Below are 72089 nucleotides of genomic sequence, written 5' to 3' on the forward strand. Positions count from 1 at the left end.
TTATAGCTAAGAGGAAGAGCTTGAACACAAGAATAGATAAGGGAAGAAATAAGGCAACGTCTTAAGGTTCTGGTACTTCATGAATTGAGGGTGATGATGGAGTGAGAGAATCACCCAAGGGGACGGCGCTGTGGCATAGCAGGTAAAGCCGCTGCCTGCAGTGTTGGCATCCATGTGGGCGCCGGTTTGAGTCCCATCTGCTCCACTTCTGATGTAGCTCTCTGCTGTGGCCTGGGAAAGCAGTAGAAGGTGGCCCAAGTCCTTGTGCCCCTGGAAGAAGCTCCTGGCTCCTGGCTTTGGATCAGCTGTCTCCAGCCGTTGCGGCCGATTGCGGAGCGAACCAGTGGGTGGAAGACCTCTCTCTTTCTGCCTGTCCTTCTCTCTGTGAGTAACTCTGACTTTCAAATAAATAAATAAACCTTTTTAAAAATCACCCAAAAGAAGGACACCATCTTTTCTGATACAGGAGGGAAGGAGTTAAGATGAAAATGGACTTTTAATTCAGGGCTAGATTTCCTCGGATCAGTCAGAGGCTGTGTCATCTGCTGAGAGATGAGGACAAATGCAGAGGGCATCTAAAGAGAGCCATTTTAATTTGATCATCCTTGTGGGGAATTGTGTTGGAGCTGATTGGACACCTGTGAAAAGATGGCTGAATGGTGCCAAGGCCTACTGAAGTTGAAGACCATGAATTTGAGGTGACAAAGCCTTCTCTGACCCCTGACCCCCTAGGTCTGATTTAGGAGCCCTCTTCCATTACACTTTGTGTCTCCACTATGATAATACTCACTACACTGCAATATTATTGTTGAACTCCACTCTCTCTGTCACAATCAGTCTTCACGCTCTGAGAAGAAAGATAGCTTGGCTCTTATTTACTATTTTTTCCTCTGAATCTAAAACAGTTTCCTGTATCAATTCTATGGCATATTAGGTACCCAATAATGACTGAATAAGCATCAGCAATGTGCCGGTTGCGAGATTCTCCCTTATTTCTCAGACATCAGGGTAGAGAAGTGAGTGAGCCAGGTGGTATAACAGATCCAAAATGATTAGAAGGAATGCAGGATGGAGTAGATGGAGGTGAAGATGCTAAGGGTACTTGTCAGACCTTGTAAACACAACACTCCGTGAGGATGAGGTTGAATAGGAGTTGAGAAATGGCACACATCCCAGGAGAAGATCCACGGTGAGACCAGGGAGTGAAGTGCAAATAGGAAGCAGTAGGTTAAATGTGACCTTGGTGGTCCAAATATCTCCTGGGATTTAACTTCTTCTAAGTGAATTCCTCAGGATCCATTGGGGACTCTTCTATCATCAAGGCCACAAAAGAGGAAAGCATTTAAACAACAAATAGCTTATATCTGAAACATAAATTTGGAACAGAAGGAAATAAGTGTTAGAATGTGACTGTTAAACCATAATATTGATGAAAAAAATTTACAGATAATTTTTATATAAACTAGTTGAAATGACACTTGAACAATCATCAGGTTAATCTTTGAACCTTTAAGTTTTGGTCACTATTATTGTTCTCATTTTGAAAGCAAGGATCATATACTCGTCATCCGTGTCAGTCCTAAGCCTAAAACATGGGGATACAGTCCAGCAGGTTGGAATGAACCTGAAAAAGTACTAAACTCTGAAACTCATTATTTTAGTAATAATTGGAACCTATTTCTACTGAAATCTCAATCAGTTAAACTTGTTTTAATAATCTTTATTTTTGATACTGAAGATTTCTCTTTTTTTTCATTTCACAAATGTTCTGTTTAGATAATACTAGACAGGGTAACAAGAGAAAATTTGTACAGATTTGATAACTTCATAAGCAAGGAACACTCCCGGGCAAGAAGACTGCATTAAGAACTAATTTCTATTTCTATGGGGATAATTAAACTTCGTACCACTTTAATAAATAGGTGCTGAGCATCTATTCTGTGGAAAGACACTGAACAAAGTGAAAAATGTATACTGTTCCTCTTTCTAGAAAATAAGACTGACAAAAATAATTACAAAAGGAAACAGAATTGTGGAGAGCCAGAAGGAACATACAAAGGCAATGGAAATTTAGCAGCAAGAAAGAATCTGATCTCTGTGATACAAGAAGGACCTTTTGCAATCACACTATAAATAAACCACCTTAATAAATTGCATATTATTAATGTTTTATATTATTAAATGGTAAATTTGTAATAATAGTATTACATTATAGGAAGAAAAAATAGCTAATAGAAGCCATAGCAACTCCAGAGACCACAGCCAATGCATTACATGAAAATAATACCGGGAAATCAAGAAGCAACAAAACAGTTGAGAAAAAGGAATTATTAAATGGTAGAGGTAATCAAAATTGATTACTAACATAGAGAAAAAGAACTTAAATCACATGTGTTCTCCAAAGACAGCTAAGAGACTGTATTCTTTATTCCCTAGAATTGCAGATCCATTATCTTAGCACAGAGTTTTAAAAAAAAGGCAACACACAGATCTTCAGGTTAGATCCTCAGCTTCAACACCTTTAAAGTAATTACTGTACATTCTAAATCTTTGGTACTTGAAATACATTTTTTCCTGCAATTGCAAAGTGACTGTTGATATAATTATATGCTAAATATTTTATCTTAATAAGAAATTAGAGGGGGATCTGTGAAAGATTTGATATTTGGAAATGAAGGTCTAAAAATACCTGTGACCTTGGTGACCAAAGCCTGAAATATCGAATGCCCATTGGATCTTCTAAAATAAATGAAGACTGCATTGATATTTGAAGTTTCCCATATTCTTTTTTTTTTTTTTTTGACAGGCAGAGTGGACAGTGAGAGAGAGAGACAGAGAGAAAGGTCTTCCTTTGCTGTTGGTTCACCCTCCAATGGCCGCTGCAGCTGGCGCACTGCGCTGATCCGAAGGCAGGAGCCAGGTGCTTCTCCTGGTCTCCCATGTGGGTGCAGAGCCCAAGGACTTGGGCCATCCTCCACTGCACTCCTGGGCCACAGCAGAGAGCTGGCCTGGAAGAGGAGCAACCGGGACAGAATCCGGTGCCCCAACCGGGACTAGAACCCGGGGTGCCAATCACAGCTTCCAAAAGAAGAAATCTTGGAAGCTCCTGGAACATCCATCTGGAAATGATAGATAAATCATCTAAGCTAATTTTCAAAATTAAACTATAAAAAAGAGTATGGACTTCAACAAAGACGAGGCTGGTTCAAATCCTTGCTTTCAGTGGGGCAAATAATTTTGTCCTTCCTAACTTTAGTTTGCTCATAGAGAGAACAGGATAAAACTTACTGCCATTCAGGACTTGTAGAAAATTTAAATGAGTGTTAAATATGCAGGAACATAAGGAACACACATTGGAACATTAAAGACACTTCTTTCTGCTTCATTGAGTTGAATGAGCTGCTTGGTGCATTTTCCTCCTCTTTTGCAGCTTGGACAACTTGTTGATAAAATAACACCTTTATAAGCAACATTTTAGGCTTGACTGTTATACCAATGAAACTTGTACAAACAACACTAGAGTCTGAGCTACCCTAGATAAAAGTTGGATTTTCATTTCACTTTGACTGCAGGTATTTGAAGATCCCATTAGCTGAATTAATCTCACTGAGATTTCTACCCGAGACTTCTTACATGGTTTCATCTAACTCTTCTGTCTTTTCTCCCCAAAATCTATTGAAGGATCATAAAAATATTGAGTGTTGTTAGAAAAAACTGTGAGAGCTTGTGAAATGGACCACAAATATTATAGGGCAACTACTGTGAAAAATGTAGACATTGTCCAGAGCACCATTTATGGCTGTCTCTGTTTTCCATCATCTTTGATGTATTATGCAACTTTGCACATTGTAGAAAATAAATAATCACATAAATTACTCTTTTCCATGGAAACAGATGAATAGTGGTTAGTAGAATGCAAAGGACTGATTTTGCATTTATTTGTAAAGTCAGTTCATCCATTAATTGTTGCATATGTGTGTGTTTATTTAAATCTTTGAACCAGGTGTAACAACTTACTGACTTTCTATTAGTTGATGCATTAAATAATCTCCATGAACCATGTTCATTTTATGAGAATCTTGGTTCACTTTTTTTTAAAAGACTCTTAAAAATGTTTAGTTTAGAATATCCTTAGCAATGGGCTGGAGGCATGAGTGATATGCTAATTGGACATACATGAAACAGCCACAAACTACACATAAAACAGGGGGCCAGTAAGTAGATTTTATGGCGGAAATTGCTGGTTACTATTGGATTTAAGAGAACAAAACAGAGGTGGGGTAATCAAAACAGTTTTTAGGGGAAGTTATGATTTCATAGCTAGGAATTCAGAAACCCTTGAAGGGTTAAGATGGCCCTTGCATTGGGGTAAAAGGAGGATACAAGTTGAAAGATGCCTCCACTATGGTTTGAATATGGGTTGTTCCCACTGGATATCATATTGATTCTTGGTTTCAGTACAATAATGATGTGAGGTGAGGCCTTGTGAGAGATGTTTGGGTCATGGTGGATGAGCCTTTATTAATAAATTAATAATGCCTTGCAGAAATGAGTTTTCATTCTTGGAGGTCTGCATTAGTGACTGTGAGAGGGGGTTGTTATAATGCATGGTTACCTCTTTGGCCCTTGCCTCTTCTGCCACGCCTATATGCCTTTCTATTTCCTACCATGACTTGAAGCTGTTTAAGAGCATCTTCAGAAGCTGAGCAGATGTTAGTGCTCTCCTAAACTTCAGAAATGGTTGCCAAAATAAATTTAAAAAAATAGGGGCCAGCACTGTGGCACAGTGGGTTAACACCCTTGCCTGAAGAGCCGGCATCCCATCTGGGCACCAGTTCGAGACCAGGTGCTCTACTTCCAATCCAGCTCTCTGCTATGGCCTGGGAAAGCAGTAGAAGATGGCCGAAGTCCTTGGGCCCCTGCACCCACACAGGAGACCTGGAAGAAGCTCCTGGCTCCTGGCTTTGGATCGACACAGCTCCGGCCATTGCAGCCCATTGGAGAGTGAACCACTAGATAGAAGACCTCTCTCTCTCTCTCTGCTTCTCTCTCTCTCTCTCTCTGTGTAACTCTGACTTTCAAATAAATAAAATAAATCTTTTAAAAAATAAAAATAAATTATCCAGTCTCCAATATTCTTTTGTTGCAGCAGAATATCCCCCAACCACATTCACAACATAGCAGGAAATGGGTTTCAGAGGTTCTGAAACCTGGCTGCTCATTGGAATCACCTGTGGAAATATACAAGTGTTGATTCCACGAACCATAGCCAGAAAATCTTAGATAAATGGTCTGTGGAAGGAAGTGACTGGAAAGCTCCCTGGATAATTCTTAAATGAAATCAAGTTAGTGAACCACTGGGCTACACAACTATGTGTGTGCTGATTGAAATTAACCCTCTCAGTAACACTACGAGATGTATTTTCACTTCTATGTAAGAGAGAAGACATATAGGATTGGTCTTTCTTTGCCTGGCTTATTTCATTTAGTGTAATGATTCCCATTCCACCCATTTTGTTGTAAATCTCAGGACTTCATTATTTTTTATGACTTTTCTCCATTGTACATATATAGCACATCTTCTTTATCTAGTCATCAGTTTATGTACATCTAGGTTAATTCCAGCTTGGCTATTGTGTATTGGGGCTGTAATAAACATGGCAGTGCAAGTATCTGTTTCATATTCTGATTTCATTTCCTTTGGATATATTTCCAGCAATGGGATATTTGAGTCACACAGTAGATTTATTTTTAGTTTCTGAGGAATCCTCATACTGTTTTTCGTAATGGGTATACTAATTTGCATTCATACCAACAGCATATTAGTGTTCCCTTTCCTTACATCATCACCAGCATTTGTTGTTTTTTGACTTTTAGATAAATAGCCATTCTAACGGGAGTGAGATGATACTTCATTGTGGTTTTTATTTGCATTTCCCTGAAGGCTAGCAATTCTGAGCACTTTATCATGTGTCTGTTGGCCATTCATATTCCTTCTTTTGAAAAATATGTATTCATATCTTGCCTATTTCTTAAGTAGGTATTTTTGTTTTGTCATTGAATTTCTTCAGTTCCTTATATATCCTGGATATTAACTTTTTAAAAAAATTTTATTTTAAGGCCGGCGCTGTGGCTCAACAGGCTAATCCTCCGCCTTGCCTCACCAGCACACCAGGTTCTAGTCCCGGTCGGGGTGCCGGATTCTGTCCCGGTTGCCCCTCTTCCTGTCCAGCTATCTGCTATGGCCCGGGAGTGCAGTGGAGGATGGCCCAAGTGCTTGGGCCCTGCACCCCATGGGAGACCAGGAGAAGCACCTGGCTCCTGCCTTCGGATCAGCGCAGTGCGCCAGCCACAGCGCACCGGCCGTGGTGGCCATTGGAGGGTGAACCAACGGCAAAGGAAGACCTTTCTCTCTGTCTCTCTCTCTCACTGTCCACTCTGCCTGTCAAAAAAAAAATTATTTTAGAGGTAGACTAACAGACAGAGAGAGGAAGAGACAGAACTTTAGTCTGCTGTTTCATTCCCCTAAATGGACACAATGGCCAGAGCTGGGCTGATCTAAAGCCAGGAGCTTCCTCTGGGTCTCCAACAAGAGTGCAAGGGCCTAAGCACTTGGGCTGTCTTCCACTGCTTTCCCAGGCCATAAGCAGACAGCTGGATCAGAAGAGGAGCAATTGAGACATGAACCGGTGGCTATCTGGGACGCCAGTGCCTCAGGTGGAGGCTCAGCCTATTTCGCCACAATACCCTAATTCTTTAGAAAATGGAAAGTTTCCTGAAAGATCTCTGTGAGTGAGATCCCAGTGGAAAGAATGGGCCATCCAAGAAGGAGATACCTTTCTCTGAAGGGAGGAGAGAACGTCCACTTTTACTATGGCCTTGTCTAAATAAGATTGGAGGTAGCAAACTCAAGAGGCTTCCATAGCCTTGGCAGCTCATGACAAGAGCCTTGGGTGATTACTGACACCATAAACAAGAGTGTCAATTGTTAAATCAACAACAGGAGCCACTGTGCACTTACTCCCCATGTAGGATCTCTGTTGTACTATGTGAATTAACGGCATAACTAGTACTCAAACAGTATTTTACACTTTGTGTTTCTGTGTGGGTGTAAACTGTTGAAATCTTATTATATACTAAATTGATCTTCTGTATATAAAGATAATTGAAAATGAATCTTAATGAAGAATGGGATGGGAGAGAGAGCAGGAGATGGCATGGTTGCAGGTGGGAGAGTGGTTATGGGGGGAAAAAGCTGCTATACTCCAAAAGTTGTACTTTGGAAACTTATATCTATTAAAAAAAAGTTTAAAAAAGGAAGATGGAGAGTTTCCAAATATTTTCTCTCATTCTGTTGATTTCCTCTTCACTCTGTTAATTACAGAAGCTTCTTTGCCTCTGTAATATTCCCATTTATCTATTTTTGCTTTTAGGGTCTTATTTTAAAAGCCTTTACCTACGCCACTGTCTTAGAGTGTTCCCCTATGTTTTTCTCTATGAAGCTATGAAGTAGCTTCATAGTTTCATGTCTTACATTGAGATCTGCAATCCATTTTTAATAGATTTTTGTGTAGGATGTAAGGTAGAGATCTTGCTTCAAACTTCTGTATAAAGAAATCCAATTTTCTCAACATCATGTATTGAAAAGGTTGCTTTTTCTCCGCATATTGAAGGGAATTATTTTAGAACATATGTCAAAGATCAGTTGATAAGAGATGTGTGAATTTAATTCTGTGGTTTCAATTCTGCTCCTTTGGACTATGTGTCTATTTTTTATGCCATTACCATGCTGTTTTAGTTAAAACATTCTTATAATATGTCTTGAAATCTTTTCTTATATGCCCCCAGTTGCTTTTATTGTTCCACTTTGCTTTAGCTATTCAGGGTCTTTTGTGCTTCCATATAATTTTTTCTATTTCTGTGAATAATGTCATTAGTATTTTCATAGAGATTGCTTTGAATCCATAAGTGTCTTTGATAACATTAATTCTTCCAATCCATGAAAATAGAAGCTTTTTCCATTTTTTGTGTACCTTCTTCTATTTCTTTCATTAGTGTTTTCAGTTTTCAAGGAAGAGTTCTTTAGATTCTTGGTTAAATTTATTCCAAGGCATTTAAATTTGGGGGCATTGTAGAAATGTCTTAGTCTGTTTTGGCTACTGTAACAAAATACTTTAAACTAGGGAATTTATAAACAATAGAAATTTATTGCTCACAATTCTGGAGGCTGTGAAATCCAGGATCAGGGCACCAGAAAACCATATGTATGGATAAAGCTCACTGCCCAATAGATAAATGCATTTCTGCTCTGTCCTCACATGAGAAAGAGGTGAGTAGCTCCCCCAGCCTCTTTTTGTAAGGGCATTATCTCAATCAGGAAGACTCTGCACTTGTGACCTAACTACATCTTTGATGACTCCTTTCCCAATATCACTGCTCTAGGGATTAAATTTCAGTATAAGAATTTCAGGAGGACAGACACACTCAGAAAATAGCAGATATGACCAATAAGACTCTCCCTGTGACTAACTTTCTTTTTTTTAACTTTTATTTAATGAATATAAATTTCCAGTGTACAGCTTATGGATTACAATGGCTTCCCCCTCCCATAACTTCCCTCCCACCCGCAACCCTCCCCTCTCCCACTCCCTCTCCCCTTCCATTTGCATCAAGATTCATTTTCAATTCTCTTTATATACTAACTTTCATTTTCTATATTTGGTGTCAATAATTTGATCCTACTCCACAAAGATTGCTTTATGCAGCTTTAAGAACTGTGTTGGCAGTAGACTCATAGAATGACAAATGCCCTAAATAGCACTCTGGCCTCAGAATCAGCCCTTAAGGCATTCTGGTCTGGATGAAAAGCCTATGAGAGTATTTCAGGAATGGAAAGCCAAGACTGTGGCAAAAATGATCTACATGAAGGATCTATGTGAGTGAGATCTCAGTGGAAAGAAAGGGCCATCAAAGAAGGATGTACTTTCTCTGAAGGGAGGAGAGAACTTCCACTTTGCCTACAGCCCTAAGTACTGACAGAGTTTGTGGACTAAAAAGGCTTCCATAGCCTTGGCAGCTCATGACAAGAGCCTCAGGTGATCACTGAAGTCATAAATAAGAGTGTCAATTGTTAAATCAACAATGGAAGTTACTGTGTACTTGCTCCCCATGTAGGACCTCTGTCCTTAATAAGGTGTACTATGAGAACTAGCAGTAAAACTTATCTTCAAACAATACTTTATACTTTGTGTATCTGTGTGGGTACAAACTGTTGAAATCTTTACTTAGTATGGAGTTGATCTTCTGTATATAAAGATAATTAAAATGAATCTTAATGAAGAATGGGATGGGAGAGGGAATAGGAGGTGGGATGGTTTGGGGCTGGGAGGGAGGGTATGGGGGGAAGAACAGCTATATTCCAAAAGCTGTACCTATGAAATTTATATTCATTAAATAAAAGCTTTCTAAAAAAAGAACTTTGTTGGACACAATAATAATTCTATAAACTTACTTTATAACAGTATTAATGATTTTAAACTTGAAAGAGTTCCCAGCAGAGTAATATGGTATCCTTCTAGTGAGTGAAGGAAATGCTAATAGGGCACAGGAAAACTGGAGTGAAGATGTCTGTTCTCCATTGACATTATTTTTGGGAATGGAAGTAAGAAGTAGGAATCTTGTAAAATCTGGGTAGTCTCAGTGTGCAAGTGTAGAACTGAGCTTTCTGAATATACTTGGGTTTATTCAACAGCATAATTTTAGTAGCAATTATTTTTCTGTGTGTAAAAGTAATTCTCAATTTATGAAATAAAGTGTCTCATTTCTGTTCTTAAAAATTATTTTAGAGATACAGTGTTAGTTCACAGGAGTAAGAATATATGATTTGCACTAGATTATGGATACAAAAATCAATTATGCTAGAAAATGTTGTTATGCTATAAACAAAGAATTAGGATTATGTGTATATTATATACAGTTGATTTTAGTATCTAAGATATAGTTCATTTTACACAGATGCTGCATTTTAGAAATTTGTTTTTCCAATATGTATAAGGCTGAGAGACTCCCCTTTAGGAAAAGTCTCTCATGAAGTTTGCATCTAGATCTTTCATTATAAAAGAGAAAACAGTTCCACATCTTTCTGTGTGGGGAGTTTGGATTTTCTCTTACCGCATTGTGTGGTCTCATGTTAGAATAACCTTGGATAGAACTATAATCTAGTTTCAGATCACTGTTATTAGTGTCAATGATAATTACACTACACATTCTGATGATTTTATAGTTTTCAGTAAGCTTCCCCATACATTATTTCATTTGATATGCTCCACAACCCTGAGTAGGAGGCAAAACAGGTATAATTCAATCATTCTCTCTCTCTCTCTCTCTCTCTCTCTCTCTCTCTCTCTTTCTCTTTCCTTCCTTCCTCCCACCCCCCCCTTCTTTCCTTCCATCTCCCTCCTCACCCCTCAGGGGAAGACAGGTGAGGTTTGCCAAAAATCACATGGTTGATAAATGGTGGAAACAGAATTAGAACACAAGGCTTCTGATTTGTAAATCATTGCTCTGCATTTGGTCCATCTAATATTGTGCTGAAATCCTGACAATGCATGTAATTATCTGTAATGACCTTGATGAATATAGTCAATAGAAACTAGAAGGCATAGGGCAATGAACCTGGGGCAAAATCCAGAAAAGGAAAAGGTACTGGTCCTAATTGGATTGCTCTCCATTTCAGCATCTGAGCAGATGATGGAAGCAGAGAACCATAATTACAATAATCTTTAGCAGTTTTCCAGGGTGATGATTTAGGGTCACGGAGTACAAATGTTCTCTTTGAAAACCTGTTGGTGGCTGATATTGAATGAAATATTGTCCAACTGGGAAAGAGACAAAAGGCATCCAGTGGCTGATTCCCAAGCTGCTTACCCCTACCATACATGAATTCTATCCCTACATAATGTCCAGGCAGGTTGGTGGGGTTTCTCTAGGAAATCTAAACTCATCTCTGGGATCTCCCTCATCTGCTGGACTTCACAAAGCCATGCTTGACACAGAGAGAATGCCTATCTTCCCTGCTCCTCTGGTTGCCACTGATAATCCAAATGAAAGCTACTTTAGCAAAAGGAAAGGAGCAGAGTTTATCATCTTCACAAGAAGGTTGAGGGCTCTGCCTCTGCAGCTCAGTACTGTGAACACATAAGTTAAGACAAGCAAGCAGTGAGGTGAAAAAAAATATTTTAGAAAAAGCCAACTAGTTTGGTATGTTATTTAGTGAACATGAGAATTTCTGGCTGAGTTTTGGAAGCCTGCTAAGACGTGGCCATGTGTAATTATCCCTGTTATTTCCAAACTTCAATTTTGTTTCTGTGTCTAATTATCCACAAAAATCCAGAAAGATCCTCATGACTCAAGACCAGCTTTATTCATATTTTGTTTGTCCTCAAGTCTGGTTATTACATTGGCTGGATCATCTGAGAAGCAGATATATAGATAATGTTAGAAGTGGAAAAGATCGGGGGCGGGGGGCTTATCCTAAGAAAAGATAATGAAGAGAGGAAGGAGGAGAACGTAAGGAGAGCCTTTAGTTGATGATGCAGGTTAGACACATGTGAAAAGAGAGGGGGAAGAAAAACTTTGGGTAGGTAGGACCACAGGCTGTGGTGCAGCTCCAAGAAGATTGCTCCTAGAGCCCTTCTACCATTTTGTGCTCAGTCATTGGTTGGTAAATTTCCAGATTTTACATGGTCTCAGCTTGAATCCTGAGTCAGATCCTGAAGGCACCCACAAGATATTGGCAGCAGTTTCTCTTTTGAAGGTAGATCTGAGTTGTACACTTCCACAGTTGCCAGACTTGGGCAAAAGGAGGCAGATGGTCACAGCAAGCTAAGCACCTACCCATATGAGAGCTCTTCCAAAAAATTTCATGGAAAATACAATTAAAAGTCAAGTTTATTTTGGTGCAGAAGTATTTTGAATTCAACCATAGATTTTTCATACTGTGTATTTCCCAAGAACTTTTTTCATGACTCCTTATCTATGTGACAGTCTAGATCTAGCCAATGGATTTATGCCATCCAGCAAGGGCATAGATACAAATTCAGCCATCCGACCATCCATCCATTTATATTTTGCTTTCAGTGATAGTAATACTATGCTGAAGCTTCTGTCAGAACAAGAATCTATCCTTGATGCTGTCCCAAAACTCAAATCTGGATTTTACTACTGAAATATCTTCTGCTAATCTCTGTCAACCAGTTTGTATCTCCACCCACCCTGCCTCCATCTCTCCTAATGACCAGAAATCAGTCTATCATCCATCTGACACCAAGCCCTCAATCACATGTTAAATTCCTGTCATCCTGACATACCTGTCACTTGAATTCTACTGGTACTTTGCTCCACTAGATGAATTATAATTCATATTCCATTCCTTTAATTCAGTATTCTATGCATAAAAGGGGCATAGTGAGTGATGAGGTTTATTGCAATCTTCTGTGGTTCAGGGTCAATGAGAGCAACTAAGAAGCAACAGAGGTGGTGAGCTGACTTGGCTGTGTGCCTACCAATTCTTAAAGTCACTGAAGCTGTTTACCTTCAAAATGACCCTGGCATTTGGTAATAATATTTCATAACAGCCTCTCTCCAACTGCTATGGCAACCAGCCATGAAGATTTGAGTCCAGAGAAATCATGGGCATCATTTTGAGAGCACATTATTTTGGAGGATGAAGATGGGGAAAGGTAGAGGACTTGGCAGATAATAAAAAGAGGTTGATTTTTAAAAACAAATATTTCCGCCAATTACAATTTAATCCTCCTCTAAATCAGCTGTCCCTGAGGTCCTTTTATTTCTTTCATCCCATTACTTACTCTATCAAAGAACATAGCTTTCACCATAATAAGAACCAATTCCCTTCTTTTTTTCTAGAACAATGTTTATGTTTTGGCAGGCTTTCCCTCGTGTGACTTAAAGAACCACATGTGTTTGCAGGCATTCTATCAAGTTGTTTAAAGAGCATAAAACTTGAAGTCATATTTTTGGGAGTAAATTTTATTGTTATGGCTTTAAAACACAATCAAATAAAAACAAGAATTCCATTAGTAGTTGAATATTGTAATAATAGAGTTGAGAATAAATTTTACTGCTGTAAGAACTATAAAACAGCAATAATAAAACACTACTATTATGGATAAATTGTCTGAGATGATAACTATAAAACTGTAAAATACAATGATAAGGAGTAATCTAATCACCAGGAAAGAGATGATAATAATTCACCCTTGTTAGTGAGGAGCCCATGGTTCCGGCTCATTGGCCCCAGTGCTCTGGGTTGCTGGTTGCATTTCATAAGGTTACAGAGAGATCATCTTTGGCCAGTGGGGTTGGCAGGAGACCACATATTACAGTGAAACTGGACCTGGTAATTGAGGGAAGTCCAATTATTAGTGACTGCTAGGAAAATCCTGTGTAGTAATGCCAAATGTCCTCACTACATATTTTAAAATCATCTTCAGGTTTCTACTGACAATTTGTATGTGTTATTTGACCACATACTTATAATTTTTATTTATAAGTTCTTTTGCTTCAGAGTAATGGCATGGAAATACATATTTGCTTGACAGGGAGTGTATTGTAACTTTGCTTTTTGTTTAGATTACTTATGCATCTATTCATCCAGAGTCCATCCTGGTCCCTGTTCAATGAGCATGAGAATGGCAAGAAGACACCCTTAACTCCTAGGTCCCACTCTTCTTCTGTGGAACAAACAGCTGCATTGCAATCCTTGGGCCAGAATCAGCAGTACCTGTTCACTCACTTGGGGAAAGGGGAGGTGTGCGAATATTGTACCTTATCCCTCACTCTGAACACCATCATTCAAATTCAAGATTCCTTTTCTTAAATCACTTTTATTTATTTATTTTCATTTTAGTTGAAATGTAAAGAACATACAGAGACAGAGACAGAGAGATATTCCATCTGCTGGTTCACTCCCCAGGTGCCTGCAACATGGAGCTGGCCAGGCTAAAGTTGTAAGCCAAGCCCCCAGTCTGTCTCTCCAAGTGGATACCAGGGACTCAAATATTTGAGCTGTCACCTGCTGCCTCCCAGGGTGCACATTAGCAAGAAAGCTGGAATCAGAAATAGAGCTGGTTTTCAAAGCCAAGCACTCTGAAATGGGATGCAGGTGTCCCAAGTGGCATCTCACGCATGTGCCAAATTCAAGATTTCTGAATTAACTACAACTAGAAGAGGTGATGGAAGAATACCACAAAGCATTTTCCTTTAAGGTGTAATTATCTTTAATGAACTATTCTGACTGAGGTTTCTATACCTGCTGCTTCCACTTTCTTCCTTCTTTAATCAGCCCCAGTCAGGCTTTCCTCCCTACCACCCACATGCCGAAATTGCACTTCCAGGTTTCCAGTCGCCTCTATCCTGCTAGGTTTGATGGATGAGTTATCAGTCTTCATCTGACTCAACTTCTTAACATTTGGCTCAGTGGGTAATTCTCACTTTCTTGAAATACTTTCCTCATTGGGCTTCTGAGACACAACCCCCCAAGCAGTAAAGACTCTTATTAAATTCACTATTCACTCTGCACTGGAGTTTGCCCTCCTCTGTTAGAGCTTTAGCAGCGATCTTAGCTTGAGACTTTACCTTTACTGATCTCGTTTGAAACTCAGGCATATCTTAGGTATATCTGAAAACACAGTGTGTTTGGTAGAGTCCCAGCAATGAGATGGACGTTGAAGGAGGGGAAATCCCTTGGAAATGGATTCAAACTGACTTCAGCATTCTGATTTGGAGAGACATGGTTTTTTGTGTTTTTTGTTGTTGTTGTTGTTGTTGTTGGCTTGTTTTAGAAGCTGGTGATTGTCAGCCATCAGAACAAGAGAAGGTATTTGACCCCAAATAAAGCTTTAGCTTGCACAGGAGACATGGAGGTTCTGAATAATTACCATACCCCCCATGACCAGAGCAGAAGATACTGTATGTAGTGTACCCAGCAAACCTGTGTGGAGGGAAGGGCAAGTGTGGTCTACCCTGAATACAGGTGATGAGGATTCCTAGAAATACTTCCCTATACTTAATATAGGGAAGAAAGTTCTTTCTGGATCTGGTGGTTCAAGAGCTTAGACAAATTTGACTTCAGATGAGAAATGGAATATCAAAAGCAAAATGTTTTCTACTATCAACCTATGTTTGAGGACATGATGGAGTTAATAGGCAATTACTCCAGTCTGTTTCTGCTGAGACATCCACTTACTGACTTATCTTAATTGTGGGCGCCAACATCATGTTGCAATCTCAGAAATACTTGGTCCACTGACACGCAAGACAGGCATGGGATTTTCTGGCTCGCCCTTCAGAAAAATGAAGACTCTGCTTGGGACTCTTTACCTTTTGGGCATGCTGATTCCTGGGGTGCTAGGATATGATAGGTGAGTGTGAATTGGGAAAGGGGTTGGTTAATATGATTGAGAATGTCCAAAGGAATGCTTTTTTTCAAGATCTGTGAAGCTGGCTTCTCCCTCGTTCCTATCCATACACACCACCATGAAGTGAGAATAATGAAGATCACTGAATTTTTTCTGTTGAACATTACTCTAATAATCATTGAAAAAAATAAATATCTGTCAAATATCTAGCCCAATATATGACATATACCAATTGATATACTTTGTGGTTTCAAAAATAAAATTATAAAAAAGATGTTTTCATAGTTTTCTGTACATTTTATGTAGTTTCTCAATTAGTAAATCACATTATTCTAATTGCTAAGAAAAATGCTTAAAATTGCCACATGATTTGAACCGGAGATAATTACTGTTAATGTTTTTGGCTGGATAGATAGCTAATTGTGTATACAGTAGTATTACTGGAAGTTTGCATGTGTTATAGAAAAGCACATTAAAATATGTTATAGAAAATTACCTATGGCATTTCTAATTCATTTAAAACATGTTTTAACTCATATTTCAGCATTTATCCAATTTCTGCTTTTCATTTTTACAAATAATACCATGATGAGCAATCAGTTACATATTTTTATTTTGTGAATCTTTGCTCCTTTCCCTAATATAAATGATAAAAAACAGTTACTGGGTCAGAGGCTGAGAAAAATTTAAAGATTTGGCTGCACCCTACCAAATTGTTCTCCAGAGTGTTGCCTCTGTTTACACTTCCAACAACAGTGTATGAAAGCACTGTTCAAATATGTGCCGTTTTTTTTTAAATTTATTTATTTTACTTGAAAGTCAGAGTTCCAGAGACAGAGAGAGAGAGAGAGAGGGAGAGAGAGGAGAGAGAGGTTTTCCATCTGATGGTTCACTCCCCAGTTGGCTGCAATGGCTGGAGCTGCGCCGATCTGAAGCCAGGAGCCAGGAGCCTCCTCTGGGTCTCCCACATGGGTGCAGGGGCCCAAGGACTTGAGCCATCTTCTGCTTCTTTCCCAGGCCACAGTAGAGAGTTGGACAGGAAGTGGAGCAGCCTGAACTGGAACCGGCATCCGTATGGGATGCTGGCGCTTCAGGCCAGGGTGTTAACTAGCTGTGCCACAGTGCCAGTGTCTAGCCAATTTGATAAATGAAAAATACCAACTATTGATTTCTTTGCGTTTTGTTGATTCATAATAAAGTTAGCTGTTTGGGTTTGTTATCAATTTCATTATTTTATAAATCACCTGTTTACATAATTTACCCATTTTGATGGTCTTTCCCTATTCTTTTTTTTTTTATTTTATTTATTTATTTATTTATTTTTGACAGGCAGAGTGGACAGTGAGAGAGAGAGAGACAGAGAGAAAGGTCTTCCTTTGCCATTGGTTCACCCTCCAATGGCCACTGCGGCCGGTGCGCTGTGGCCGGCGCACCGTGGTGATCTGATGGCAGGAGCCAGGTGCTTATCCTGGTCTCCCATGGGGTGCAGGGCCCAAGCACTTGGGCCATCCTCCACTGCACTCCCGGGCCATAGCAGAGAGCTGGCCTGGAAGAGGGGCAACCGGGACAGAATCCGGCACCCCGACCAGGACTAGAACCTGGTGTGCCGGCGCCGCAAGGCGGGGGATTAGCCTGTTGAGCCACGGCGCCGGCCATACTTTTTCTTTTTTAAAAGTTATACTCATGTATTTATTTATTTGAAAGGTAGAGCAGCAAAGAGAGAGGGGGAGAGAGAGAAAGAGAGAGCTTCCATCCACTGGTTCACTCCCCCAAATGACTGCAACAGCCAGGTCTGGATCAGACAGAGACACAAACTCCATCTTGGTCTCCCACATGGGTGGGGGGGGCCCATATACTTGGACCATCTTCTGCTGCCTTCTCAAGTGCGTTAGTAGGAAGCTGAACTGGAAGTGGAGCAGCCAGAACTGTTAATTAACCAGCTCTCCACTATGAAATGTTGGCATCTTCTGGGACTACTTTTGTATATGTAATCTGTCATTCACCAAAATTTCATTGTGTGGCTCTATTAAACTGTATGTGCTCATAGTTTGCATATAAAGTTTTCTGTTTTTCACATAGATCATTATTTTGTTCAGTTGGCAGATCTCATGAAGTATGTGTGGTTAGAATAAGTATTTCCTCTTTTGCCTCATGGTTATAGTGATTTTGCAATAAACTTGCTTTCACAGAATAAAGAACCCCACTCTGAATTTTACTCCATATTAATTGTGTGAACTCAGCTTGTTCCTTATCTTAATAGACTGTCTGATTTCAGATATGTTAAGGGAGTCCAGGATTTATGTGTTGCCCAAAATCTGTTTGGACATCTTCCTCATTTTTTCTATTATTTACTAATCTTCATAGAAAAGTACTTTATCTTCCTTTCTGAAATTCTTCATCCATAAATTAGAGACAACAACTCTTACAAATTTCACAGGAAAACAATGAAAAAAAAAACAGGCAGCTTAAAAATATCAAGCACCTTAAAATTTACATGTTTTTTGATCTGGTCCCTGCCTCTAGAAGTCTACACTGAGGGAATGAACAGAAAAACTACAAAAGATGTCTTACGTACTGAGACGCAGCTTTAAATATGATATGAATATTGTAATATTTGGAAATAATCTAAGTGCCCCTTGTCAGATTAAATATGATATATGGATGGCCGGCGCCATGGCTCAACAGTCTAATCCTCCGCCTAGCGGCGCCGGCACACCAGGTTCTAGTCCTGGTCGGGGCACCGGATTCTGTCCCGGTTGCCCCTCTTCCAGGCCAGCTCTCTGCTGTGGCCCGGGAGTGCAGTGGAGGATGGCTCAAGTGCTTGGGCCCTGCACCCCATGGGAGACCAGGATAAGCACCTGGCTCCTGCCTTCGGATCAGCGCAGTGCGCCGGCCACAGCGCACCGGCCGCGGCGGCCATTGGAGGGTGAACCAACGGCAAAGGAAGACCTTTCTCTCTGTCTCTCTCTCACTGTCCACTCTGCCTGTCCATATATATATATGATATATGGCAAAGGGTTGTGAGAAAAATAATTGTGAAAACTTTTAGCAGCATAGGGAAACACATGTCTTACACTAAAGGAAAGATGCAGAATGCAAAATGAAGTAAAATACTTAGAAAAATAAAAAAAGCAATATATACCAAAATGGTAATTTTTATCTATGGTTGGTGATTTTTTTCCTTCCCTCAACTATTCTTCATTTTGCAATTATTCTACAATGAACATGCATAACACTTCTATTTAATGAGAATGATTGCCAAGGCTCTCAGGCTGTGGGGCTCCAATAAAAGGCTTCCATTGGACAGTTACTCATGACTGCACCTGAGGAAAACATTTCAAATCTGCTTGTTCTGTTTTCATTATAATTTGCTGATACAAAATAATGTTCACTCTACGTGACTCTTACCAACTCAAAACACAGATTAGCTGCAGTTTTGATGCTCTTTATTCACAACAGAATATATGAGAGATGGTAATCTAGAAAATATAAAATTAATGAAGATTACAAGTGTTGTAATCTTTGCCTTGAGAATTTAGGGAGGTTATTTCCTATATAATTATGAATAGTCTCTAAAAATGTAAGTCTATTTAATCACTTGGGATTTAGAAATGTGAGTCTAATGACTTGAAAAATATTCAAACTGAGCAATGAGAATAAAGATTTATAAAAATGTTATTTGTACAGAGTTATTTACAATAGCAAAAAACAAAAATGGAAGCAGCTTTAATATGCAGCATAGAAGAAAATATTTAAATAAATGATGCTACATAATACAGATTTATTATCAAATAATATGCAGTCATTAAAAATAATGTTTAAACAGATTTTTCACTGATTTGAAGCAATGTATCTGGTAGAATATGGAATACAAAGGAAGGAATACAAAATTCTGTACAAGTACAGATATAATCTTCTATGATTAAGAACAATGTATGCATAGACAAAACACTGATAGTAACTGTGCCAAAATGTCAAACAGACTTAATTCAGGGAAATGAAATTAGTGAGAATTATTCTTTCTTTCTCTCTTATATTTTTCTTCTCCTTTTCCTATTTTCTATACTTTCTAAATTTTCCACTTTAAATATATGTGAATTTTGTAAGCAGAAATACATTGAAAATACATTACCCTTATGAAATATTCACAAGACTGCTTCTTCACGAAGTATTTAAAATACAAATTTTTCCTCAATATTCATGGTGGGTTTTTTTTTTTTTTTTGCCTCTTATCCATTGCTGTCAAAATTCCATCAGACAATCTTTGATCTGCAGCATCTATTAATAATGCACCCCGAAGGCTCATTTTTCTGTAAAACATTTTAGGAATTTCCATTTATAATGAATACACAAAGTACAATAATCTTTCTGTTTGGTCAGTGAGATGAGACTGGTGATATTTAGGCAATTAGCCAGTCTTCCCTTCCCTAACTACATGTATTAAGTATCATCCAAGAAATCGCCAAGCAACAGAGCATAGTCTTTCTAAGTATATAGTTTAAATATTTTCTTGAACCAGGAATTAGGATTTCTGAGGTTTAATTATTGTATCTAGGGTTAGTATAAAAATGATAAACAATTTCAATAATAGATGTTTTCACTCAGATATTAGCCTATTCACATTTTTGAATCTTGAATGGACCTAGTCATTCAATGCTGTCTTTAGGAAGAAACAAACCCACACGTTCTGTAGCTGTTATATGGGGGAAAGCCAAATATTGGTTCTTGGAAGTGTCCAATTGCATTTAATTTATTTCCCTCTCTTGTGACATTGACAGGGTATTGAAGTCCAATTGAAACAGAAATTCACCAGGTGCAAGTCCTGCTTTGTAGTATACAGCCAAGCTTCTATATTCACAGGTTCTGCCAGGCTTACGTATCCACCAGTTCCATATTCTCCAAGTCAGACAATCTCAGGTCAAGGATACCCAGAAAGAATGGTATCTGTATGGAAAATATACAGACTTTCTTGTCATTTTTCCATAAACAATATAGTATAATGACCATTTACATAGCTTTCACATTGTATTAGGTATTATGAGTAAGATAGAGATTTAACATATACAGTAGGATGCCAGAAGTAAATTATATGCAAACAGCATACCATTCTTTATAAGGGACTTGAGCTTCTGTGGATTTTGGTATCTACAATGCTCTTAGAAGCAGTCCCTCTGAGGATAACAAGGATTGACTTAACTCATTTTCCTATCCTATTGAGTAGACACTTGTGATAAAGAAAAACCTAAGCATTCGCTAAACTAAATGAAGGAACAAAAACCAGCCACCACCCTTGATCCCATCACTGTCATGAGAGTACCTTCCATGATGTTGTTTCCTAGCAGGACCCAGCACAGAACCAGTATGAGGCAGAAGAAAAGGGAGCAGGGTAAAAACAGCGTCTTCACTTCCTCTCCCCCTCCCATGCTGACACAGGGTTAAAATTATTTTCTTGTGACTTCTTAATGCCGGTAGTTTAAAGTAAAATTCGATGATTTTTAAAATAAGTTAATAAATATTTTACACTATTTTCTAGGGTGTAATTATAGTTTAACCTCTGTAACTAAGTCTTCAGAAAACAAAAAGAATTGGGATAATAACAGTTACCTTAAGGATTGTCATAAGGATCAAACGAGTATGTATATAGATATCAAGTTCTTAGAAGAGTTCTGGTGCACTTAGCTGTTAGCCATTTATTACTGGCTGTGTTTGCATTTCAAATTTTCTTTTTCTTTGCATTTAATTGGTAGTTATCCAGGCACTACTTTATCACACCTTATATCCTGCTTTTTGTTTAAGATTTATCTATCTAACTATCTAAGAGGCAGAGTTACAGAGAAAAAGAGGAAGAGGAAGTAATCTTCCATTTTCTGATTCACTTCCCAAATGGCCACAACAGCAGGACAGCAGGCAAGGCTGACCAGGAGCTTGGAACTCTACCCGGGTCTCCCAAGTGGGTGGCAAGGGTCCAGGTACTTTGGGCTTCTGCTGCTTTCCCAGGTACACTAGCAGGAAGCTTGGATCATCATATCCTGTTATTTAATGGCTAAGTTATTTTGCTTTTGACCGTTATTAGGTTTTACTGTTCAGTAAATTTTTAACTCTCAAAGAAATCTTTTCTGTTACTCTTATTACTACTTTTGCATGAAGTCCTAAGGGTACATCCTTGCTGAGTTGTTGAATGGACTAAATAAGATAAATATAAAGTGGTTTGACCAGTGACTAGCATATAGTGCTCAGTAAAGGTTAACTAATATTATTATAATATATATATATTGATTAGTTAATAAAGTCATAAAATGTGCTTCTGAAAATTTATGTATAGATTCAATTTTTATGAATTTTAAGCACACTAGGAAATGTGCATATTTTTTATAAAATGATACTATTTTTGTGAAGCAATCAGCATCAACATATTGCTTGCACTAATGTATGTATATTTATGTAGGAATTCCTCACACTGATGCACCCTGCCTTAATAAAAAATACAATGATTGGTAAATAATAAAAATGAGTCCCTAAATCACATGAAGAAACAACTATTACAAATTGAATAACATTTTTCTTTTAATCTCCTTTTCAAATTTATTTTCATTTTGTAACTAGTCATTTAGATAATCCTTGCTCTTGAGATATTTTTCATCTGGACAAGCTAAGTAAGGTAAAATTCATTCAACAATGTCATAACATATTTATAACTCTGAGGACAAAGAGCTCCTGTTAAATTCAAATTAACAATGATAAGTGTAGTAGAACTGCATGGAGAAGTTGATTTCCATCAGAGTAGTTAATTGTGGTACATGATGCTAAATGAACCAGATAAAAAGATTAACATTTAATCGATCCAGTTATTGGACTTAGGTAAATATGAATGAATTTTGAGTTACAATTAATTCTATCAAAACATTTTGTAGTTTGACACTCTTCGCGAATAGTGTCAGTAGGATGGCTAAATTATCATCTGTATGATTTTATTTTTAATGCCACTACAGCTAAATTAGGCTTTTGCTTCAGACTACAAAGTCCAAACATTTATTAGTAATTTACTAGGTACAATTAATGCAATAATTGCTACACATGTAATAGTTTATTTAACTACCATAAGAATCCTTTGGGAAGGTACTATTAGTATAACTGAAGAAATGAAGGCTTAGAGAAAGAGAGGAAAAAATACCATAACTGTTCAAAAAATGTGGAAAAGCATGACAATCATTACAATATTAGCTAATTAGATATCTAACATAGCTCTTTGCTATTCAGGATCACTATGCAAAAGTTTGCACTCTAGTACCTTTAAAATCCCATTCCCTGGTACCCTTAATATGGTAATCACTCTACATATATTTTCTTAAATGAATTGTCAGTTACTATTCTGTCACAATGAAAATATAATTCCACTTCTACTTCAATAAGGCCTTTCATCTAAAAAACTAGAACATTCATCAAATGTTTGTGTGGCTTAGCTATAGAGTACTAGCTGTCCGACTTACTAGCTCTATGACTCTTTACAAATTACTTAATTTCTCTTGACCTCAGCTTCCTCATTTGCAAAATATAGACAGTAACAATCCCCAGGGTTGAGGTAAGAATGAAATTACATACTGTGTGTAAATGTGAGCTCTTCAGTTCTAGCACAACTTCTGGCATAGAGAAGATACTGAATAGTTTATTAAACTGTTAAACCATAAAGAGACAACTGGAATAAGTTGGTATCTATTAAAGATATTGAGTGAGTAATTAATAATTTCTAAAACCAAAAGCACAAGGCCTAAATGAGTTTGCTGGTGAATTCTGCCAAACATTTAAAAAAGAATTTATACCAACTCTGTAAATCTCTTACAGAAGATAGAAGCAGAGACAATATGTCCTAAAAAATGTTACAGGGCCAGCTGTATTACAAGTAAAAATCAAAGATATGGTAAATAAAGAATGTTATAGACCAAAATCCCTCATAAACAGCTGAAAAATCCTCAACAAATGTTAGCAAATCAAAGCCAGCAATATATGTATAAAAAGAATTATACAGCATGACCAAGTGTGATTTATCCCAGTTATGCAAGGCTGGTTCAGCATTCAAAAATCAACTAATGTTATTATACCCACAAGTTAAAGAAGAAAAGTACACAATAATACCAATAAACAGTAAAAGTATTTGACAAAATCCAATATTATATATTATAAAAGAAAAGAACAACTTCTTCAACCTGATAAAGAACAGCTCCAAAAAATCTGTAGCTAGCACCATACTTAATAGTGAGAACATAGAAACTTTCCCACTAAGCTCAATCAAGGTAAGGATGTCTATTCTCATCATTGTTTTTCAGCATTGTATTGGAAGGCCTACCTGATACAGTAAGACAAGCAAGGGGAATAAAAGGTATGCAGATTGTGAAGGAAGAAATAAAAATGACCTTTTTTAGCAGATGACATTATTGTGTGTGTAGAAAAACAGAATCTAAATCAACAACAGGCGTCACTGTGTACTTACTCTCCATGTAGGACCTCTGTCCTTAATGTGTTGTACTATGTGAATTAATGGTAAAACTACTACTAAAACAGTACTCTATACTTTGTATGTCTGTGTGGGTGCAAACTGTTGAAATCTTTACTTAGTAAATACTAAGTAGATCTTCTGTATATAAAGATAATTGAAAATGAATCTTGATGAAGATTGGGATGGGAGAGGGAGTGGCAGATGGGATGGTTTCGAGTGGGAGGGAGGTTATAATCCAAAAGTTGTACTTTGGAAATTTATATTTATTAAATAAAAGATTTTAAAAAAGAAAGAAAATGCTGCAATAAACATGGGAATACAGATAAAAAAATATTTTAAAAAAGAAAAAGAAAAACAGATTCAACAGCAACAAAAGCTCCTGGAACTAATAATTATAGTAAAGTTATAAGATGTAAGATTAACACATTAAAGTCATCCCATTTTCTTTTTTTAATTTATTTTCTTGACAGAGTTAGACAGTGTGAGAGAGAGACAGAGAGAAAGGTCTTCCTTTTCCGTTGGTTCACCCCCTAAATGGCCGATATGGCCGGCGCCGATCCGAAGCCAGGAGCCAGGTGGTTCCTCCTGGTCTCCCATGCAGATGCAGGGCCCAAGGACTTGGGCCATCCTCCACTGCCTTCCCGGGCCACAGCAGAGAGCTGGACTGGAAAAGGAGCAACTGGGACAGAATCCGGCGCCCCAACCGGACTAAAACCCGGGGTGCCGGTGCCACAGGCAGAGGATTAGCCTAATGAGCCGCGGCGCCAGCCTCACCCCATTTTCTATATACTAGCAACAAGTGGAATTTGAAATATAAAACATGTTACTATTTATATTCTCACCCCCAAATGAAATTTTTAGCTATAAATATAACAAAATTTGTATGAGATCTATAGAGAAAAAATAGTAAAATCCTAAGTAAATATGTCAAAGAAGAAGTAAATAGTGGAGATCTATTCTGTGTTCATAGACTTAAAGACTCAATATCGTCATGATGCCAGTTCCTCACAAATTTTCTCTATAGGTTCAACACAGTCCCAATCAAAATCCTAGCAAGACTTTTTGTGATTAAAGGCAAACTTTTTTTGATTCTAAAGTTTGTATGGATACTATGCTTTCTCTTCAGATTGTAAAAAGTTTGTATGGAGAAACAAAAGAATAGCTAATAACTAATAGCCAGAATAGCTAATACAATATTGAAGGAGAAGAACAAAGTCAGAGAACTGACTATTCCTAATTGCAAGACTTAACATAAAGTAACAGACAATACGGTATTGGCAAACGAACTGACAAATAGGTCAATAGGAGAACGGGAAGCTCAGAAATAGAACCACATAAATATAGTCAACTGGTCTTTGACAAAAGAGCAAAGATAATAAAAGGAAGCAAAAAAATATCTTTTGAACAGTAAATGTCTGGTCTGGCCCCATTATCTATACATTCACAAGCACCCTTCACAAATATTAACTCAAAACATATCCTAGTCCTGAGTGTAAAGTGCAAAACCATAAAGCTCTAGGAGATAACATAGAGGAAAAAGCTGAATGGCATTGGTTATGGTGATGATTTTTCAGACACAATATAGAAGATGCAACCCATGAAACAAATAACTGATCAGCCAAGCTTCATTAGAATTAAAAACCTCTATCCTGTGAAAGAAAATGTCAAGAAAATGAAAAGACCATCATGAACTGAGAGAAAATATTAACAAAACATTCATCTCATGAAGGGCTATTACCCAAAATATACTTTGTATGTGAAGAGTTGTTTAAGTTCTTAAAACTCAACAATAAGAAAAAGAGCAACCTGATTTACAACTGAGCAAAAGACTTGAACAGATATCTCAGCAAAGAAGATAAAGAGATGGCAAATCAACATAGGAAATGATGTTTTCTATCATCTGTTGTTAGGGAATTGTAAATTAAAACAATGAGCTACCACTGCATATCTATTAAAATGGCCCAAATCCAAAACATTGGCAACATCAAATACTGAAGATAATATGGTGCAACAGAGCTCTCCTTCATTGCTGGTATTTATTGCTGGTGGGGGTGCAAAATGGTACAGCCATTTTGGAAGACCATTGACCATTTCTTGCAACACTAAACATACTTTTGCTATACGATGTGGCAATTTAACTCTTTGGTATTTACCTAAATGTCCATATCAAAAATTATGCATGAATATTTCTAACTACTTGGAAACATTTGGAAACTACAAGATGCTCTTCTGAAGATGAGTAGATAATAAACTGTGGCGAATGAAATATTGTACAGCATTAAGAGAGAGATGAGATATCAAGCCATGACAAAACATGCAGGAAACTTGGAGCACATTATTAAGTAAAAGAAGCCAATCTATAAGGGCTATATACTGTATGAGTCTGAAAAAGGCAAAATGATGGAGACAGTGAAAATATAAGTAGCTGTTAGCAATGAGGTGGAGAGAGGGATGAATTGGCAGAACACTGAGGATTTTTAGGCAGTAAAACTACTCCATATAATACTAAAATTGTAGACATATTTTATCAAACATTTGTCCAAACCTAAAAAATGTACAACCCCAAGAGTGACCCTGTTGTGAATTGTGGATTTGAGTGATGATGAATACACATAGGTTCATTGGTTGAAACAAATGTCTCATTGTGGTGAGGGGATGTCCATAGTGAGGAGGGTTGTGTGTGAGAATCAAGCAGATGGGGGATAGTTGGGTATCATCCGAACTTTTCCCTTAATTTTCTTGTCAACCTAAATATGCTCACAACATTTATTTTTTTAAGACAAACCATTGCATAACTGAACATAATATAGCCATTATATTCAGTGCAGTGGTTAATATTGTAGGCTCTTTGGACATAGTATCAGGGTTTAAATTGCAATAACAATTTCTTTATTGAGTCAGCTTCTTCATTTCTGAAATGGATATGAGAATACCCAATTCAGAGTTTTAGAGGGAAGTAAAACGAGATTTAAATTGCTTAGAACAGTGCATGTACCACAGTAAGTTGCCGTTCAATAAATGTTAGCTATTATCTCTTTTACAAATTCAAAGTGTTTTTTTTTTTTAATCTACAACATATTGAATTATCCCAGCCTAACTGAAGGGTTGGAATGAGACATTCACCCTACAGTTGTGTCCTCCAAATCTTGTGCACACTGCTTTCTGATGCCTTTTTCATCAACCTTTAACCCTCAGGATGTCCCAGTTTCTTCATTGCTTTCCACCCTACTTTCTTCCCTTTGCAGATCCTTAGCACAGCATGGGCAAGAGGTTGTGGACAAGACAGTGAGTCCATGGAGGAGCCTGGAGACCTATTCCTATGACAAGTATCACTCCATGGAAGAGGTGAGCAAGGACACCTGGGGGAAGGTTGGTGACAGCCTACAGCCCACATTAGGATCAGAGAAGGATGGTTCACTGTTAACATCTATGAACTAGAGAGACTTAGAATCTGGGGTTATTTGCCTTGGCGCTGAGCTCAAAGGATTCTCAGACATCAGCATTACCAGAACCACCACCACTGAAACTACAAAATCTGGTGATATGGAGTAAAAGGAAAAATTATTTAAAAAAGAAAAAGAAAGAAATGAACATCCCAGGGGTCCTCAGGTTCTTCATTTGTGAAATAGAAAAAGTAGTGTCTATCTTGCAGCACTGTTATGAGAGTCGATGAAATAAACTACACTTCTATTAAGTGTAAGTGTATTAAGAATAAGTGATAGATACCACTGCTATTCATTGCTATTTGTAGCTAACCCAAGACTTAAGGCATCTTAGCATAACAAGGGAGAAAATTAGAATTCCAGGTCTCTGATCTAGTCACCTTATAAACACTCAAAGATACCCATGTAATAAGCTATTGTTCTTTATGTAGATACCTACTTAAGTATCATTATTGTTATAATAGTGCATTTTATCTATAGATGCTCTATGATGAGTATCAATCAAGATAAAAAATTTTCAGGTAGTATATTTTTTATCCAGAATTAACTATTATTTGCCATAACCCTGGGTTGTTGTCATTCAGAGATGTCAACTGTATAGAAGTTGAGTGTGAAAGATATCTTGTAACATGTTGATAACAGTCTTAATATGTCTTAAAACTTTCTTACTGCATTCACCTTTTTGGAAACCCATGTTATGGACTTATAGACAAAAGTGTAAGACTTCTTCCAAGCCTGGTGCAAGATTTGTAATTAAATCAGTATCTATTCAGGTCTACTCAGTGGACCTGAAATGATTATTTTGAGCTTGATTTAGAAACTCTGTTGGCATTTCTGGGAAGGAAATGACCATATTTCTCTAACTCAGAATCATGGACATTAGCAAAGGATCTTGTTGGAATTCATATCGACAGAAGAACTTGCAAACTAAGGCTGACCTGAAATTTTTCTGGTATGATTGAGTGCCATGTGAAAGTTAAATCTGGTGGCCACATGAAGGATGTGTTGTTACACCGTATTTATGAAGTGTGATTGGTGCATTATTAAAATTGCTAATCCTCTACGTCTTATTTTTAAAGTTTACAAGATGTCCTATGGCTTGGTGGCAAACTAGATCTTTAAAGGAAAGGAGAAGGAGGAAGTAATTCATTGATTTAGTTTTGTGTTTTGTTTCTACACATAGGTTGCAATCTCAAGCAAAGAGTGCAGAGTTCAATGTCTTACTGAAAGAAATGGCTGGTTATCTTAATCACAGGTGAGTCAGTAATCTTCCTATTGATAACCAAGTCTTCCCTGACTATTTCAGATCTATCAGTGGATGAATCTGATAAGTGAGAAGTACACAGACGTGGTGACACAGCATTTCCTGGGAATGACCTATGAGACCCGGCCCATGTATTATCTGAAGGTGAGTGAGAAGGCTGGGAATTAGCCACGTGAGCAAAGGAAGCCTCCCTCTCCAAACCTATGGATAGATATTTGTCTGCTACCAGGACTTCAATTAGAAATGTGGGAAAGGCTGAAAGAGTCAGTGCGGAAAGACTTCACCTTTTCTACTTCAAACCGGGCTCTTCAAATTAAAAGCTTAATCATCTTGTGGAATCAAGCTCATGAGTAAAGAGCACTGGGTGACTGGGTATGATCATAATTGTAAGATGGAAAGAACAGCAGGGACCAGAAGTGGTCGATTTCCCACTCATGCTTCAGTTAGAGACAGTATGTTTTCCACTTCGATTTTACATTTTTGTTTTGTTTTGTTTTGTAAAATGTTCTTTTTTAAAGATTTTTTTTCCAGTTAAATTTTTTTTTAGTTTTATTTATTTGAAAGGCAGCTATAGGGAGAGAGGTCTTCTGTTTTATTGATTCACTCCCCAAATGGCCACAACAGCAAGGGCTGGACCAGGCCAAAATAAGAGCTTCTTCTGGGTCTCCCACATGGGTGGCAGGGGCCTAAGTACTTAGGCCATCTTCTGTTGCTTTCCCAAGTCATTAGCAGGGAGCTGGATCAGAAGTGGGGCAGCCAGGACTCAAACCAGCACCAGCATTACAGCTGGATGTTTAACCCACTAAGCCACAATGCTAGCCCCGCCACTAAAATGTTTTAAAACCACAGAAACCTTCATTTTTGGTTCCTTCACTTTATGTTGTGGGAACAAAGACCCACAGGAGAGAAGCGACTTGTGCAACATAAAACCAGAGAATACCATAACCAGAGGGGAATCAGGTCACTAGATACTCCTTCCTCTTTTGTATGTCAGTGAATAAAATAGCCAAATAACTGCTTTCCCACAAGACCAGGACTTCTAGACTCCCAGAACAGTGATTTTTCTATCCTGGCTGCACATTAAAATCACTTGGGGAGCTGTCATATAATCCTGATGCCTGGACTCTGCCTAGAGAGATGAAGCTTAATTATTTCAGGATGGTTGAAGATGCTTTGAAAGCTCCCCAGGTGATCCTAATGTGTAGCCAGAGTTGACAATCCTGCACCAAACCGGTAGTTTTAGGATGGTCCCTAGAGCAGCAGCACCACCTAGGAACTTGGACATGCACATTCTCATGCCCCACCACTATTTTACTGAATCAGAAACTCTGGGTGGTGGGGGCCAATGATCTGATTTCACAAGCCCTCTTCTAAGTGATTTTTTAATGAAAAATATTATTTTTATTTGAAAAAGAGTGGGCTTCCATCCATTTGTTCACTCCTCAAATGCCCTCAATAGCAGAGGCAAGGCCAGGCAGAAGCTGGGAGCTGGCAACTCAATCCAGGTCTCCCATGGGGGTGGCAGGGACACAATTTTTCCCATGTGGGTAGCAGGAATCCAATCACTACTGTTTCTGCTTTAGGGGAGGTTGGTGTCAAGAGCTGGGCCTGAGAATTGAACTTAGGCACTCCAATGTGGGGTGTATGCATTTTAACCATTGGGCTAAATGCCTGCCTGTCATAATACTCTTCTCACAAGTTCCCATGTGCTGCTGATACTGCCTGTCCACGACAACTTTTAAAGAATCACAAGAGACTGGCATTGAGAATAAGCATTAGTCCACTGCCCTGTCATTACTTGTAGATATGTTCATTTAAGAGCACAGCTCTACATTTGAAAGTTATTGACAATTACAATTAATGTATTGGCTCAGAAATATAATTTATCCAGGGATTAAATGAACAATTGCCTAATATATTAAGCATAGAGACCCTGCCTACTTGATTTTAAGTAGGCTGTCAAACTCTGAGCAAAGTCAGCCAAAAATATTTCTAAAATTTATTCTCTGCCCCAGGCATATAATAAAGAATAGAAAGAGTACATAATAAGGAGGCAATCAAAATAAATAAAATTAACATACATATATGCATAATAGGATAATTATAAAAAAATTAAGAGAGGGATTAGGGATTTTATTTGAAGCACTGGCAAATAAGTGAGGCTGAAATGAGAAATTTCCTTGAATATGATCAATCCGGTCAGACATTTATCTCAATTCTTAAGATTCTCATAGGGAGGAAGAGAGCTTTCATCTGTCCAACTCCTGATGGCTTTCACAAATAGCACTAGTCTAGGCCATTTCCAAATCCAAAACAGATGAGACTGTTAAAACTGGATGTGTTCACAGTCTCTTCTCCACCAAAGAGAATCCACAATTGCCATAATAATTCCTGTCTACTCAGTGCTTTGAAAGAGGAGGGGATCTTTCTTGCTGGAATGAGTGCACAGATATGTTAAGAGTAATAAATGGGATGCGGAGAGAAGAAAGAAAATTGGACTGAGAGTAGAGCAATCTCTGAGGGAAAAAGAATGCAGTATGTGTTGCAAGATACTGTGTATTTGGATCTGCTCATGGTTTCAAGAAGTGTAAATAAAGAATATTTTATTTTAAAATACCTGTGATTCTTGTGCACTTTACCTCCCTGAGAAAAGTCTATGCCTAAAGGTTTTATAAGGCTTTTACAAATTCTTGTGACTTACAAATGCTTGTGACTTGATGTTTATGCTTTTATTTCTTTTCTTTCTTTCTTTCTTTTTTTTTTTTTTTGACAGGCAGAGTGGACAGTGAGAGAGAGAGAGACAAAGAGAAAGGTCTTCCTTTGCCGTTGGTTCACCCTTCAATGGCCGCCGCGGCCAGCACGCTGCCGCCGGCACACCACACTGATCCAAAGGCAGGAGCCAGGTGCTTCTGGTCTCCCATGGGGTGCAGGGCCCAAGGACCTGGGCCATCCTCCACTGCATTCCCTGGCCACAGCAGAGAGCTGGCCTGGAAGAGGGGCAACCGGGGCAGAATCTGGCGCCCCGACCGGGACTAGAACCCGGTGTGCTGGTGCTGCAAAGCGGAGGATTAGCCTATTGAGCCGCGGCGCTGGCCTTATGCTTTTATTTCTAGTTAGGGACTGATGTAGGGTATAGGGAAGACCATGCTTTGGGTGGATGCCACAGGGAGTTGGTGGTCCTTAAAACCACGACCAAGGTTATGGCAAGAAAACAAGATTAGCAGAGGAAAGTGTCATATCGGTGGGTGTCTCCATCAGCATCCTTGCCTCCATGAAAGCACAGAGAGAAGTAACAAAGGGACCTCTAGGGAAAATAAAAAAGCTGATAATTTAGCACAATGACTTACAATAATAAGTGACTGGTGATGCAGCATGGATCTCCCCTCCAGATCAGCCAACCATCCAGTAACCCCAAGAAGAGCATTTGGATGGACTGTGGAATTCATGCCAGGGAATGGATTGCCCCAGCTTTTTGCCAATGGTTTGTGAAAGAAGTAAGTGTCTTTAGCTTCCTCATAATGGTAAACCAGCCCATAAAATATCTGTCATTCTTGGCTACTTAGAATCTATGCCCCAATCACAGGTTAGTAATGCAACTCTTTTTTGTTTTTGTTTTTTTTTTTCTGACAGGCAGAGTTAGACAGTGAGACAGAGAGAGACAGAGAGAAAGGTCTTCCTTCAGTTGGTTCACCCCCAAAATGGCCGCTACAGCCACCACGCTGGGCCAATCCAAAGCCAGGAGCCAGGTGCTTCCTCCTGGTCTCCCATACGGGTGCAGGGCCCAAGCACTTGGATCATCCTCCACTGCCTTCCCGGGCCACAGCAGAGAACTGGACTGGAAGAGGAGTAACCGGGAAAGAATCCAGCGCCCGGACCGAGACTGGAACCCAGGGTAGCAGCGCTGCAGGCGGAGGATTAGCCAAGTGAGCCACAGCGCCAGCTAGTAATGCAACTCTTTACTGAGCTAATCAGTTGCCTCGTTTTTATTGGAGGGTAAAAAATATCTGAATGTAGAAGAAGAGCTCTCTTGGGAGTCAGAGAATAGTTTAAAGACGAGTCTGTCTCTAACAGCATTGGGAAAACTTTCTGACCCTGAGATCCTTAGTTTTTCATTTGTGAAAGGCATAGGAAATAACTGCTCCATGTATCTGTTCTGTAGATTAAGAGATTTAGCATATGGAAAATACCTGCACAGCAATATTTTTGTGAGTTGCTTATAGTATACTCTTGAGGGATTAAGAAACGTTTAAAAACAATATACTTTTTGGTTAGTCTTTTTAAAAATCCAAACGTTAAAAAAAATCCTGCAGAGTAGTTCTCAGAATATGGTCCCCAGACTAACAACATCAGCATCAACTGGGAACTTTCTAAAAATACAAATCCTTGGGCCCCATCTCAAACCTAACATGTTAGAAACTCATAGGGGTAGGGGGAGGATGGGAAGAGAGGATGGAGCTGAGGCTATCTGTTTTTAATGGACCCTCCAGGTGACTGTGATGTAGGATGAAGTTTGAGAACTACAACTATAAAAACTAAGACTTCTGAGGAGTAGTTGGGGGTGAAGGATGGGAGTGTGAGGTGCAATCACCTCTTACAATGAAGTTGAAATTGGCAGAAAATTAAGAGGAAAAGAACTCTTCCATGGTTCATGCCAGATTTTTCTCTCTTAAATTTCCAGCTCCTACAAAACTATAAAAATGACTTGAGGATAAGCAGGTTTCTCAGGAACCTGGACTTCTACGTGCTTCCGGTTCTCAACATCGATGGTTACATCTATTCTTGGACCACTGTGAGTACATTGAGATGTCCTGGGATGCACCGACCTAAGCTCCACTTGGGTTCCTTCTTCTGACCTCATCCCTGCTGGTTATAAGAAAAAATGTTTACCCGTGTAAAGAAAGAATCCCCCATTAGTGATAGGAAAAACTCTGCTCAAAATTTGTTAAGCAAACAATCAAAGCCAACTTTAGGACTGAGGGAGCAAAGGCCTTTTGGAAGTGAAGTCCCGAGCAGGTTTTTCTTTGTTGTTGATATATTCCCAGTTTCACCATCAGATTGGTCCTTTCTCCTCCTGCTTCCTCTTAATGCTTGTGGATTGCCTGCTACGCAGTAGGGCTTCTATTGATATAAAGTTCAGACACCAACCTGTATCGTCAAGTCAGTTATGAAGATGAGGGGGATATAGATGCTAAACTAGCCTATACTTTTCAAGGTATTCATTCACATAGGGGGCAAACCTCTTCTTACTACACGAAAAGTCATGTAGTAAACAGATTTCTCTTTAAGATGTTTCATCACTCTACAACAAAGAGTCACGGTGTGACTCCTCCACTGTTCTCCCAAAGGCCCTTCATGGGGTTTTCCTCCCAGAATGGTGTGTGAATCAAGTTCCTCCCTCTGAGCTTTCCTGGTGAAACTTGTCTTTATCTCCATCTCAAGCTTTCACCTTCAGCTTTTAGAAATGTGCAGAGACCAGCTCTAATACACCTCCAATGGCTCTTTCCCTCTCTCAAGATATTTTCTTTTCATCTGTATCACTTGGACCCCAAACTGACCCTGAAGCTTGGTCTGAGTAAGCAAATCATGTCCACAGGCACTGCTAATCTTCTCAAGAGGGAAAGACCACACTGCTTCCTCCAAATTTGTTTACACTTTTGGTTGAAATGTTCCTGTTATTCAGGTTGCTAGCCCATCTGCAAGACTAAAAATTATATACAACAAACCTCATCATGTGAAAGGCAAGTTCTTCCAGAATGTTCCTCATGTTTGAGGGCCACCTTTCACCACTAACACCATGATTTATGAAACCTCAGAATGGTAACATCCCTGGGCTCCTCTGTTACAGGATCGTCTTTGGAGGAAATCCCGTTCACTCCACGATAATGGCACATGTTTTGGGACAGATCTCAACAGAAATTTCAATGCATCCTGGTGTAGTAAGTATATTTTAGTAGGTGAGCTGCTGAACAAAAATAGAGCCAATAAACAAATGAGGAGTTGAATTACTAAAAGTATAATTTATGAAAATAAATATCTTTTTCATACCACTTTCTGGACTTCCTGAACAGGTTTATTTCCTCTAAAAGGAATGATATTATCTACATAGCAAGAGCTATCAGCTCTCAGATGCAGGGCTGCCTTCAAGAGAGCTGGCTAAACAATGACAAAGTAGATTAGTGTGAAAACGAGGAGACTTCAACACATTCACAGGAATGTGTATTATGAGAAAAGTTATGCATGGCTTAAAATTTTTTTACATCAAAATAAGCTTATTGAATCGCATTTTTCATGAACTTTCTTAAGTACTGTCTTATACAAGTATTTAAAATACATCACTTTGGGCCGGCGCTGCGGCTCAATAGGCTAATCCTCCGCCTGTGGCACCAGCACACCGGGTTCTAGTCCCGGTCGGGGCGCCGGATTCTGTCCCAGTTGCCCCTCTTCCAGGCCAGCCCTCTTGTGTGGTCCGGGAGTGCAGTGGAGGATGGCCCAAGTCCTTGGGCCCTGCACCCCATGGGTGACCAGGAGAAGCACCTGGCTCCTGCCTTCGGATCAGCCGGCCACGGCAGCCATTGGAGGGTGAACCAACGGTAAAGGAAGACCTTTCTCTCTCTCTCTCTCTCTCTCTCTCTCACTGTCCACTCTGCCTGTAAAAAAAAAAAATCACTTTGCTTTAAAATATATGTATTGTCATAAAGAAAGAAGAAAATTCAAAAAAAATTTTCATGTGGAGATTATTTTATAGTAGCAAAGGGGGCAGTAAACAGAGCATACATTTTCGTGCTTCCAAATATTAACATGCTCAATGAATTGGAAGTATATAGAGAGGCAGGAATAGTTAAGAATATCACCATTAACCAGATGGCAAGGGTTAAAATTCAGATCTAGTAGTCGTAATTTGGAAAAATGGCTTCATCTTCCTGCTTTACTTTTATCTTCTGTAAACGTGGGTGAGTCACCACAAAAATAGGTGTTGTGAAAATTCAATGTAATCTAATTCCTAGAAGGGACTGAGCACCTAGCATATAAGAGGTGTTCAATTGATGATCCTTATTATCATAAATGAGGAGGTCAAATTGCTTTATGTCCTTGTAAAATAGCTCTAATGAAACTTAAGCAAGTAAGACATTGAAGGAGCAAGATGGGCCACTATATCTGTCAGAGCCTGACCTAGGAATTTAAGAACTCAGTCTTAACCATTTGTCTCAGGGTCCCCGCAGCTTTAAATAGAAGATTATTGAAATGGCATTTTATTTGCATCTTTCCTGCAGGGCCATACAAGCATGGAATATATTTCTAAATCATTTCTTTTTAAATAAGACTTATTTATTTGAAAATCAGAGTTACAGAGAGAGAGAGCAACAGGGAGAGATCTTCCACTGGTTCACTCCCCAGATGATCCCAAGGGCTAGGGCTGGGCCAGGCTGAAGCCAGGATCCCAGGGCTTCATCTGGGTTTCCTATGTGGGTGGCAGGGGCCCAGACACTTGGCCATCTTCTGCAGCCTTTCCAAGGCCATTAGCAGGGAGCTGGAAGGGAAGCAGAACAGCTGCTACACAAGCTGGTACATACAGAATGCTGGTTTTCCAGGTGACGGCTTTACCTGCTACATCACTAACACCATAAAATCAGTCCCAATGTTTCTAAATCTTTAACATCATCTCTCCCACCTCTTTGTGTTCCTCCTTGAAAAATCGTCCTTCAGTGTCTGTCCAAGTTCACTAATTTAGCCAAGACGCAAGTAGATAACCAAGGGCAAGTCCTGATACAATCCATGGATTGATTCCCCGAGCAGGGATGAGTTCTTGCTCTCAGTCATTTCTAAACTGAGATCCTGAGGCCATCTTTGTGGTTTCCTGTATATTTCAGGTATTGGTGCATCTAAAAATTGCCAAGATTTAACATTCTGTGGGACAGGACCAGCGTCTGAACCAGAGACTAAGGCTGTCTCCAGCTTTGTAGAGAGCCAGAAGGAGAACATTGTGTGTTTCCTGACCATACACTCTTATGGGCAGTACATTCTCTTGCCATACGGCTACACCAAAAATAAATCAAGTAACCATGAAGAACTGGTAAGTCCACAGTGACATGGCCTTCAGAATAACTGCAGAAAGACCTCTGCCTTCCTTTTACTGACTTTCATTTCCACGGGCTGGCTCCAGCCCCCCTTTTTTCTCTCTGCTCATCTTCAGTTTCTTTTTTCTTGCTTTTTGCTCTTTGCCAAGCGCCTGATGGAAGGCTTCGGGTTCAATGCAGCTTTACCTATGTTAATTAACTACCTGTTCCATAAAGTGTCAAGTAGGGAGGCATCTTAGGTATTCGTCTATAATATAAATGAGATGATTATGTTAATAATCTGTAGGAATGTGCTTTCATTTCTGTAAATTCTCTCGAAGCTCCATTCAGCAATTACAGCTTTTAAACCACGCTTTAAAGAACTTGCCAGCTGTTAGTAGAATATGGCATATCTAAAATAACACAGTAAACAATATCTGCTCTCTTCTCTGCTAAACACAATGCTCTATTTTATCCTAAACTTTTCCTCCAATATTTGCCTAGGAATATTTGTGAGGGGAAGTGCCCGTGAAATGCAAGCTGAGGCAGGGAAGCTGTGTTTTGCATTATCTGAGGTACACATTCTTCTCCAAAGCTGTGTTTACCCAAGCACTGGGGGCCGGAATTGCTGAAAAGGACTGGGCTCTTTTCTCCTTGATGAAACTTTTGACAAATCAAAGAGAGAGCACAATAAGAATTGTTATAATATTTGCTATCCTTTTATTTAAAAAATTTTAATTGTAAAACACACATAACATCCAACTTACCATCTTAACATTTTCAAAGGTATGGTTCAATATTTCACATTCTTGTGTAATCAATGGCAAGAATTTTCTCCTCATGGGTAATTGAAACTATATGTCCATTAACATCTCCTCATTTAACCCTATACCTCTACCCTTGGCAACCATCATTCTACTTTGTATTTTTATGAATTTGGCTACTCTAGATAACATATATGCTCAGAATTGTTCAGTATTCACCTTTTTATGGATGATTTATTTTACTGGCATGTCTTCAAGACTCACCCATGGCTGGCGCCACAGCTAACTTGGCTAATCCTCCACCTGCGGCACCGGCACCCCAGGTTCTAGTCCCAGTTGGGACACTGGATTCTATCCCGGTTGCTCCTCTTCCAGTCCAGCTCTCTGCTGTGGCCCGGGAAGGCAGTGGAGGATGGCCCACGTACTTGGGCTCTGCATCCGCATGGGAGACCAGGAGAAGCACCTGGCTCCTGGCTTTGGATCAGCCCAGCGCTCCAGCAGTAGCGGCCATTTGGAGGGTGAACTAATGAAAAAAGGAAGACCTTTCTCTCTGTCTCTCTCTCTCTCTCACTGTCTAACTCTACCTGTCCAAAAAAAAAAAAAAAAAAAAGAAGAAGAAGAAGACTCATCCATGTGGTATATGTGAGAATTTCCTTCCTTTTGAAGGCTGAACAATGGTCTATTGAATGTATAGACCATACTCTGCTCATTCATTCATCCACTGATGGGCACTGCGGTTGCTACCACATTTCAGTTACTGTGAATAATGCTGCTATGAATATAGATGTACAATATCGCTTCAGGACTCTTATTTCAATTCTTTTGTATACATAATCATCCCCTGGTATCCACAGGGAATTGGTTCCAGGGCCCCCTGTGAATACCAAAGTGTGCAGATGCTCTCTTATATAAAATGAAATAGCATTTACACAAACATATTCTCTCTAGATTACTTATAACACCTAAAATAATGTAAATGCTATCTATTAGTTGTTATTCCATATCATTTAAGGTATAATGGCTAGAAAATAAAGTCTGTATGTATTTTGTACAGACACAATTTTTTCCCTTAATATTTTTGATCCTTGGTTGGTTGAGTCTGTGGATGTGGAACCCTTCAAAACAGAAAGATGACAAAAAAAAAAAAAAACCCTCCCCCCCCCAAAAAAAAAAAAAAAAAACAGAAAGATGACTTAACTGGAATTGCTTGATCATATGGTACTTGTATCTTGGAAATTTTTTAAAGATTTATTTATTTATTTATTTGAAAGAGTTACACAGGGAGAGGAAGAGAGAGAGAGAGGTCTTCCATCTGCTGGTTCACGCCTCAAATGGCTGCAATGACTGGAACTGCGCTGATCTGAAGCCAGGAGTCAGGAGCTTCTTCTGGGTTTCCCACGCGGGTGCAGGGACCCAAGGACTTGGGCCATCCTCTACTGCTTCCCCTGGCCATAGCAGAGAGCTGGACTGGAAGTGGAGCAGCCAGGATCGAATTGGAGCCCATACAAGATGCCGGCATGGTAGGCAGTGGCTTTACCCTCTATGCCACAGCATCGGCCCCATATCTTGGAAACTTTTTGAAGAATTACAACCCTGCTTTCTATAGTGGCAGCACTGTTTTATATATCTACAAATAAGGCACAACGATTCCAATTTATTCATTCTTATCCACATGTGCTACTTTTTTTATCTTAATTTTAAAAAAAATAAGCTTCATGTTAGGTGTGTATGTTGGGGTGGTCCCTACCACTAAGGGACTAAGGGAAGCACCAGGTCTTTTACACCTCTTTTTCTTCTTACTTTGGAGCAGGATCCATAAAATATAAGGCCTGGGTGCCAAAAGGACTACTGTAGATTTTTGCTTGAGAAAGCCCTTTCCCCACTGTCAAACATATACACAGTCCCCAAGTACTTTTCTTACAATTCCTTTTTCTTTATTGGTCCAGGAAAATCTATTGTGTGATCATTTTGCAAAATGTGGAAATAACTAATATTTACCCATATCTTTACAGTCTACAAAGGAATTTTACAGACATAGTCTACTTTGCCTATCTTAATCATATAGTCAGCTCCTTTTGGAAGTGTAGGAACTGAGACATTGACTTAACTATATCTGTAGCACCTCTGTAGACAGGAAACAGTGGTGTCTGGCCTGAAATTCATGTCTTTGGACTCCAGAGACCATATACCTCATTCCACTACCTCACACTGGCTCTCTCAGCTCAGTAAGGGCCTACAACTTCTAGGAGCAATTATCAGATTATGTTCCCTGTCAACTATGTACTGTCCTTTTCATTTGTGAGCTCTGGAATCTCTATTTCTTTAATAAAGAAATCTGCAAAGGCAGATATTTCAGGCAAGAAGCCCAGAACCCTCTTTATCCCCGGTGTCTGTGGCCTTTGTTGTAGATTTCTACTTTCTCCTTAAAGGGAACTGTGGAATCAACAAATGAGTCTCCAAAAGGAGGCCACTATCAATCTTTGATGGGAAAGAATTTTCTATCAGCAGAAGGATGTTTGATGGGAAGAAAGGAGTCTGCCACCAGCATTTGGATACTCCAGTATTTTTCTGGGAACTTCATTTTCTTCTAGACACAGGAAAACAGGAACTACCTGGTCATTTTGCAAGCTATGTATTCAAAGATTTGAGAGCCCTGTTGCCATAGGTCAGATGGAGCAAGAATGGAGGAGCTTGGGGCAATAGCTTTGATGGTACTTGAAGGACCATTAAGACTAGAATTTTTGGCAACTCCTTAGTACCATGTGTAGAAATAGACAAATTTAACTGAGAAAGATTGCTTCAATTCTGTGTTGCTTAGTCTCAGGTGTTGGAGAGTTCGTGTAAACATTCATCTCCAAAATTTTTCAATAAAGTGGCATTGTGAATACTTCACCAGCACATGTCAATGTTGTTGAAACTACTTAGCAGTGCTTTTATGTTTTTTGGGGGAAGGGGATGTAAGCTTTTATATGGTGCACAAAGACACAGAATGAAATCAATTGCTCTGGGAAGATTTCCATTTCTATCACTATTTACAACCACCAAAGATGGCTAATTAATCTCTATATATTTACAAAACCAAAAATTTTTAGAAATCATAGTAAATATTACACTATTTGATAGACAACTTGGCAGTAATTGTTTAGGGGAAACATAACTATATATAATTCCTTCCTAAGCTGCTCTGGAAATTAGGATACAATAAGAATGTTAATGTTTTACATGCTTAAATTCTTTCCATTTGGACTCTTTCCACATCAAATTGTGTAAGCCATCCCAAACATGGTCCTCCTCTCACCCATCCACCCCACCCACTGTCAAACACATTCCAGGGCCTTAATCAAACTGTTCATGTGCCTGTCTATGAATTTATGCTTATAGGAAAATTTCTAGACTCAGTGAAGGACTTGATAAGGCTAGAGATCTTCAGCAACATTTATCAGCACATAACAAGTACTGTTGGAAAGAAGTTTTTATGATTTTGACTAGGGTATTCAGATTGTGCATCCTTAATCTGAAAAATATGAAATACTCCAAAATCCAGAATTTTTGAGTGACAATATGATGGTACAAGTGGAAATTTCACACCTGACTTCATGTGATGGGTCATAGTCAAAACACAGGTACATTAAAAACATTGGATAAAATTACCATCAGGTCATGTGTATAAGATGTGTATGAACCAAATTAATTTTGTGTTTAGATTTGTGCTCCATACACAGGATACCTTATTATGTATATGTAAATAATCCAAAATCTGAAAAGATTCCCAAATCTGAAATAATTCTAGCTCCAAGCACTTTGAACAAAGGATATGCAACTTGTACTTTTAAGCTGAGAGGAAAGGCAACAGAGAAACTGGTCCTAGATGGCATTGTAGTATAGTTTCTTTTTTTTTAACTTTTATTTAATGAATATAAATTTCCAATGTACAGCTTATGGATTGCAACAGCTTCCCCCTCCCATAACTTCCCTCCCACCCGCAACCCTCCCCTCTCCCACTCCCTATGTAGTATAGTTTCATAAGGGGAGGGAATTGCATTCAGAAATTCCACCTCCAGACACAGAAGCTGAATCAGTAGTCTAGGGAATTTCCACTTTGTCACCTCAGAAGTGACTGGATCAATACACGCAGATCACAAGTGTACATGTACACATTTCTCAGGCCTATCTTCTAACTCACACTAATTGTTAATGGAATCCTTTAAAAAAAAATCCGAAGTACTTTTTACCACAAAAGATGGGGAAACTGAGAGAATTGTTTCCCATTCCAAAGCCAGAATTTGGGGGAGAGGAAATAGAAAAGGTAAAATAAGAAAAGCCTGGCAATGGAAATGATAAATCATTGTCTAGGGGTGAACTGCAGGAAAGAAAACAATGCAGGTATCACTAGGATGGAAAATGTAGTCTGGACCTGATCCATGCTTCCCAAATAAAAGTTAAGCCCCCCCATGGGCCAGTTAGCATGGGGTTTTATTCCGAGAATCACAAGTGAATTAACAATAAATTCTAAGCAATTTGTATGTCTAACAGAGACTTACAACACTTCATAAGGGAATGGAGTTGGTAAATTACAGTGGGCTTTCCCCAAGCCTCTTGTTCTTGATTTCATCACACACAGCAGCACCTGAATCCTTTCCACTCCTCACTCTCAGTTCCTTAATAGAACTTTTCTATCAAGAGTTCCCCTTTCTGACTCCCCAATCCTGCTTATAATTTCCTCTTCTTCATACAAATAGCTCTTGTGCTTCTTTCAATGTGAATGCGTAAGCTGACTGTAAACCTCATTCTTTAGCCTTTCCTGTCCATAATCTCAGTTCTGGACAGTATAAACAGAGGGACTGAGACAGATGCACATTAGCTTTTTAGGGGAGAGAGAGAGAGAGAGAGAGAGAGAGAGAGAGAGAGAGTCAGAGATGACCAAAGACAATTCTCAGTCATAAGTAATAACATGGAAAAATACTTGCAAATAATTTGAAGTAATCTTTTTTTCTTGTATCTTAACCACACACAAAAAATCCCAGATGCCTTAAGGATATAGCCTACAATTGCTGCAGATGCTTCCCACCACAATTTGCTGCCTTTGTTAGTCTTCCTTTTGCATTTCACTGTACCTATCTCCACTCTGCTCAAACATTCTCACATTTTAGGATTCAATTAGACAGTGCAGAGTTAGGAAGTGAGAGGGGCTAAAACTAGACCTGTCTTTGATTGACAGTCAGGGGAGATGATGCACCTGCAAGTGCAGCCAAGCTGCCCTCAGGGGTAAAAGCAATGATGGATTCTGGTCCAGGTAAGGAACAGCAAGGGGATTTGGCTGATGTTTGTTCAGAATCCAGGAGGAAGTACTATATATTATCTGCTAAGTAGTCAATAGGGTTGGGGAGTCTCGAGTCTGTTGATAGAGCTGGGCCAGAATATTCATCACAATATCAGTAAGCACAGCCAACAGAAATTGGCCTTAGTTAGTGACTGATCTCAGGAAATGGTTTTCAGAGAGCAAAGCTGAGATCCTAGAAACCAACTATTTCTGAGAGATTTCTAATATTATAAGGTGACAGTGTGGTAGGTATGGAGACAGGTGTGACTTCTAGCCCTAAACTTTTACAGATATGTGAGAGGTAAGTATTAAATACATGTAAGAAGAATTGGAGTGGCGTCATAAGAGAAGCATTAACAAAGGGCATAGCGGAGAATTTAGTTGAAGCAAGGTAAATTCTCATGAAAAATATGGCATTCAAGAAAGTTCTGTGAAGTTGGGAAGAATTTCAACTAGCAGAGATTAAAGGTATGGATCCCACCTGATAAAAGCTAGAGAGGATGAGGAACATGAGGCATGTCTTTATAACTGTGAGGAAATGAGTTTGACTATGCTCTAGGTGGGTGTACAGAATATAACGTAATAAATGGGTTAAGCCAATATTTTAGAGGTTCTCAATGGCTGGGAAGTTTCTAGTTAGCTCAGTAAGAAATCTGGGGTTACTGAAGGCTTTTCAGCAGGATCATGATCATAGCTCTAGTCAACACAGATCCATCTAGAAGCCAAGTGGAAACAATGAAGATGAGAATCAGTCATAAAAAGGAAAGTTATTAGGAGATGTAACAGATCAAGAGACAATGAGTCTGAAAAAGGGTGACGGCACTGGCAATGCAGCTAAGTAACTGAGAAGAGAGTAGAGATACCTGCAGGATTTTCCATGTGTGTTTGGAAGACCAGAAATATGAAAGTCACAACAGCCTTGTTAAAGGGAGACAATGGGATTAAATAGGATGTGTGTTGAATTGGAGGTACCACCAGGTTCCTTAATTGTAGATATAGAATGGGAAGTTAGAAATATGACTTAAGACTCTAGAAATGGATCTGTACAAAATTCCAAGCCCATGGATTGTTGAGTTTATTTTTAACACCAGGTATCTGTATTTCCCACCTACAGATACAAGTTGGACAGAAGGCAGCAAATGCATTGAAAGCAAAGCATGGAACCAATTATAGAGTTGGATCAAGTGCAGATATTTTATGTAAGTATCTTTATTTCCCTTTTCAATAATATCTAAGGAACAAAATAAGTCAGTGGACTTTGGATGGTAAGATGAGCAAGAAAGGAAGAGAAAAATTCCTGGGATCAACAGGGAGTTGTACAAATCAAAATGACCAATGATACAAGGGAGTCTGTCCAAATTCATAATTATAGTCTGTAGCGATATGGCATGAGCTAAAATGGAAGAAAAATAATACATTTTCTCATACCAAAACTTCCCTTGACTTGAGTTGGAAAGAGATGGGAAGTTAGAAGACCCAGAGGTTAACACAAAGGACACTGTGCAATGATACTTGGTCAGTTAATTTGTTTCCCAGAAGCCCCATCAGCCAGAAAGCAAAGCAGGATGTGGCCTGATGTTGCTGTTGATTTGTTCGGAGAGGAAGAGCGTGGTGGGGGCAAGAGACACGGAGTCACCACACAGACTCCAGGAGCTGGGTGAAAGCAGGCCAGAGATGAGCAGCCTGCAGACTTGTTTATTTCAATTGCTACAGCAGCTTATATAGCCAAGGCAACCAATCTGGTCAAGGGACGGTCTATGCCCTAACCAATCACACCCTGTTGCCAGGCAGTTTCCGAAGCCATCCAATCACAGCCTGTTGCCAGTCAGGCTCTGTTGCCAGGCAGTTTCCGAAACCATCCAATCACAGCCTGTTGCCAGGCAGGCTCCGTTGTCATGTGGTTTCCGAAGCCATCCAATCACAGCCTGTTGTCAGTCAGTTTCTGTTGCCAGTGGCCATCTTGGCATGGCCTTCTCATTCCACCACATTTTCCCCTTTTCATTTATTTTTGAGCAACGGGAGGCATGATTCTTGGCCATACCATTGTTGACCCCGTTTCCATGTGGTCTCTGTATGTGGCTGTGCCTGTCTTAGGTTGTCCCCCAGGGGATCTTACCCATCGTTGACTAACCAGCGCTCAAAACAGGAGACCACAGAAGTGCTTGCTCAGATAGGGGTAGGAATGAGGAACAATGGTAATCAGGAATGGCATGACCACACACAGGCTGTGGGCCATTTGAGTGGCTGACCAGAACTAGTGGGATATAAAACAGTAACGGATGTGGCTATGGGCAGTTTCTCAGGGTAGGATGATAAGGCAGGTGCGTCTGCTAACAAGGCGGACTCTCAGTCTTGTTCAGATGGTTCTGGTTGGCTGTCAGTTGCAGGCTTGATGTTTCTGGCTGGTACCCAAATGGGCTGTCCCACATTCTCTGGAAAGACACAAGCGTATCCTCAACCTTTGGTTAGCAGAAGCTTTTTACAGGTGTTGGAATCCAGGCCCTGAATTCTGCATCCACTCCTACATGAGTGGCAAACCTGTGGGTGGGAGGGGGGTCTAGTGGCTGCCCTGAGAGCCTGGGGTGCCTGGGGACTGCCACAAATGTGGGGATCCTCACTGGGTGCGGATGGGATGACCTTGAATGGGTTATCGCCTCAAGGTCGTCTAAGATCATCCCATGGGTATTTGAGGGGTGGCTGACTAGGCATTGCTGCATTGTCTGCTGTCATGTCATTTTCACTCTCGGAGCTCTCTCTCCCTGTCATCAACTGTTGTCTGTGAGGCAGGGACCTGGAGTGTCAGGCTCTTATCACTCACAGATTCATTATGTTTGGTAATCTGCATGGGATTCTGAGAACGGGGTATCTTTCCCATGTCTGAGCGCTTAAGAGCGGCACGGTACACCAACTCTAGCCAAAGGAAAGACACGCACAGCACTGCTGCCATAACAAAGCAAATTCCTAGCACCTCAGCAGCTGATGGCATTTTGCAGGGGTTTCCCTACATTAGACGAACAGACAGTGCTGTATCAGATCGTACATATGTCCTGTGCTTAGTGGGGGACTTCCTTGATTCATTAGGTCGAGGCCGTATGCCCACATGGTGTCTCTGGAGCGTCACTTCTCTGGAGTGAGGGAAGATGACCTGGTTCCGAATTCTGGGATGATTAGTCCCTTATGTGAATTCTCAGGGCGAACCGAAAGTAAAAGGAGGAGCCAAGAAGCGGCGATACGCCTCTGGGCAGTGTGTACCTAACCTGGGGTCACTTAGACCGAGGACAAGGACAAGGAAAGGGGCATAGGAGGGGGTCCACAGAACCGAACAGCATACAAAACACTGAGGCGCCTACTTGGCGAAATCCAGGGGGGACATCGCCAAGTCCGACACGCTGTCTCTCTCTCAGTCACGTTGATGCGCCAGATGTTGAGGTTGATTTCTTCTGAGAGGAGGAGCGTGGTGGGGGCAAGAGGCAAGGAGTCACCACACAGACTCCAGGAGCCAGGTGTAAATGGGCCAGAGGCGAGCAGCCTGCAGACTTGTTTATTTCAGTTGCTACAGCAGCCTGGTAAAAGGATCTAGAAGAAAAAAAATCAGTGAAAGGAAAATGCCCTGTGTCCCCCAACCCCCAACCATCACCTCCTCCACCTTCTAGGGACCCACAGAGAATATTTTCCTCTGGGTCATTTTGTTTCTGTTCCTTTAAGTAAGTCACTTCATTATTGCTTTGCAATATTAGATTGCCTGGTCTTTGATTTTATCTGATAAACTTTAACAAACTTTTCTATATGCCAGGCATAGTACCAGATATAAGGGTGGGGGCCCGAGAGGCTAAAGACACTTACTATCAAGAAAAGGAGGAAGACAGCTACCTATGACACTCTAATCTGAAAAAAAGAGTCTCTACTGATTGAATATTTATTCCCTGAAACGGCCATAGAAATCTATCCATTGAAAATAACATTTTTACCTATTCCTGCATGTTTTCCTTTGTAGATTCCTCATCAGGGTCTTCAAGAGACTGGGCTCAAGACATTGGGATCCCTTTCTCATACACGTTTGAGCTGAGGGACAATGGCACATATGGATTTGTTCTGCCAGAAGCTCAGATCCAGCCCACCTGTGAAGAAACCATGGAGGCTGTGCTGTCAATCCTGGATGATGTGTATGCAAAATACTGGCTCTCGAACAGTGCTGGGAAGGTGACCTCCATCACTGTGGTGCTGAGTCTGTTGATGTCTCTGATTGCTCTTCTCTAAGTACATCCTACCAGGCCTGCTCAACACCAGTGACATAGCTGTGGTTAGAAGGAAAGCATGCTAGTTTGTAGAGAAGTCAATTAACTTTAACTAAAAATAATTTCTATTTCAATAAAGAAGAATAGTGTCTACATTTTAATGCTTGTTTGCTGGCAATTAATTTTAATGACTTTATACCATTGGAGGGTGAACCAACGGCAAAAGGAAGACCTTTCTCTCTGTCTCTCTCTCTCTCTCTCACTGTCCACTCTGCCTGTCAAAAATAAATAAAAAAAAAAAGAGTATAGTATTAATCAGCTATTACTATAGTAATACTACAAGCTAAACACTTCTAAAACTCAATGATGTGTCAATCTATAGGTCAACAAGAAATCCTGGTGATCTTGGCTGTGATCACTTATACATCTGAGGTCAGCTTCAGGGCTCACTTGAGACCTGGCCAGCTGTCATTTATTCTAGGATAGCCTCAGCTGGGATAAGGAATTCTGACTCTGCTCCATGTACTTCCTCTCCCAGCAGGTTAGGCAAGTCATGTACTCATGAATATGGTAGAGAAAGAACAATGGGAGAGCAAGTCCCAATGTACAGATACATTTTAAACCTCTGCTTGCATAACATTCGCTAACATTCCATTGGCCAGAGGAAGTCAGTCACATGACTGAATTCATTGTCAAGGGGTAGTGCAGAGCTCAATGTGTGAAATGAAGAATTGGGCCATCAGTGAAATTATCTGATGTTTAATATTGCACCCTTGAGCTTTACTGATTTAGCATTATAGTTAGGACAGCACAGCTATAATATGAAGCAATTCAATAGGATTGCTATTATTTTATTCACTTTTAAATTTTAAAAAGTTGAGTACCAGTGGAACCCCATTGTTCTTAAAATCTAATTAAAGGTCACCTCATGAGATTCTGATGGAGCCTTTTGTAGTCTACTAGTTTTTTCTGATTTATGATCTCAATATTCAATAAGGAAAATGAAGTAGGAATAGGTTTCCTGCCCTGGGGTGTGGGGATTTTTTTTCATCTAAATTCTTCGAAAATTTTGCTTCTGCTTTTGAGCCAGGTTTTTTTTTTTTTTTAATTTTGTGTTAATGAGTTAGGAGCAGAATTCAGGGGATAAATTATATGATCTCTTCATGTAGTTGTTGCTAGTTTTGTCTATTTTATTTATGTATCAAAAAAATTTTTGAGACTGTTTTCAGCACATTTTGCCAGGCTGGGGGGTTATAATGGTGAACAAGATAGACACAGCCCTGTCTGTTTTGAATTTATATTCCAGTGGGTGAGATTAGGAGCAGCAACCACACATAAGTGGAATGGGTACTGTGAATCCCAGCTCTGGGTGAATCATTTATTTATAACACTAATAAATAAACATTGTAGCTTGTGACGCATGCAATGAAGGAAATAAGCAGTATGTGGAGAGATCTGCAAGGGCCAGATTGTATGTTTAGGGATATGTGGGCATTTAATTGCACTCTAATCTATTAAGTTTCTTTTTTTCACAACTTCACAAAAGGCCAATTTATAAAAAAAAAAAACAACAGTATTTCCTGCATTCAATCTGATCTTAAAGTAGCATCTATGACTGTCATTGCCTATGTATCTCTGTATGACACCTTGAAATTGTGCTAAGCACTTGTCAAGTTGAACAAACGTAGCTGTGACCAGCTGACAGGGTCCCCTTGGGTGTTCAGTCACCCATTTCTAAATTTCCTTGTTGGTCACAGTCACAACGCACTTCTTGGTTGTTCCCCTTTTATTGCCTTTCTTTGTTCTCTTTATTTCTTCACGTTTTGCTAGTATGTGACTGATAAGGGTCAGAAAGGAAAATGCCAGGGCCAATAGGGTTTAATGAATCAGAGAACAGCTATTTACATAAACATGTCAACTCCACAATCATGGTTTTGCCAGGAGAGAATGATTGGGTTTCATCAATGGTCATCCTAAAACAGCAGAAAAGCAGTATTACTCCCTAATGCCTTATTCAAGAAGACAGTCGTGAGCTGTTCTTAGAGACACACATTGTAAGTTTTAATCTAGCCTATGTTTTTTTTTTTGTTTTCAAGGCTATTTTTAAAATAATTTGAACCTCTGAGTATTATAGGAGCTCTCATCTACAAATTTTAATTCCTATCTAAAGACTGAGTCCATGGTCAAACAAATTTGGAAGGAAACAGAAAAAAATTCAACCCATCAGCTTACCTCTAGTTTCCCACATGAATTTTCCCAGACTCTAGGATACAATCATAGCCCCCTTGAGGGGCTTCACACATCTCTCTAAGGTACTGGGGCACATGACATATGTTTTACTTCTTCTGAAAGTTTTTACTTCCTCTGTAAAGCTCCTAAAAGCAGTGGTAGAAAGAGGGATGACCTCACTGGTATTTACCTGGTCTAAAAGGATGTAATAGCTTGGGAAAATGTCACAACTGATACAACTATCACAATCTGGAGAATATCCTATACCATGACTTATTGGAGCTGGGATTTAATTTACTGTGCCTTATATCTGAGAAGTTAGCTTATTAGCATTTCATGGGTATCATTAGAAGAGATGCGACCCCTGGGCCACAGTCAAAGGACATAATCACTCATGACAGCAGCATGAACATCAGCATATTTACATTGGTTTTTCTTGCATCCAAGTTTGAAGGGGATGACACAAAGAGCCCAGATGCCATGTGCAACTACAGTGAGTCGTGTTACAGGAAACAAACCCTGAGCTTGGGAATTCACTGCTTTCATAGCAAGTTGTAAGCAAATTTGGTCTTTATCCCAGAATGAGATATTTCCTCAACCCTCATTCCTCATCCCTCGAATAGAAAAATGGCCCAGGTAAATAGTGGTCATGGCCTTGCATTCTTGCCACAGCCAAAAAGATGGATATGAAATTAGAAGGCCATGAAAGACTATCTCCCAATATTCTTTGTTCTTTGGATTGAATCATATGAAATTTCTATTTTCATAGGTCAAAAATTTCAGTATTGGTGATTTTATAGGGTAAACAGTTCAGTGCTAATAGAAGTATTTCCATAAAACCCTTTTATTTTTCAGAAAGGTTGACTATACTGCATTTTCTGTTTCTGCTTTTCCTTGCACCCAATTCTGTCAGTAATTTTTCCCCATAACTTCCTACAAAGGACCTACAGCTTCTTGACTTATAGATAAATTTACAGTTTAAAGTGATGCAAAATGATAAGTTCAGGTGGCATCTAAGCTTCTGGCTCTAACTTTATCTACACTATGGCCAAAATGAATCTGCTTCTGCTATCTAGTTCAAGCCTTTCCATTTCTTTTTGTTATGAAGCTTACTCATTTCATGATACATTATTAAAAATATATTTTGTATATCACCTCAATGTTATTCTTACCTTATGTGTTTACCTTGTATCTGGTGTAAACTTATCATGTCACAAAGGGAAGTCGACTGTCAAATATATAAAATTATAATATTAAAAGCAAGAGTTTTTTAAAAATAACTTAATTTCTGTTATGATGCATAGTGATTAAAACATTTTATGTTTATTGCTTTGGATGATAGACATAAGAACCCTGAGTTAAGCACTTTTTTAAATTTGATGAAGCTGAGACATAAAGAACTTAATCGACATGATCACACTCTTCTTTTTAATGTTTATGTATTTGTTTTTATTTATCAAAAAGGCAGAACAGTAAGAGAAAGGAGTGGGGGACAGAAAGATCTTCAATCTGTTGGTTCACTCCTCAAATGTTTGCAACATCCAGCATTGGGCCTGGCTGAAGCCAGGAGCCAGGAACTACATCTGAGTCTCCTATTTGAGGGGCAAAATCCCAAATACTTGAGCCATCATCTACTGCCTCTCAGGGCACACATCAGCAGGAAGCTGGATTGGAAACAGAGGAGAGATTCCATCCTAGGTGCTCTGATACAGGATGTAAGCATCCCAACCAGTGGCTTAACCTGCTGCACCACAACTGCCCCAAGTCACACTGTTGGTAATAATTGTTGATTGATCTGATAACTTGTTGGGATAGGAATTTTCCTTTTCTGGGATATCAGAAGTACTCTCTAATGGACATTGTCAGTGGTTTTCTAAAATCCCACTAGGCCCCTTCTTCTGAATCCCTCTCCATTGTTGATGTGAATTTTGTTTTTGTTTTTTGCCTCCAACAGCTCACACCAATATGACTTTGCTAGAGACTACTCAGGGCTACTGAATGTACTTTGTCTGCCACAAAGTCTACCCACAGTGAGCTAGAAGAGTGTGAGAACTCCATTTCCCATCAGAAACACCCATGCCCTGCCTGTTTGGCAGCCTGTTTGGTCCAGTAATATTAAATCCCAATTGTCTTCAAATTGGAGCTATGACATGTTTCAGAGATCCTGTGGGGTAAGGCTGAAGTCACCCCCAAAGTGCTTTCCCTTGCTTGGCTTCCTCCCCTTTCCTTTTGAATTATTTCCAAAACATCACAAATGTCTAATTTCTTAAAAAGATTTTAATGCAAATATTATTTAATGTTTAAAATATGTCTGAGAATTGTAAATGTTGTCTGGCTAGAAATGTTCCTCTTTTGATGATGCTATCATTTTACAACATGAATTTTGTTTCAGATAAGACTTTGACTTCAGAAAAACATATGCATTTTCAGTTGAGCCTCTTATTGAAGGCATAGTGAAAAAGATTAGCCTTTATGAGCACATAAATTTTGAAGTTGGTGCTATGATAAGATGAGAAAATAATAGCTATTTATTACAGTTTTTCACCCAGCTATAATCAAGAATTCATAGTCTTCTCAGATATTCCAAAAGAAGAATTTTCCTTCAAGGATTCATTTACTTAAAATAATAAAAATGAATTAAAAATAAAGTTCTGAAGAGCTTCAACAGTGGGTGTACTAACTCCTATCAGGCTGGCATGCTCATTTCCCATGAAGTTCTCATTTTTTTTTTCTGAGAACATTTTTCTTTTTTAAAAACAGATTTGTGAAAGTCAGCTCCAAATCAAAGATGAGCAATGTCCTTTCTCTTCACACAGATGGTGCAAAACAGACACAGAAATACAGAGGAGGTCAAGAGGAACATGTGCTCATGGGTTGGAGCCCCCCAAAACCCAGCTGAGTAGGTAGAGGAGCCTACAAAATTGAAGTGAAAGGTTGGGATCAGCTGATTACAGTTCCTGAACACCAGGCAGGGGTCTAGACATTATCCGCCTAAGCTGCAGAAAGTACTAACACTTTTGCATAGTGGGAGGAAGGCATGTATTGCGTAAATATTAGATGGACTAGACTGCAGGGGTGGGAAACCTTTTTGTTTCCCATGCCATTTGGATATTTATAACATCATTCAGGAACCAACAAATTTATCAACTTAAAAATTTGCCTGCTATAGATTTATTGAACTTCAAGTCCCATCTTGTTGTTGCCTTTGCAGGGCAGACCAAATGTCTTCGCAGGCCTTATATGGCTCTTGGACTGGGTGTTCTCCACTCCCTGGAGAGACTATCAGAAGGGAGAAGTGAGACAAAGCAGTCCAGAAAATATTCTAAGCACACATACATTGAATAAGATCTAATTTCAGTTGGTGACCATAGAAATGGAAACAGAGAAACATACCCTTGGAAATGGTGTTCTGGCACAGCAGGTAAAGCTTCCGCTGGCATCTCACATGGGTGTTAGTTCATTTCCCAGCTGCTCCACTTCTGAATCAGCTCCCTCTGATGGCCTGGGAAAAGCAGCAGAAGCTGACCCAAGTGCTTGGGGGGTGTTGCCACCCACATGGGAAATCTGGAAGAAGCCCCTGGCTTCTGGCATCAGCCTGGCTCAGCTCTGTCTATTGTAGCCATTTGGGAGTCTCTCTTTCTCTCTCTTTCTCTTTCTAACTCTGACTTTCAAAGTAAAGTAAATATTTTTTTTAAAAAGAGATATAAATCATAGATATTATTCAGAAAAAATCAATATGGGATATATAAATAAGAACATACCCAAAAACATAAGGTTGAAAATATTGTGAGTAGCTGATTAGAAAAATTGTACTATTAAAAGTCCAGGAGACCTTGTAGTCAATCAACTTTATTTCATCTCTACCAAGGAAGGCATAATGATGCTGATAATAGACTTATGATCCATGGAAGCCAGAAGGAGAGCAGGATGGAAAAATGAAAAGCCATGTGGTTTCAGATAGGAAACAGGAAATGAAGAATCATCACATTGAATGTGTTAGTTAAAAGTTGGGGTTAATTTTCCATCTTTAAGTCAGGTGTTGAGTCACAAGCACTCTTCATTTCAATCTCACATTTCAAGCTTTATTCAGTATGGTAGCTTAGTAAAATCTTTTACAAAGTTAAAAGGAACTATAATCTTCACCAGTTTCCTATTGCACATACGCTAATTTACCCTATGACATTTATTTTATAATTAGGTTTGGAAGTCTATCACTTTAAAGGTTGACTATTTTCTTCAAGACGGTTGCTTAAGAGATTTGTTTTACAGCAGAATTCTTATTGCAAATATAAGTTTACCTTGATGCACGATATGTAAATCAGATAAAAACTATTCTTCCTGATTTCAGGAGAAGGATGGGTTTTGGATCAGGAGATACATCCCTCTTCCTTGGATTTTCCTGTAGTCTTGAAGTACTTACTATTCAAAGCAGGGTCCTTGGAATAGTAACATCAGTCTTAACTGGGAGCTTGTTAGAAATTCAAATTCTTGGACATCAGAGCTGTGTTTCACAAAATCCCTAGGTAATTTGATGCTCTTGAAAGTTTACAGTTTAATGTTGTATAAATCACCTGGAAAGCTCATTTTTAAAAATGTGTTTATTTACTTATTTTATTTGTTTGAAAGGCAGAGAAACAGACAAAGATCTCCCATCTGCCGGTTTACTTCCCAAATGCCAGCAAAAGCCAGGGCTGGGCCAGGCTGAAACCAGGAGCCCAGAACTTAATCCACATCTCCATTGGGTGACAGGGAACCCAGCACTTGAGCCATCACCTACTGCCTCCCAGGGTGCACACTAGCAGGAAGCTGGGATAGGCAGTGGAGCCAAGACTGAAACCCAAGCACTCTGACACGGATTGCTGGCATCTAAAGAGGCATCTTAACTGCTGTGCCAAACACTCACCCCTGAAAAGTTGATTAAAACACAGATTCTTGACCACATCAATATATCAGTGGTAGAGCATTAGATTTTGCATATTTAGCAAGCTCCCAGATGATGCTGATACTGTTGGTCCTCTGGCGACAACACATTGAATAGCAAGAACCTAAACCAACGGTTCTCCAATATTAGCAGCCATGAGAATCATCTGGAAGGTTTATTGAAATGTGAACTGCTGGGCTCCATCTCGAAGCTTCTGATTCAGCAGGTGGAGTCTGAGAATTTGTATAGCTAACAAGCTCTCAGGTGATGTTGATACTGGAAATACAGTTCCTAGGGAACACATTTTGGGAAATACTGAAATATAACACTTTGCTGATAATCAGGTTAGAGCTGCCACCAGTAAACGAAGTATCTGGTTTATGCTTTTCCATAAAGAGGGGTAAAAAATACAGTAAGGCAAAATCTCTTCTCTAAAGGATTTTTGAGTCTAGTTCAAAATACAGAAAAGCGAACTAACAATCCATGTAATGATAACTACTAAAATGAAGATTGTATGCCAGAAGAGAAGAGCCGTTAGTTCATTCTCTGCTGAGTGGGCATTAGAAGGGTTACGAAATGGTTCACCTAGTTGTCTTTAAATCTAGGCAAACTGAAAATGGCTTAATTGGCTAAATGATCTGTGCCCCATTCAAGACATACTTTGACATCCTGATCACAGCCAGGAGTTTTCCACCCAGATATGCGTCCAAAAAAACAAGTTCAATATCTTTTATAAGGGGGAATGGGACAGTGTAGAGTAAGGAGTATGGTTGGCAATGAAGGGACTTGCAGAGAAAGCAATGGGGGAGGGGACGAGCCTGGACAAACCCTGTCTTGGAGTGGGGAGAGGAGAGGCAGCAATTAAATGTCAGACAAGTGACTGATATCTGCTGCCACTGATTACGGGAAGAAATCTTCAGGGCTTTTTTTTTTTTTTTTTGAAAGTCAGAGCTACACAGAGAGAGGAGAGGCAGAGAATGAGAGAGAGAGAGATAGAGAGGTCTTCCATCTGTTGGTTCACTCCCCAGATGGCCGCAATGGCCGGAGCTGTGCCGATCTGAAGCCAGGAGCCAGGAGCTTCTTTCAGGGCTCCCACGCGGGTGCAGGGGCCCAAGGACTTGGGCCATCTGCTACTGCTTTCCCAGGCCACAGCAGAGAGCTGGATCAGAAGAGGAGCAGCTGGGACTAGAGCTGGCACCCAAAATGGGATTATTAAGCCTAGGACTGAGGACTGTACCAAGGATCCACACATGTATTGGGAAGTTTTATTTTTTGTTTTCATTTTGTTTGTTTGTGGGGTGTGTGTGTGTGTGTGTGTTACAAAAGACTGGCTTGAATAAAGAAAAACAAAGTGGCATTTATCACTTCATCTCACCAAAAGCTTTAGAGGGAGTTCAAGAACAGCAGGATTCAGGGATTCCAAAGGTGTTCTCAGGATTTAGTGAGCTTTCTTATTTTAAAATTATCAGTTTTTTCCTGTGGATTTTTATTTATTTATTTTTTCTGACAGGCAGAGTTATACAGTGAAGAAGAGACAGAAAGAAAGGTCTTCTTCCGTTGGTTCACCCCCAAAATGGCTGCTATGGCCAGCGCACTGGGCCGATCCAAAGCCAGGAGCCAGGTGCTTCCTCCTGATCTTCCATGAGCGTGCAGGGCCCAAGGACCTGGGCCATCCTCCACTGCCTTCCCGGGCCACAGCAGAGAGCTGGACTGGAAGTGGAGCAACCGAGACAGAATCTGGCACCCCAACCGGGACTAGAACCCAGGGTGCCAGTGCCGCAGGCGGAGGATTTAGCCTAGTAAGCTATGGCCTCGGCCCTATGGATTATTTTTTAATCAACTTTTCATATATGAGTGCAAAGTGAGACCCCAGCAGCAGCAGCAGCAGCAGCAGCTCTATGCCTAGATTTTATCTTCTCTGAAACACTGAAGAAAGACTGCTTCTCTTGTGCAATAGTTCCAGTAAAATTTCCAAAGAAGCACTGAATGGGGTTGAGAAGTTGGAAAAGTTACATGACCCAGGCCCATTCCCAGACCAGCTTCCCCAGCCACAGAGTTTGAGATAGGAAAGATCCATCCTGGAAGAAGAGTGAGGGACACTGCTCAGTGAAAAGCCCTGGTTGATACTATACCAGGAAAAGTTCAGGGTCTGTTCACAAGTCTCAAAATCTACCCTAGGGTACTGAGAGTATATCCCCCAAAAGAAAGGAACACAGTTTATTTCTCAACTGTATACTGGGCATATGTCCAACATCAGATTCAGGGTCCTCCAAAATCAAAGTCAAAGTCTGTTCTGCACACAGTTTCTACTTCATAGCAGCAACCTTGTCCCTGTGCTCTTCCACAAATTCTTTTTCCTCTCTCTCTTTTTCAAATTATATTTAATATACAAAATTCATGTATTTCATATATGCAGATCTAGGAACATAGTGACATTCCCACCCTTCCCTCCCTCCTGCCCATGCTCCAACAATTCTTCTTCCTACCTCTCTTATTCCTATTCTTAATTTTTACAAAGATCTATTTTCAGTTTACTTTATACTCCTAAGTTTAAGCATACACTAAGTAAAGACTTCAACAAATAGTATGAAGAAAAAAACACTGCTCCTCAACAGTAGAGACAAGGGCTATAAATGACCATCAAACTTCAAAATATCCATTTCACTCCAATACATTACATTTCAGGTACTCTATTAGTTATCCCAGATCAGAGAAAACATATGACATCTGTATTTTGGGGACTGGCTTATTTCACTAAGTATAATGGTTTCCAGTTGCATTCATTTTGTTACAAAAGACAAGATTTCATTTTCTTTTTTTTTTTTTACAGCTGAGTAGTACTCTATAGTGTATATATATCATAATTTCTTTGTTCAGTCATCAGTTGATGGACATCTGGGTTGATTCCATATCTTAGCTATTGTGAACTGAGGTGTTATAAACATGACTGTACAGATAACTCTTTCATATGCTGATTTCTTTTGGTTTGGGTAAATTCCCAAGAGTGGGATGGCTGGATCATATGGTAGGTCTATTTTCAAATTTCTAAGGTATCTCCATAATGTCTTCCACCATGGTGGCTGTACAGTTTTATGTTCCCACCAACCGTGGATTCAGGTACCTTCACACATCCTCCCCAGCTTTTCTTGCTTGTTGATTTCTGTATGTAAACTATTCTAACTGTGGTGAGGTGAAACCTTGTTGTGGTTTTGAGTTCCATTTTCCTATGATTAGTGATTTTGAATATTTTTTCAATCTGAGGTTATGCATGTTGGCCATCTGAATTGCCTAAAAAGCTCAAGAAATTCAACAACAACAAAATAACAATCAATTAAGAAATGGGCAATGAACTTGAACAGGCTTTTTCAAGAGAGAAAATTTAAATGGCCACAAATTCTTCATCAAGTGATTCTCATGGATGGTTTTCAGGATTCACATATATGAAAAACATTGTAGGGAAGTCACTGTTGCCCAGGTTCAAAATTCCATTCAGTGGTTTCATGACTGTGAACCTGGGTCAAGTCACTGAGCCTGTTTATGTCTCAACTGCCACATTGAAAAAACTGGAATAACAGGACCAACCTTATATAGTTATTGGGGAGATTAAATAAGTCAATGTTTGTAGTATGCTTTGAATGATGTTGATTTTCCAAGACAGTGTCACTTCTCCACCTGAGACCATTTTCTTAGCCACAGAGTGAGTGCCTTGTAAACATGAGGAGTTAAGCCTCACTTGTATTCTTATCACCACAGCCCCAGATCTCATTGGAAATTTGGAACCACAGGAGCAGAACTCTTATCCTAGAGTGCAATGAACAGTAAAGCACCTGGGCATATTAAGCTGTTCAATACCTGCCTCCAGGATGTTCTGCTTTGCTTTGTGTATGCCTTCAATAATTGTTAGTAACCAAGTATTCCCAGTATTACCTCATTTAGTTTCTGGTTTCTCAGCATTCTGTTGTCCTGGAATTGATAAAATGTCTCACAGTGACATCACTGAAGAGGAGTTTTCCCATCAGAAAAACACTCGGCATGGAAGATTGGGGTTGAGCAATGGGCCAAGTTCCACAACATCACCATGGTCCCCTACATCTTGGCTTCCTGTTGGGTCTCTGCATTTGCACTTAAACCTAAGAATCATGGATGCTACCAGGAAAAGAGGGCTTACCTCCTTCATCCTCTAAGAACCTTCTGTTGTGTCCCTTCCTCTTTTTGGGTGACAGAGGGGGAGACCAGTTCCATTGTCACTTCAAGTCCTCCATGAAATGTCGTTTTCATTCCCTCTGTCAGGTTTCTGTATCATTCATTAAGTACTCACATGGCCAGTGAGAAGAAAAGAACAGGTTGCCAATAGTCTATTTTTTTTATTAAGATGCATTTATTTATTTTGAAAGTCAGAGTTACAGAGAAAGAGAGTGAGGGAGAGAGAAAGAGAGAGAGAAATTTTTCATCTGCTGATTCACTCCCCAGATGGCTGCTATGGTCAGCCCTGGACCAGGTCAAAATTAGGAGTCAGGGGCTTCATCTGGGTCCCCCACAAGCCTGGCAGGGGTCTAAAAACTTGGACCATCTTCCACTTCTTTTCCTAGGCTATTAGTAGGGAGCTGGATTGGAAGTGTAATAGCTAGAACATGAATCGCTGCCCATATGGGAGGCCCCACCAATAGTTTCTTGAACATTATTTCAGATTAAGAAGGAAAAATTGGGGCAAGTAGGCTCATTGTTTGAGATTATCAAATAAGTCACTTCCAAAGGAAAGGAGAAGTGGGAGTATCATAATTCTAGTAGAATGGTGGTAGATGGCTGGGGAATCAGCTGCCACTTTTTTTTTTTTTTTTTTTTTTTTTTTTTTTTTTTTTTTTTGGTCAGGCAGAGTTAGACAGTGAGAGAGAGAGAGAGAGACAGACAGATAGAAAGGTCTTCCTTCCGTTGGGTCACTCCCCTAATGGCCACTACAGCCAACGCGCTGCGCCAATCCGAAGCCAGGAGCCGGGTACTTCCTCCCGGTCTCCCATGCGGGTGCAGGGGCCCAAACACTTGGGCCATCCTCCGCTGCTCTCCTGGGCCACAGCAGACAGCTGGACTGGAAGAGGAATACCCAGCGCCTCAACTGGGACTAGAACCTGGGGTGCTGGCGCCACAGGCAGAGGATTAGCCAAGTGAGCCACGGCGCTGGCCTGCTGCCTCTTTCTTACAATGATATCTTCTCAAAACGTCCCTGACTTCTTGTTGGAGAGTGGCATTTAGATGCTGGTCTTGACAAGGGTCACTATTCCATTAGATTATATGTAACTGACACCAGCAATCTCACTCCATGCTGAGGTTCAAAATCCATAACATAGGTTATTTGTCCCCTGGAAGGTAAAGGTTTCTCTGTATTCATTGCTTTTATTTTATTCCAATCCATTTTGTTCTCGGTGATCATTTTAAGGCCTTGTTCTAATCCTTTCAGTTTGGCTTCCTGGGTCCATCAAGTCTGAACCTGCCCTTCTGTTGCTTCCTTGATTTCAGATCCTAAGGTTTCTGGTCACTACACCCTTACCAAAAGCCCAGTGTCCCCAACTGATCTGAGGTTACACAGGATATTACAGTGGGACACACCTCCAAAATTTCTACTTAAAAGTGAGTCTGAGGGGCTGGCACCGGGGCTCACTTTGTTAATCCTCCGCCTGTGACGCCGGCATCCCATGTGGGCGTCGGGTTCTAGTTCCAGTTTCTCCTCTTCCAGTCCAGTTCTCTGCTGTGGCCCGGGAAGGCAGTGAAGGATGGCCCAAGTGCTTGGGCCCTGCATCCGTGTGGGAGACCAGGAAGAAGCACCTGGCTCGTGGCTTCGGATCGGCACAGCGCCGGCCATAGCGGCCATTTGGGGAGTGAACCAACCGAAGGAAGACCTTTCTCTCTGTCTCTCTCTCTCACTGTCTATAACTCTACCTGTCAAAAAAAAAAAAAAAGAAAAGAAAGAAAGAAAGTGAGTCTGAGTCTCAAAACTTGTAACATATGCCAATAAAGACTCTCATAAGGTGAAATGGGACATTTTATCCACTTGCTCTGAAATGGTACTAGAAAGTATGACTAAGTATTCAGTGAAAGCTGGATGATTATGAATTAATGCTACAGTTTTAACCTCTCTTCCATGTCCCATTTCTTACTCTTCTATTATTTTTCCTTATTAATAGCTTTCTTCTGCTACTCTTATTTGTCTGTATTAATCTAGGTGAGTTTTTTTTTTTTTAATTTAACTATTGTGGTCTTTTGTTAAGGCCTCATAATGTAACACAGCAGTTAACAACTTAGATTTTGAAGCCAGGCAACATTTTTCTTTTTTTTTATTATTATTTATTTGACAGAGTTAGACAGTGAGAGAGACAGAAAGAAAAGTCTTCCTTCCGTTGGTTCATGTGACTTGCTTTGACTAATTTTGTAGGGGTAGCAGTGTCTTTGTGCTAGTTCTGAGCCTAAGCCTTCTGCAGCCTTATAGGTTCCACTTTTCTGCTCTCATTTCCATCATCTTCATGGAAAGACCATGCCACAGCTGGCCCACTGGCTCAAGAATGATGAAAGATGCCATGGAATGGGGCTGCTTGAGTCCAGCTTAGTGTAGTTCACTTCTTGTAAACCCACAGATGTGTGATCCACATAAGAGTTTACTCTTGTATGCCACCAAGAATCATCTGTCATTAAAATAACAGTGAAATGAACTTTTTTTGGGCTTCCTAGCTGGAAAAGAAGGGATCATTATTTTATCCTTTTAAACAGGTTTGTGGGGAGAGTAAGTGAAGCAGTAACTAATGCTGGGTTCACCAGAAGGGATCGGCACTCACCTGTTATCACCAGTCCTGTGTCCTGGGAACTAATTCTCATCCCCTTAGTCCATGTGTGCTTCAATTTTCCCACCTGCTAAGAGGAGAAGGATGAGGTCTACCTAGGAGAAAATTCAAAAAATTGAAAGGTACTGTATAAATATGACACTGTCAATTCTACCACTTTCAGATAGAGAAACAAAAATGAGTTCCTAATGATATGCTGAGCCGGCCCACACTAGAGAGAAGCTGGAGGGTGACCACTTCTTTGAAAGCTCAAGTCCGAAAATACTCATGTAAACACACAGCCTCTGCTACCAATTAGGAAAGGAAGACAAAAGGTGGCTTCCAGGAACTGATGATCAAGATGAAAACAGGGATCCAAAGACAAGGGCCATTGGTGAAAAACCATAATCCAGAGGTAAGGGATCCAGCCCTGGAAGAGATCCTGTAGCACTATATTTTACTACTATTTTAATGTAGTTCTTGCAAATCATCTCACCCTGGATCTGATCGCACAATTTTTCATCTGGAATCCCCTGTGAGGGCTGTGGGGCTGCCACCATGACGTTGTCAGCAAAGATGGGATCTCCTCCCCCCATGAGAAGGCTGTTTCCCCAAATTGTTTTTGTTAGGCTGTTCCTCCAAGGGAGAAGACAAGGGACAGGTCCCAACAGGTGCCACAGCAGACCCAGCTTCAGCTTTGTTTCCCTGGAGCCATGCTGAGGCCAGATGTTATCAGAGCTTTGCAAATGTGTGACTGAAAGTACAGGATTTTCAAAATGTTGAAACCTATTTTTAATCTGAGGCTAGGAAATGGAATAGAGGGAAAATACTTCCTGGTCATTCCTTACAGGTGCCAAGCTCAAGGTTCTGCTCATTTGAAAATATTCCTATGGCCTCTCTTTCTCCCTGAAACAACCAGGATGCTCAAACCCAGTCTAGCAACAGAAGGTATTTTTAATTAAATGATGTTAAGGTCACTTTAGAGGGGAGAAGGGCAGTGTGTGGCACGTGGGTTAAGCCACCACTTGCAATACTGGTATCCCATATCAGAGTGCCAGTTCAAGTCCTGGCTGTTCCATTTCCAATCCAGCTGCTTGCTAATGCACCTGAGAAAGCAGTGGACAATGCCCCAAGTACTTGTGTTCCTACCACCAATGTGAGAGACCTGGTTGGAGTTCTGGGCTCCTAGCTTTAGCCTGGACCAGCCCCAGCTGTTAAAGCAACCTGGGGAGTAAACCAGCCTATGGAAGATATCCCCCCTTCTCTCTGGCCCTCTGCCTTTCAAATAAATAAGTAAATGTTTTAAAAGAAGATGACTTTAGCTGGCACCGTGGCTTACTAGGCTAACCCTCCACCTGTGGCGCCAGCACCCCGGGTTCTAGTCCCGGTTGGGGCGCCAGTTCTGTCCCGGTTGCTCCTATTCCTGTCCAGCTCTCTACTGTGGCCTGGGAAGGCAGTGGAGGATGGCCCAGGTCCTTGAACCCTGCACCCGCATGGGAGTCCAGGAGGAAGCACCTGGCTCCTGGCTTCGGATCAGCGCAGCGTGCTGGCCATAGTGGCCATTTTGGGGGGTGAACCAACAGAAGAAGACCTTTCTTTCTGTCTCTCTCTCTCTCACTGTCTAACTCTGCCTGTCAGAAAAATAAATAAATAAATAAAAGAAGATGACTTTAGCCTTGGCAAATTGGTAATGGGGTTCCACAGACTTTATTAAATGTATGTATTTTTCTTGGAAAAAGATACATACATTTTCAGATATTAAAATATTTTTCAAAGGGTTTATAATTCCTCTTCCAAAAGATAAGAAATGCCTATTCATAGGGAACACCACTGAATTTAAAAATCCAGCTAATTTGTAGAAATCAATTCAGTTAATAAGAATACTTCCTCATTTGCCTTTTTCAGAGATAATCATTTTTTGTCATTTCAAAGGGAAGCTATTGATAGAGAAATCTGTTCTCCTGTTCTTTTTCCTGACGATGGGCCTGCTATCTTCCCAAGCATATTTTATTCTTCTAGCCAAAACCTGACAACTAACCTGCTCGTTAGCAAAGCTGCGCCTTCAAGACACAGTTGCATGTGCTGTGATTTTAAATTTAAACTTGTAGGGGCTTTTCTGTGTTCTCGGTTTTCCCTGAAAGAATCTCAGTAGTTATCCGGACACACTGGCAAGGTGGAATCTCAGTAAACAATGACAGGGGGATAACAGGAAGAGCCTGGGCTGTCTCCACCCCTGCCTCCACGGGACATGTGACTCCTCGGAGTCCTCTGGCCAGGCCCTAACGGTGTAAATAAGGCTATCACTTCTGCCAGAGATCCCAAGGGCAGGATCCGATGGTGCCAGGCACTCATTTACGGTAAGCGGCGCCTGCTGTCAGCCTCGAGCAGAAGGCAGGAATAAGGATCGCAGCTCTGGGCATCAGGTCCTCCCCGACCTGGTTATTTGCTTTTAATTAAGAGGAGAGTGCAACATCTTTCTCCCCCTTCAGGAACTGGTGTGTTCCAGTTTGGAGGAGCAGGAGCATACTGCTCTGTGCACTTTAGGTCTTGGGTTCTAAAGATAGAAGGCCACGACCAAGTCCCTGGTTTCCCTTTGGTGGCATTGGAGGGATGACAGCAGGCACCCTGTGTGGCTGGTTTTCCAGGAGGTGGCAGTGCGCTCCAAGCCTGTGCTGATTCCCCTACCAACCGGAGAGCATTGTAATTGAGACATGGCACGATAATGCATTCCAGAGCACGCAGCCACTCCGGTGTCACCTCAAAATATTTCTTACCAGTTTCAAAGTCACTGTAGCCAGGGTAGGGAGACGGAAGCAGGTGCAGCGTGGGGAGACGAGACGGGGGAGGGACTCTTGGAGACAAATGAGACAGCGACACTTGGCGTTGCTGGGAGTGGCATTTCCTTACCGCGAGGCCACGAGCTACCTTGATACATATTTACAACCATTCCTGGGTTCACCTCTGAGGACCAATAAAAGGAAATTGAAGGACTTGTATTGTCTGCATTTTAATTTCTATGTTTACAAGGCAGATTTCATTATTCTAATTCAGGGAGAAATAGAGCATCTTTCCTTTTTAAATGAAGGGTCTCCTTGCTCAGGGTGAAGAGCACAGCAAATCGTCTCTGCCCTGAGAGGCAGGGCTGGCCTCTGCTTGCTGGCAGCGAGGGGCTGGTGATGTGGGCATGATAAGCTGGGGAAGGAAAACAGCAGACACTGGCCAGGCCAGAATTGCGTGTGTGAGACATGCCTAAGGAGCTGACACACCAACAGCATGACGGGGTGGGGGGATGTGATTCCCATGACCTGGCAAGGAAGTCTCAGAGCAGACCGAAGGACAGAGGAACAAGAGGTGCTACACAGAGATCCCTTTCTCCTGAAAGGGGCTGGTTTACAAGACACACCTGTGGGGATGCCTGAATCCAATAAGATCAACAACAGGGGCACTGCAGTGACGCCTCGGTGTGGTCACATAGCTCACCGGATACGTTCACAGCCCAGGAGCCTGACTTTCCAAACTGTATTCGCTGTATTTTTTGTTTGTTTGTTTCTTTGCTTGTACATAGCTCCTTGGACCTTGCCAGAGACCTCCACATGGATGACAGGACAGTGAAGTGAGCCAGGCAGGTGGGTTGCTTGAGAAATCCATGCAAAGGATAATTATATTTAAAGAAAAACAGCCCAGCCTTTAAATGTCCTTGAATTCCTCTAGCAACTGTATGTAGTTTCCCTTGAATTTAGAAAACTGGTTGCTTTCTGTCTTCCCTAATCCTTTTCCTTTTAAACTTGGTTCTACAGTCTGCCAATCCTTCCTCCTATGAAATTCTTTACTCCACTCTCTTTCCTAATTCTTGGAGTAATCCACACATACAGTACACAGAAGTAGTGATCTACGCTTGGCTGATAGCACTCAACACAGGCCAGCTTTTGCAACAGCCGAGGAATGGTCCTTAAGCTAGAAACAAAGCAAATGAGCGAAGAATTCAGGGGGAAAATGACCGTTGAATGCTGGAGTGATGTTTTTCTGATTGCCCTCTGCCAAGGGACCAGTGCTTCCTGGAAGAAACCAGGCTGCTTTCTGGCTGAGTGGAGAGAAGTGCCCATTTTGCAGAGTAAGAAACAATTCACCAAGTGCAGACTTGGGGGGCGGTTAAGGAGGTGGTGGCACTTCAAGGGAGCACATCGATAACCCAGTGAGGCAGACTGGGAGAATCACCAAACCGGTTTGACATTCCAGGTGGAGACTCAACGGAAAGCCAGAGTAAAAAGGAAGACTGCCGCTGGGCAGAGCAGGACACAGAACATTCAGACTCCTGCAAAAGAAGGATGTGCACCAAGAATCTGATGGAGACCGGGAAGCAACAAAAACAACCAGGGACACCCATAAACATTTACGGAGAGGCAGCCAGATCTGACAAGCAAAACAAGGCGGCGGCGGGTGCATCACAGGGGAAATACACGTTAAGCCTCTGCAACCCGCACAACAACAGGAATTCCAAACAGAACACACAGGCAGAACCAGCCCTGATGTGACACCCACTACTCACCCATGTGAGCAAGATGCCTGGGCCACCCTTCGCCTGCTCCTGTTTCATTGATCTGCATGGGTTTCTTCTGTTTACTTCTTACAGTGTTTGAGAATCCTCAGGATTATATTATTTTCCCAAAATGGCTTTATGTTTGAGTCTCAGTCCAAGCAACCAGGCATTTGCCTGATGCTCAAATATCTGAATCCAGGTAGTTCCCCTTGGCCATCTGGCAGGCATGTTGTATCATTAGCCATATTTAAACTCATAAATATCAGCCATGAAGATTGAGGAGCTGGTGCCAAGATGCTACAAATGATTCACAGAAAACGGTGTCACCATTGCACAGGAAAGGCACAAACCTCAAAAACACCCCAATCCAAGTCAGTAGGTGTGTGTGACCGTGTCCCTTCCACCCATCACAGAGAGAAGGACCGCAAGGGGCTCCCAAGGGACACCCGGATCACATAGCTCAGATTGTGCAGCCTGCAGCTTTTCAATGTTTGGACACTAAGAAAGAGTTAAATTTCCTAATTGAATGTGGGAAGACTGGTGGGAGAGACACTGAGACATTGTTTTTGAGAGCATTTTACTGATCTAGGTTTCTTTGTGGTTCCTGTTGGTAGTGACATGTGCATTGTCAGCTGAAAGAGTTGAAAAAAAAATTGCATTTTCTCCTGTTATTTTTAAGCTTAAAATACAGGGTTAGGATCAGCATCTAAAATCACCTTGTCTAAACTTAAGTATTTTAACAGTGGAACTCTTTGTTTAAACAAAGAAACAAACAAAATCTTAGTTAAACTTTGGGTTATCTGACTGTCAGTAAGAGAAGTTATTGAGTTAACTGAGTATATGGGAATTTACCAGAAAGATGTTATAGTGCTTTCACATGACTGCAGGGAGAATGGAAGCACGAGGGTTGGGATTTACAGGTACCAGTACTAGAAGTGGCAATGAATGAACTCTCACTATTTCTTTTGCCCCTGTGCTCACTAGTGTCTGAGTCAAAATCAAGAGAGAGTATATGTGATTAATCCTGGGTTGCATACTTGTCTGTACCTGAGTGGTGGAGAGCTTCCGGTAGAGGCCAGTAGCTTCCGAGGCTGGTACCAGGACATCTTGCATGGCACAGTTGGGGATGCGGGCAGAGAACAGAGATGGAAATAATTTCCAAAACGGAAATAAGGGTGCTGTTAGAAATAGGTCAATCACACACACACACACACACACACACACACTCACACCACTACCACCACCACCACAATCACCAAGTTAAACAGACAAAAGAAGAGGAGGAGAGAAAGGGAAGAGGACCCAGAACCCTAGGCCTTACCCCTTTATGCAGGTGTCTAAGACATTCTATGGTACAGAGTGAAAACCACTTGCTTGGATCATCTTTTGACAGTGTGATATAATGAGATCTAATTTATAATCCTCCCAATTTTTAGGGAATGAACTTTATCTTTTCACAATTTACTTCAAAATTCTTAATGATCCTAGTTATATGTTAAATATCACCTCTGAACATTTACTGCTTTCAAAATCCTACTGTGGAAATCATTAGGGTAATCTGACATCTGTATGGCTGACCCATGCTAGTTTACGATAGGATTGTCCTTCCTCACCCTCTTGATAGTTTGCTCTGCCCATATATTGACCAAAGAAGGTGAGTGAAAGAGATGTGTGTCACTTCCAGAAGGAAGTTGTGAGAGCCAGTGCACAGTAGCTATACTTGCTGACTGCTGCTGCTGTGGTCATGCAGGCACGTGTCAAAAAGATGGCCCCCATCAGCCGGGGTCCCTGACCATAGTTGGGAAGATTCCTTTGCTGACCTTGCTGGAGTCATTGAGTGAAGCTGCTGTGCTTGGGAATTGCTCACTGATAATGTGTATTTTCCTTTATTCTCACCTCACACACAAATATGTGGTATTTGTACAAAAATATTTGGTCTGAATCCCCTTCTGTCCCCCCAAAAAAACAAATTCCTGCTTAGGACATGTGTATGCTACATTTGGCGAAGGCTTCAGAAAACAGGGACTACTGGGAAGAAACTAAAACTGAGTAAATTAGTATACCTGATTAGTTACCTAATCCAACCTCTTTCTAAGGCAGGATCTACTTATCCCTATTTTGGAATTAGCCAGATGTGAGTTGGAATTCAGGCTCTGCACTTTCAAGTAATGAGATTTTAAGCAAGTCATGAAACTCCTCTAGACCACAAGTCTCTCATTTGTGAAATAGGAGTAATAATTTTTTCTGCCTTACAAAATTACTGTGAGGATTTGAAATAGTGTCTGTAAGTACTTATCATGGAACCTGGTGTTTAGGGCATATTCAACAATGGTAGCTAGGAGTTGTTCATCTTTTCTTCCTGATTACTTCCAGAGACTGTAGGCTCATCAACCAGGGAGCAAGCCCATTCCATCATGCAGGGCATTGCCCATTGCTAACAAGCTCTTTCTTATTTGGTGCAAATTTGGCTCAGCATCTCTGCATGTGTGCTTGGTGTGCTTCCTTTAGTCTCTTGAATAGCAGAGATCACCCTGATCTCTTTCTTCCTATGACAACTTATCAGATACCTGGACAAAGCTACCTTTTCCTTCTAGAAGTCTTCTTTTCTCTTGTCAAAAACATTTTTAGTTCCATTTCTCGTAAGATTTCAATTCCAGACAGCTCATCTAACCTGGGGAATGTAGTTTTAAAAATGTCTGTCTGGAGTGTCTGGTCATTAGTAGGTGCTAAATAAATATGCACTCCTCTATTTCCTGAGCTCTGGTTTAGAAGACCTTTAAAGTATGTTGTGTAGAACTGAACACACCTCTGATTCAAGTGTAGGGTACAGAAAGACAGACCCTTTTCCACTCTTCGTGCCACCTGCTCTGATCTGGATGCTATACCCAAAAATGCCGCCCATCAAGGCAAAGCCTTTATTAGAAACCATGTCATGCCATGACCAACTCATGGTCAACTAAAATTCCTGGAGTCTTTGATCAAATGGATCATTGTCAAGTTTCTTCCACCCTATGATTACCAGATTGATTGTTAACTCATTACCTATAATTTTATTGTTCTGGGAACTGTTTAAGTCCACCAAACTCCTTCTGTAGCTCTATTAATTCATCTAACATTATTTATTCCTCCCACTTTAAAGAGTCTCCTGAATCTGGCCAATTCACTGCTTCCATCATTAATAACTCTTTTGCCCAAGGCAGAGATATAGATCACCTTCAGGCTGGTAGACTTCATGAAGTGACATACCCTGGGATTACAATAGTGGGCACTCAAAATGTAATCTGCTAATGGCCTCTTCTCTCTCACATGACCATAAGGATAGGCTTCCAGGATATGACCTCTGTTCTGTGGCCAGGATCAATCCCTTCAGGGCTTATCTGACACCAGTGGGCCAATCAAAATTCCTTCTCTTGGAACCACAACAAAAAGGGCAATGGAATCTTGTCCAATCTCTCAAGTTTAAGAAAGAGAAATATTCAGATCTCTAGCATGACTACCCCCCACGATCTCCCCCCTCAACAAAACAAACATGGAACCAGTGAAGCAGGTGCAGAGATGAGAGAGGGAGGAAGACAATGTGGATGACTTCTATGGAGGTTTTCCCTCTGTCCTTCATGGTACCCTAATTCTTTTATAATACATCCTCCCTTTTCTATGAAGTCAGTCTGGGTGGGTGTCTATTACTTGGAATTTGAGCACCTTCTAATTCTTGTAATCCATTAGCTCATTAAACCTATCTTGAGCCAAGGCTCTTCCTGCCATTCCATATGTTAGTTAATCTGTGTTGATTTCTTCCCTCCCCTATACCAAGTGACCTCTGTTTGAAGTCAGGGTCGTTAATATGAGAGCCTGTGGTTGAGACTCAGGTGATGTGATTTATTGAGGAAATTACTCTAGGAAGAAGTTAAGAGGGCATGAGGGAATCTACAGAAGGCAGAAAGACTGAATAGGAGGTAGCTTTAGGTAAAGTCTAGACCTGTCCTGGGGGAGGCACAGAAGGCTTCAGAAGCAAGCTGCAACATAGCTCTGTCCCAGCTTAAGGAAAGGGGGCTGGATTTTTTAGCTCTCTAAATTAGTGATTGGGTGGAACAGGGAGGGACACTGAGCAAGGTGCTTCCTTCAGCCAATAGCAATCCCCTGAGGAAGGGGTGGAGCTTTAAGCTGCTAGCACCTACTAGAGGGCCCTGCAGCCTGGTATAAGAGATGTGAATGAGGCACCAATAGTGTCTATGACAGCATCCTTTATTCTGGTTATTAAATCTATCTTTCTGGTTCTAGTAGGCTCTTTCAAGGGTAGTTCCTAATAGACCTCTTGGGACACAAAGAGCCGTATGAATATGAATTGCCCTTTTTTTCCGTTATACTTATCATTTTATTGTACTGTAACATACTGAACATCAAGAATAGAAGGTCTCAGATAAAAGAGCCCATTTAGGGCAGGGGTGGGTGGTGGTGCTCGTCTTGGTGTGCACATTGCAATAAGTACTTGAGATTTTGATACCCCCTCCCCATCATGATGGCAGTTTCCCAGAATTCCTTTGGGGAAAAGCTCCACTCTTAGTGGATTTGATGCTACTCTGTTCCAAGTGTGAGCTCTGATCAGATCAAACCCATTCACTCATTTCCAGCACAGCGATTACCTTTGGACATGAGCACATGACCCAGTTTGGGTAAATAAAATGCAAGATGTTTCCTAGAGGTTCCAGAAAAAAAAAAAAAAAAAAAACAGTTCCTTGATCTTATGACAAAGTAGGAAAGATGCTTTCTCTTCCTTGATGTAGGGAAAGGGTTTGATGTTGTTCAGGGCTGAAAAACCCTGTCTAGAACTTGAGCCCAGGAACAACCTGAAGAAAAGATCTAATAGACAATGTGGACAAAATACTCTCAGCTTCATGGAGTCCCTCAGAATGTGGTGAATCTGTGCCTCAAACCACACCTGAAGCCATGCAGCCTTGAATCCACCCGTATGTGAGTCAACAAATTCCATGCTTTGCTTAAGCCAGCTTCAAATGATTTTTTTTTTCCTTTTTTGTTTTTTGAAACATAAACTATCCTAAGTGATAGACTGCAGGGAGTGGGAGGAGGAATGGATTACAGTCGCGGAATGTCACCACCCACTTGTTTTTGGCAAGCTTTCACGTGTAAAACTCCTCTTGAGTCCCATAATTTATTCAGACTTAAAAGCAAGAATAGACAATTCAGCATCCCTGATAACCTCTCATAAAGCATCCTGATCTGGATGCCGTGTACCTAGACCCCCTCTGCAGGCATCTGGCTGTAGGATTTGGTTTCTACTATACTAAGGCATTGAAATAGCATCGCTTCATTTGGAAGAACTCCAATTGTGAGCAAAGCTTTGCAGAAACGTCTACAATACAAAAGAAAATGACCTCTCCCATAGGGGTCTCTTCTAAAGTTTATTAATAATACATTTCATTGAAATTCTGTGATGATGTCCTTCTGACAGCACTTTGGAAATCATAAATGTACTCAGGACAGTTTAGGAGTTGCATGTGTCTTCATTCTGGACCCCACATGGTCCCAGGACTGATTCCCAGGGGGCCGGGTGCAAGGAACACCAGGACTCACGATTTGGTCCATTTCTCTTCATCTTTCTTCTTTTCCACAGTCCTTCTAGAGCTCTTTGCAATGACTATTGTAGAACTGCCTCATGCCTGGAGGTTATAATGCCCCTAGATGATTTTTAAAAATAATAATCTCAGTTATTATCATGGTTAGATATCCCTTTGTTTCTTTTCTCCATTTACAGTGCCTAATACCATCTTTGACCAGATGGAGAATGCAATTAAAATAAATATAATGTAATATAAAAATAAAACAGAACATATTGCTTTTACAGGGCAATCTGGGCCCAAGATTTTCTGCAGTGGAAATTACTGGCTAAATAAACCTATCTCCTCATTGACACAAAGCTGAGAAGAAAGATTGGCTACAACAAAATAGAGAAAGAAATGTGATTATTTCCTAAATTGAGGCAAGAGAAGTTTTGCCCAAATGGAAAATTATTGAAGTAGAAAAGATTTTTTTTATATTTTTCTTTTTACATAAACACCATCAGAAAATTCAATAACATCACAGTGCAGGTGCTACAGGGAAGGAACAATGAATAAGGAGAGTTAACTCCCTGAAGAAACGTCAAATTGGAGCAGAATACACATAAGTGAAAGGGAAAAGAGAACTGTATGGCAGGGAACTTCAAGAGATAGCTGTGGCTGTCTTCCGACCCAGGCCCTGCTCCCTTGGATTGCTGGATGAGAAATTCATCCTTCCCAATAAAACATTTCCACTATAATGTAGCTGGATAATAACTTTGGCTTTTAATCATCCCAGACACTAACTCAGTTTGGAGATTCTTGGTATAAGTAACAAATAGACTCAGATGTACAAAAGTGAGGATCTGTTGGAAAGTTTCATGTGTATTTCATAGAACTCAACACCCTGGCTATAGGAAAGAGGGACTGGAAAATCAATAGGAACAAAGCTATTGATGATCTTTCTGTGATTATAGGGCAACTTGCCTATTCTTCTCTCTAAGTGTCTATTTTTCTATTACTTCACACTAGC

The 72089-nt window shown here is 40.3% G+C and overlaps 1 protein-coding gene across 1 annotated transcript; it reads left to right on the forward strand.

Annotated features, from left to right (window-relative positions):
• The first annotated feature begins 15371 nt into the window (after nt 1–15371).
• Nucleotides 15372–47046, forward strand: CPO (carboxypeptidase O). Its single transcript, XM_062201604.1, has 9 exons — nt 15372–15443; nt 27177–27276; nt 28681–28782; nt 32028–32132; nt 33317–33427; nt 34484–34574; nt 36507–36709; nt 43891–43975; nt 46771–47046. Exons 1-9 carry the CDS (start codon nt 15376–15378, stop codon nt 47031–47033), a joined length of 1128 nt encoding a protein of 375 aa, XP_062057588.1. The 5' UTR covers nt 15372–15375; the 3' UTR covers nt 47034–47046.
• The last annotated feature ends 25043 nt before the right edge of the window (nt 47047–72089 follow it).

The sequence above is a fragment of the Lepus europaeus genome, chromosome 1 (assembly GCF_033115175.1).
Source record: "Lepus europaeus isolate LE1 chromosome 1, mLepTim1.pri, whole genome shotgun sequence".
Taxonomy (NCBI): Eukaryota; Metazoa; Chordata; class Mammalia; order Lagomorpha; family Leporidae; genus Lepus; species Lepus europaeus.

Excerpts from the sequence above, each read along its gene's own strand:
- CPO (XM_062201604.1), top strand. The coding sequence starts at position 15,376 with ATGAAGACTCTGCTTGGGACTCTTTACCTTTTGGGCATGCTGATTCCT. Across the intron at positions 36,710-43,890 it reads CAAGTAACCATGAAGAACTG|ATACAAGTTGGACAGAAGGC; the intron begins GTAAGTCCACAG and ends TCCCACCTACAG. Across the intron at positions 43,976-46,770 it reads ATCAAGTGCAGATATTTTAT|ATTCCTCATCAGGGTCTTCA; the intron begins GTAAGTATCTTT and ends TTTCCTTTGTAG.